Source organism: Xenopus laevis, chromosome 5L, assembly GCF_017654675.1.
Source record: "Xenopus laevis strain J_2021 chromosome 5L, Xenopus_laevis_v10.1, whole genome shotgun sequence".
NCBI classification, from domain to species: domain Eukaryota; kingdom Metazoa; phylum Chordata; class Amphibia; order Anura; family Pipidae; genus Xenopus; species Xenopus laevis.
In genome coordinates, this window is record NC_054379.1 from 95,996,966 (window position 1) to 96,064,643 (window position 67,678).

Here is a 67,678-nt window from a genome sequence, read left to right on the forward strand (position 1 = left end):
ACACTAAAGGGGTGGTGTACCTTTTAGAATGTCGAAATTGTGAAAAACAATATGTTGGCCGCACTACCCGTACTCTAAAAGAAAGGATACGGGAACATATACGAGCTATAGATAAACATGATGAGGTGTCCCCAATTGGCAAACATTTTGCCTTTTGTTCCAAAAAAGGATTGAGTGACCTGTCGGTCAAAATTATAGAACAAGTCAAGACACCCCTTAGGGGTGGGGACCTGATACGTTCTCTGGATCTAAGAGAGGCATTCTGGATCCTAAAATTGGAGACGAGAATACCCAAGGGTCTAAATACTTGACATGACATATCCTATTTATATTGACAGCTTAATACCTACCCCCTAGTTTTTGAATATATTTGAATAAGTGCTAATTTTTGTGTGGATATTGAGAATTCTGATGACAGATATTCCACAATCAATCAAAGCTAAAAAAAGATTTTTTAAGATAGACACTTACTATCTGGATACAGATCCATATTTATATAACTTACAAATGACCAGGATTAGGAGTTTACACACAGTGCGATATGGGTACAGGGATCTATTTTAACTACTAGTATGTTATTTTAAAAGTACTATTAAGGTTGTTACCTTTGGATGTTGGTTTTATTATCTAGATTAAAAATTAAAAATAAATTATTTTAACAGCAATACTATGTGTAACCAGCAGGGGTCACCATGCCCTTGGGTATATAACGTGTCTGTGGTGGTTGTGATATATGCCTATGATTAAGGGATTGTATCCCGAAACGCGTAGGGCCTTTGATCCCTGTTTTAGCTTGCAATAAAGACTTTTTCCCTCTTCAAGTGGAGTGCCGTCCATTCCTTTGGCACAATGCGCAGTCTTTTCTTACTGAAAAGGCCGTTATGTTTGCTCCAAAAGATTACGACACCTTCAAGCACTTCTTAAGAGTGCGCAATTACAATTCGCAATGCAATAACAGTTTAAGGAACACTATTACATTGCGAGATGTGGATTTTTATTCTTATTGGTGCGAATTGTTTTGCTCATTGCAACTTTAATAACATTCCCCTAAATATGTTTTATTGCCTATGCTTATATGCCTACCCATTATTATGCTGTCACCTATTGACATAAGCTATGCGACAGGCTCTATACTTCCTTGTTTGTAAAACCCTCCTATTAGTGATGTGCAGGCCGGGCTGACACCCGCGGGACGGGCCGACCTCGCACCCCTATTCGTGGGTGGCAGGCAAGTATGAGTTGAGCTCTTCTCCTGCTCTCCCCGTCAACCACCTTACGCTGCCAGACTCCATCTTCTTCTTTTGTAGATGCGCGCCTGCTTGCCCACTCCTTTTGTGACGTCATCAGCAGGGCGGCACGAGTCTATAAAAGGAAGCCGGTAGGCGAGTGCGGGTCTGGAAAAACCTGACCCGCACATCACTACCTCCTATTCCTTTTACTTGTGTGTGATGTCAGCTCCTCCCATCATCCTTTTTTGTTCCTGCCTTTGATGAGTTAAAAGCTACTCTGAGGTTAGGAAAATAAATATTTTTTACCTGCAGTACATCCACTCCTACATTTGATCATCCACCCAAATAAATGTGGATTCCAAGTGTCTGGTGAGTTCAGCCCTCAGTGGTTGTAACCAGCTCCAACAGGTCCAGTAGGGAGGTCTCACAGGGAAATCAGCCACAATCACAGCAATTGGAGTCAGAATAATGCCCATGGCACATACTGTATGTGTTTTATGTCAACATATGTACTGTAACTATCACCAGTTCAAGCAGAACTGGAAGAGGAAACTAGTGGTGTAATTACAGAGGTCACGTATGGCAAATCCAAACCCCAGTGGAGTGACTGAATTCCTGTCTAGGTTGGCTCTTCTGTTTGATATACCAAATTCCAATCAAAAGGTGATAAGGAAGACCATTAAAGTCCTATACACACTATGCCACTATATAGTGAATAAATTACCCCTTATTGTAAAATATAAGGATATTATAAGTTATCGAGGAGTTCCATGACCATATAAAAGCACAAGGTTGAAAACCGAGTGTTTTTATACAGGTCATGGAACTCCAATGTGACTTCTAATATCCTCATATTTTGCAACAGGGGGTACTTTATTTATTATAATACAGTGTCAGTGAGTCATGTGAAAAAAACAACATCACTACTCACCGTTTATAGGATATAATTTACAGTATATTCATGGCTTTTGTGTATAATATATATATATATATATATATATATATATATATATATATATATATATATATATATATATATATATATGTATATTGGCGATGATCTAGTATTTCGATTGATACATAGTGATGGTGGAGTTATCTATGAACAGTATTCTACCTGCTCCTTAATAGTTCTAAATCTTTATCAAAGACGTGGATTAAAGGCAAAACAAACCATGTCCCAGATACTAAATTACCAGTCAAATTTCAGTCTTTTAACTAGAAATGTGTCTTCACCCCAATTCAAGCACTGAAAAAGTAAAAGTGGGGCAGTATCGAGTCTACTCTTGTCTGCAGCAGGGCTATAAGCTCCTATGTTTTCACCTAGCATATAATTTATTTCTGCCTATCAAGATCTCAAGCTTTGTTGTTTACCCCTCTGAGGTTTCCCTGAGCAAAGCCATATAAATGCACTTCACACCCAATAGCTTGCAAGGTCAACCACACCCCTGCCTGTATAAGAGAAGCAGCATTCCAGAAGCAGGCAACAACTAAATGAACTATAACTTTTTTTTATGAGCCTTAAAACATTTTCTGGCATATAAGTATGTATCTAAACACCGCTGTACAGGTATGGGATCCATTATCCAGAAACCCGTTATCCCGAAAGCTCCGAATTACGGAAAGTAGGGATGCACCGAATCCAGGATTCGGTTCGGGATTCGGCCAGGATTCGGCCTTTTTCAGCAAGATTCGGATTCGGCCGAATCCTTCTGCCCAGCCGAACCGAATCCGAATCCTAATTTGCATATGCAAATTAGGGGCGGGGAGGGAAATTGCGTGACTTTTTGTCAGAAAACAAGGAAGTAAAAAATGTTTTCCCCTTCCCACCCCTAATTTGCATATGCAAATTAGGGTTCGGATTCGGTTCAGTATTCGACCGAATCCTTCGTGAAGGATTCGGGGGTTCGGTCGAATCCAAAAAAGTGGATTCGGTGCATCCCTAACGGAAAGGCCGTTTCCCATTTTATTAAAACATTACGGATTTCTAAAAATGATTTCCTTATTCTCTATAATAATAAAACAGTTCCTTGTACTTCAAACTAAGATATAATTAATCCTTATTGGACACAAAACCAACCTGTTGGGTTTATTTAATGTTTACATGATTTTCTAGTAGACTTAAGGTATGAAGATCCAAATTACAAAAATAATTGTTATATAGAAAACCCCAGGTCCCCAGCATTCTGGGCAGGTCCAGTACCTGTACTGTATTATCTTACATTGTACTGTAATAAATACAAGCATATCACTATTATTTTACAAAATACATTTTTTTTCTTCTTGTTAAAAAATTGATCCGGCAGCAAAATCAGGATTAGCTCATTTTTACCAATTCTGGTCTTACTGGTCTTACAATCTTTTATAATTATATTTGCACTTCAAATGCATAATGGATTTAAAAAAATATTTTCTGCTGTAAAAGACTGCAAATGCAGATCAAGCAAAACCAAAACAGGGTGAATGTTGGCAAAGTTGTACTGTTGCTCGGAGCCTTTGCAAATACATTGGACTGGCAGAGAGTACAATTCGATTCACAGAAATCACAAATGGAGATCTTTTTCATTGTGTCTGAATTGTAGGTTCTTGTAACAGAGTTTGCTGAAATAAAGAATATCAACAGATAAAACCAAAATATCGATAAATGTATTTGCTCTCTCTAACACATTTCCTCTCTCTGTAGTTATCTGCGTTATGATTCCATAGCTAATACGATGGTTGGGCCCCAGCTTTTCTGAGACATAGGGAAATTTGCAACACTCATATAGTGTATACAGTATTACAGCCTCATAATCCAAGACCAAACAAGTAGACCTAATAAACATGTTGCTTAAGCATAAGTGTTATGTTTTGTACAATTATCTGGCTGCAGGGTTTAGACTTTTAGTTCACCCCCATTGGAATATAGGTAATACATACCTCTAATAGCAACTGCTTAGCGTGCTTAGCTCGGAGTTGTCAGTGTTATTATTTTTAGCACCAATATTACCAAATGGATTACACTCTGATCTGGTTTATTCATGCAATAATATTATGTGCACTACTAAATGCTAAAACATGAAGACTTTTCAATCCTTGAATCCCATTGACATATTTCTACAGTAAAAAGCTTTTTTTTTTTCAAAAAGAAAGAGATAAAAGTTGAAGACTAACAATGGCTAGACTGTGTAGGGCATATGGATAAATCTGTGTAAAATAGATGTTTAGCATACACCAAAAATCACAAGTCTAACATTACAATATACAGCATGAAATCAAGTGTATTTATACAAATAAAACTGTGTGAAGAGTTTTGTATGTATGTGTAGCAAGTTCACAAATTGATGCAATTTTATATAAGTTTTACACCATCATTTCTAGGCAGAATCTTGTGTAAAATATTTGTGTTAACCTGGCTTAACTCTTTGTAACTGATTGATAAAATCATATTGTTTAATCACTCATAACAATAACAACAGCCCTTTATAAATACACCATTTATTCTAACCTATTTTTACATCATTTTTATGGCATAAAATATTTCACGCTGTTTAAATATGTCTCAGAGTATACTATCACACTTGGCATGGCCTCTGTAGTTTGACACCAAGGGTATGCCTCCACCCGATGCAAAATGCGGTATAAAGGTTAACCAAACATAACAGAAAATGGTTTCTTATACTGTATTCTATCAATAACTAAAATCATTTTCAAACTTTTCAAAAATATATTTAAATTGCCAATACTCACTTGGATTATAATAATCAGTGATCGTGACGACCGCATCTCGAGAACCAGCTACCGATGCATTTCGAACCAGTAGAACAGTTACACAAACTGGATCTTTAGTCATCTAAAATAATGTACACAATATTTCTATGAAGGTTTTCAGTCATTCAGGTCATAATATAGAGGCACATTTATCAAGGGTCGAATTTTGAATTCATGTGAGTTTTTTAAAATCCCATAAACTCCCATGAACTCAAAATTCGACCAATAATAAAAATCTAATTTTTTAAACTCGGGTGAATACAATCATTCCGAAAACTCAAATTGAATTTGATTCGAATTCACTTCGAATTTTAAAAACTTGAATGTCAGGAAGGCTGCAAACAACTCCAAATTGATCCCTGGACGTCTGTCATTGACTTAAACAGCTATTCGGCAAGTTTCAGGTGGCAAATAGTCAAATTCAAGTTCTTAAAGGGCCAGAGTATGAAAAATTTCGAAAACCAAATTAGATTTTTTTTAAAAAAACTCAAATCGAATTTGAATAACTCCCTATTCAAACTTGACAGTTTTGACCATAAAAAAAACTTGAAAATTCTAATTTTCAATTCGACCCTTGGTAAATCTGCCCCATCAAGTGTCTGGTAGTGCTGAAGTAACTAGACTTTCTGAGAAATCTTTAAAATATTTTACCACTCATTTATATTGTGAGTGATGGTATTGCTGAGATCACTCAGCATCTACAGTAGCTTAAGGGGCACATTTACTAAGGGTCGAATATCGAGGGTTGATAAACCCTCAAAGTAAAATCCTTCGAATTCGACTATTCTACCATTTGATAGTCGAAGTACTGTCTCTTTAAAAAAAACTTCGACCACCTACTTCGCCACCTAAAACCTACCGAGCATCAATGTTAGCCTATGGGAAAGGTCCCCATAGGCTTTCCTAGCTTTTTTTGATCGAAGGAAAATCGTTCGATTGATGGATTAAAATCCTTCAAATCTTTCGAAGGATTTTTAATCGTTCGATGGAAGGATTTTTCCTTCGATCGTACGAACGAAAGAAATGCGGTAAATCTATTGACTTCGATATTCGAGGTCGAAGGATTTTACTTCGACGGTTGAATATCGAGGGTTAATTAACCCTCGATATTTGACCCATAGTAAATGTTCCCCTATGTGTATGGGCTATAGTATGGAAGCTTTACATGACTAAGGTAGACTGGAGAAAGACAGAAAAGCGCTTCTGAAGCCAAGGCAAATAACATGGATCATTTGAAGGGTTCCTCCTGTCATATTCATAGTTTGGGCAAGTTAGGAAAACAGTGAAGCAATATCTGCCAGTACTGATGAATGATACAGGAATGTATCATTATGGGTTTATATAACAAAATGTGCAACATTTTATTCCGGGCAAGATCTGGTGGTGAATGTTTTTTGTAATGAGGCTAATGTTAATAAGCTGCCTGTTCAAGGGATACAGATGTTTGTTATAGGTGCATGTGGGGGGGGAGATTTGCATGCTAATCTACTATGTGCTGAAGTTTAATGGAGTTAAAAATTTGTGCATGGCAGCCTTTGGTTAATTTGAGTTGCCATGTGTAAAATGAATAAACTTGAGTCATTTTTAACGGATATTTTGTCACTGATAGTCACTGTTTAGTCAGCTTCAATTAAAAAATGTAATCATTTAAGCATTTATTAATTTAATTTAATGGTGCTTACAGCCATCAGTGTTTTTACTGGAGGGATTATTGCTATATTACACAAGAGCCATGAATATCCTGTAAATTATATCCTTATAAACAGTGCTTAGTGATGTCATTGGTTATAATCGGAGCTTAGTGATGTCATTTTTGTCACATGACTCACTGAAACTTGTGTATTATAATAAATAAAGTACTCCCTGTTGCAAAATATGAGGACATTAAAATTCACCTAGGAGTTCCATGACCGTCGGTAACTTATAATATCCTTATATTTTACAATAGGGGTACTTTATTCACTATATAATGAATGAATTGTAATCAGCGCTGGAGCCTTTGAGAGGGTTCTAGAACAATAAACATGATGGGCTTGGCTGCACTGTTTTAATGGGAGTTGAATAGGGATGTGCGAATTTGACCCATTTGTTTCACCAAAAATTCGCCACTGGTCAAATGTCGGCGACGCCCATTAAAGTCTATGGGCGTCATAAATATTTTGACGTGCAGGAAAAATTTTTTGATGCACGAAGGCATACAAGTCTATGGGCGTCATTTCCGCTGTGAAACAAGGCGAAAAATTCGCCCATCCCTAGAGTTGAATAAAGGATTTTACGGACCTCTTGTTTTTGTGGTGGATACAGTCATATAGCATAAATGCAGTGTTGTTTAACTCACCGATTCAAAGTAGAGATATACTTTGTCTTCCTTTCTTTCAACCATTTTAAGTAACCCACTTTCAGGAATTCCTTTTGGGTGTAATATGAATCCATTAAGAAAGCCGATGTCTAAAAGTACCATGCCAATCTCACTCTCTGTTCCTTGATAGCTTAAAAACAAGTCAGAATTTAACTAAACAAGTAAAACTCAAATTAAATACTTTAAAAATCATGCAAATCTCTATTTCATGACATACCAGTTTAACAACAGTTACCCGAGGGAAATAATCAACAGTGAAATTATAGGATATATATTTTATACCTTTTATTGTAAACATTATATAATACAATAACAGCAGCTAAGAAATCAGGATGTCCAGTTAAATTATAACATATAAATAATGATATAAGTAAAGTACATGTAAGGATGATAAATAAAATCTTGCACTGAATTTTAAAAATGTATTTATAAGTTGAGATTTTAGAGTATATTTGTTAAGTGCAATTGCGGGCAGCACAACTTTTGCCTCAGTTGCTGTGTGAATCTGCGCAATTCATTAAAGGCACTTGAGTCTATATCCATTTCATGAATTCACACATTTTGGCACAGAGCAGCTAATGCGCCCCTCCAGTCTGTTCAGTGTACCTGTTGATGCAGGCCGACCCTGTAACTATTGTTTCCACAAAGCTGGTAGTAACTTCAAGGTTTCCACAGCAGCATACATTTTGATGCCAAGTAAATCACTCCTGCTTCACAATCTAGGTGTGCAATGCTGCCTTAAAGGAAAACTATACCCCTCAAACACTGTAGGTCTCTATAAAAAGATATTGCATAAAACAGCTCATATGTAAAACCCTGCTTTATGTAAATAAACCATTTTCATAATAATATACTTTGCTAGTAGTATGTGGCATTGGGTAATCATAACTAGAAAATTGCCATTTTAATAAGGGCCGTCCCCTGGGGTCGTATGATTCACAGTGCACACAAACATACCAAACAAACCATACTTCTTAAGTCACATGAGCCAATTAACAGACAGAGTTCTGTCTTTTGCTTCAACACTTCTTCCTGTTACAGTTAGGGGCAAATTCATCAAGGGTTGAATATCGAGGGTTAATTAACCCTCGATATTCAACTGGGAATGAAAATCCTTCGACTTCGAATATCGAAGTCGAAGGATTTTGCGCAAATACTTCGATCGAACGATCGAAGGAATAATCGGTCGATCGAACGATGAAATCCTTCGAATCGAACGATTCGAAGGATTTTAATCCAACGATCGAAGGATTATCCTTCGACCAAAAAGGATAATCCTATGGGGACCTTCCCCATAGGCTAAGATTGAGCTCGGTAGCTTTTAGGTGGCGAACTAGGAGGTCGAAGTTTTTTCTTAAAGAGACAGTACTTCGACTATCGAATGGTCGAATAGTCGAACAATTTTTAGTTTGAATCCTTCGTTTCGAAGTCGAAGGTTGAAGTAGCCCATTCGATGGTCGAAGTAGCCAAAAAAACACTTCGAAATTTGAAGTTTTTTTTCTTCTATTCCTTCACTCGAACTTAATGAATGGGCCCCTTAGAGTATTTGTAGTATTTTTGTTCAGGTGATCTCTGAGGCAGCACACAGGCCATGACAAAATGGGGGTTCAGGGCAAGAGATGTAAAATGGCAATATTTACTTAAATATATATTCCAGTTTGGTAAGATGTTTTTAATATGCAACTTAATATGATATAAACTATCTGTTGCTTAAGCATTCATTATAGTTTTCCTTTAATTATATATTGCTATGTTCTTTCTTGCACAGCAATATCACAATTATTGCTGATATTTATTTTTTTATAAGTATATCATCAAATACATTTAGTATACATTATTGGGACCAACAGTAGTATCAGACACTGAGGCCTACGGAGGCCCTTTGGACAAGGACAGCATCAATTTGCAATGTAGTTTTAAAAACTACATGATTGATATCTGCCCAATTTTTTGGCCAGATACTCAGACAGGCCCGTCAATGGGCCCCATACAAGAGCCAATAAGATGCCGGCTTAGACTGAAGGAACAGAGTCAGCACCTTTTATCCTCCCATCTCATATATAATGACCAGGTTGAAGGTCAGTTGGGGTGAGATTTTCAGTAAATATGGATCATCCTAGATGCTGAACCTTTGAAACTATGACTGAATGACATTTTTCCTATACCTGTATTCATTTAACGAGCTTTAAGGGGCCCTGGCCAAAAGAATTAACCTTAAAAGGGGCCCTTGGTCATCTTTAAGTGAGGCTTAAATTAAAAAAAATACTAGCAAGTGAATACTTTGAAACTATTTGTCTGCATAACACTCCTATATAAGTTCTTTTGACCATGATAACAACTTTCTTATTTTATGAGTGATTTATAAAAACATTCTTTTAGTCTTGTTGACCATAAGTGCAATATGTTCAAACATAATAATTTTGTTTTTGTTTCTGACATATTCAGTGTTTGCAGCAATATTTTATCTATTCATGTAATTCCATGCCACAACGACTTTGTATAATTGAAGAACCAACGTAATAACGTCTTGTATGTTGTTTTGCATGCGGGCTGAACGTATTTTCCTTACAGTTGGCTACACAAATTCTGCATGAAAAGCATGGACAGGCTGATTTTCCAACGTAATTTGGTTAAATAGTATTGATTGCAAGTGAAATCTGGCAGAATATTCCCCAGGTCCAGCTAATTCATCTTATAAAAACTGTATTATTTATGAGCAAAAAAGTGTCATATTCAGTTGTTAGTGTCACAAGATATTAATTTGAGTATTAAGGATGTGACCACATTTGAATTCTTTAGACATTGCTTGCAATCATTCAAATCTCAAACCAAATGCTGGATTTGGTGCATCCCTAATATAATTTAACAATCTCAGATGCTATTTACTGCTGAAAACAATAGATAGGCAAGATCAGTATGGTTTTCCAGCTGAAGGCTTATGCTGAATTCACTAGATCTTTGTCCAACTGGGTCTCATTTATTGAGGGCCAAGGTTGATAAAGGCAATTAACAAACATCCAGAAAATCAGTTGCACAAAGCTCTGCACCACTTCTGAATAAGGTGGCCATAGACACACAGATCCGATCGTACGAATCGAGGATTCGTACGATTTTCGGATTGTGTGTGGCGTGTGCCGACATCTTTCGTCCGGCGGAGATCCGTCATTTGGTTGATCGGTCAGGTTTGATTTTGACCCGACCGATCCCGCCGGAGCTCATGGCACATCGTAATCTGATCGTTCGGCCGTACGGCCGAACAATCAGATTACCCCCGATATAGCCATGCCTGTTAATGGCATATCGGGGGAAAGATCCGCTCGTTTGGCAACATCGCCAAATGAGCGGATCTTTGCATCTATGGCCACCTTTAATTATGTTTATTTTCAGTTTACCTGTTGTCATTGTGATACATTGAATTCATATTTACCTTAGAAAAAAATTGTACATACCTTGAGCATACAGCTACATAAAGCAGCTCAGTGTTATTTGCCACATCTGTTGGTGTAACATCTAAAGTGAACGCCTCTTTACTGGGTGTGCTTCGCTTATGCCTGGGTAAAACCCTCTTGTTATAAATCACATTAAGCTGTAATGCAAGAAGGGTTTATGTAGTTATACATGCTTTACTATATGCTACATAGGGCAAAGACCAGAAACGCACCTGGAAAATAGCTATTCCTCTTCCAACTGCAGAAACATTCAATAACATGGGATCGGTTATATCAATCTAGGATTGAAAGAAAATGTATTAGGTCTAAATAATGCATCCAATAGATGTATAGAATAGTAACAATCAAGTCATTTAGAGGCACATTTATCAAGATCCAATTTCCAATTCATGTGAGTTTTTCGAAAAATCCCATGAACTTGAAATTCGACCATTTAAAATGTATTATAAAAATGTAATTTTTTAAACTTGGGTGAATAGGATCGATCGGAATTCTCCGCAAAAAACTTGAATGTCAGGAAAGTTGGAAACAACTCCAAATTGATCATTGGAAGTCTCCCATTGACTTAAACAGCAATTCGGCAGGTTTTAGGTGGCGAATAGCCAAATTTGAGTTCTCAAAAATCAAATTCAAATTTTTTGAAAAACTCAAATCTAATTTGAATAACTTCCTAGTCTAATTTGACATTAAAAAACTGGAAAATTAGAATTTTTAATTTTTACTTTGACCCTTGATAAATCTGCCCCTTAATGTAAAAGCATAGATAGCAAAATGCCATATAGCCATTGAGGCCTCAAACTTGCCAATCTGAACAGCTGGGAGATGTTGTACATCACTGGCTGTTTAGCACTGTGCTAGGTTTTTGTGCATTATTATTATTATTATTAACATGTATTTATATAGCGCCAACATATTGCGTAGCACTGTAAAGTAAATGTGATTATACAACTACATCACATGAATTACATACATAGAATATATGGAGTAACAAACATCACAATCAATACAGGTACAAAAAGGTGAGGAAGGCCCTATGCATAGGCATACAGTCTAAAGGGAAGGGAGTAATACGCAAGGTGTGGGAGTGGGCAAGATCGAATTGAGTGGGTGAGAAATGTGGTATTGCGTTTGGTAGTTAAGCAGAGTGAGGGTAGGCTTCTCGAAAGAAGTGCGTTTTCAGAGATTTCTTGAAAGTAGAAAGGTTGGGAGAAAGTCGGACAGACCGTGGGAGAGCGTTCCAGAGGAGGGGTGCAGCCCTTGCAAAGTCTTGAATGCGAGCATGTGAGGAGGTAATGAGAGAAGAGTTGAGTAGCAGGTCAGTAGAGGAGCGTAGTAAGCGAGTGGGTGAGTATATAGAGATGAGTTCAGAGATGTAGGGTGGGGCAGAGTTATGAAGTGCTTTGAAAGTCAGTGTCATTAATTTGAATTTGATTCTGAAAGGTAACGGAAGCCAGTGCAGGGATTGACAGAATGGCGAGGCAGAGGAGGAGCGGTTGCTGAGGTGTATGAGCCTCGCAGCAGTGTTCATTATGGACTGGAGAGGTGACAGTCTCTGGAGGGGGAGGCCAATTAAAAGAGAGTTACAGTAGTCTAGACGCGATATGATGAGAGAGTGAATAAGAATTTTGGCAGCGTCTTGGGTGATAAATGATCGTATTTTGGATATGTTCTTTAGGTGGAAGTGACAAGATTTAATAAGTGACTGGATATGAGGAGTGAATGACAGGGCAGAATCTAGGATAACCCCAAGGCACCGGGCCTGGGGAGAGGGGGTGATAGTGGAATTGTTAACTATGATGGATACTTCGGGGATGCTACTGGTGTTAGTTGGAGGAAAGAGAACCATTTCAGTTTTAGAGAGGTTTAATTTAAGGTAGCGTTGTGACATCCAGGTAGAGATAGCGGACAGGCAGGAGGAGACGCGAGTTAGGAGTTCTGGGTTGAGGTCAGGAGATGAGAGATAGATCTGAGTATCGTCAGCATAGAGGTGGTAGTGGAAACCATAAGAATTTATTAATTTGCCAAGGGAGGAAGTATAGAGGGAGAATAGTAATGGTCCCAGGACAGAGCCTTGGGGAACTCCAACAGAAAGAGGTAGGGGAGAAGATGCTACTCCATTGTAGGAGACACTGATGGAACGATTGGTGATGTAAGAAGAGAACCAGGACAGGGCTGTGTCACGAAGGCCAAGTGACTGGAGGGACTGGAGGAGGAGAGGGTGATCTACAGTGTCAAATGCGGCTGAGAGATCAAGCAGTATTAGTAGTGAGAAGTGATTGTTGGCTTTAGCGGTTAAAAGGTCATTAGTCAGTCGAGTCAGGGCAGTTTCCGTGGAGTGTTGTGGCTTAAAACCAGATTGTAGGGGGTCCAGCAGGTTATTGTCAGAGAGGAATGAGGTAAGTCGGTTGTAGACTAGGCGCTCAAGTAGTTTAGAGATGAAAGGTAGCAGAGAGATAGGTCGGAGGTTGTCAAGATTGGAGGGATCAAGAGAGGGTTTTTTCAGAATGGGGGTGACAAGAGCATGTTTTAGTTGAGAAGGAAATAGTCCAGTTGAGAGGGAAAGATTAAATAGGTGAGTTAGGGCTTTGATTAGACACGGATTGGTATTGCGGAGAAGTTTTGAGGGAATTGGATCAAGCGGGCAGGTGGTAAGGTGAGAAGAGGCCAGAAGCTTTGAGACTTCCTCATCAGTGACAGGGGTGAAGGAGCACAGGAGGGACTGGGGAGTGTGGAGGGAGGGTGGTGGAAGTCTAGGGGGGTTGAGTAGTGTAATGTCCCTTCTGATAGTGTCAATTTTGTTTTTGAAGTGCTCAGCAATATCTTGAGCAGAGACAGATGTGCATGGAGGGGGTGGAGAAGGGGAAAGGAGAGTGTTAAAGGTGGAGAAAAGTTGTGCTGGTTTTTTAGAAAGGGAGTTAATGAGTGAAGTAAAGTATGTTTGTTTGGCTTGGAAGAGGCTGGTGTTAAAGGAGCGCAGGGCAGATTTGTAGCTCCAAAAGTCTGATTCTGAACGGGATTTGCGCCAGCGACGCTCAAGTGCACGTGAGTGTCTTTGGAGCGCTTTTGTATGAGCAGTATGCCAAGGTTGAAGTGGCTTGGGTCGAGAACGTTTAGTTTTTATAGGAGCAAGCTCATTTAGGGCAGTGGTGAGAGTACTATAGTAGACAGAGGTAGCCACATTAGGACATGAGATGGCTGAGATATTAGAGTGAAGAGAGTCAAAGGAAGAAGAGAGATGTGACACGTCTATAGCTTGCAAGTCACGGTAAGTACGTGTTTGGGGAATAGCAGGGGGTGAGGAGGGAGTTAGTGAGAGTTGAAATGTGAGCATATTGTGATCAGAGAGGGGAAATGGGGAGTTAGTAAAATTGGTGGTTGAACAGAGTCTGGTAAATATGAGATCCAGAGCATTACCATTGGAGTGAGAGGGGGAGTCTGAGCACAAAGATAAGCCTAGGGAGGAGGTTAGTGAAAGAAGTTTAGAGACAGAAGAGTTGTTAATGTTGTTAACGGGTATATTAAAGTCACCTAATATGATGGATGGTATGTTAGATGAAAGAAAGTAAGGAAGCCAGGCAGCAAAGTTGTCCAGAAATTGTGCAGTTGGTCCTGGTGGTCGATATATAACAGCAATGCAGAGTGAAACCGGAGAAAAGAGCCTAATGCAGTGAGCCTCAAATGAGGAGAATGATAAAGAGGGAACAGGTGGAAGAACTTTAAAAGTACAGCGGGGAGAGAGAAGCAAACCCACCCCACCTCCAGGTCTGTTACCAGGTCTGGGAGTATGAGTAAGGTGTAGGCCCCCATAGGACAGGGCAGCAGGTGAGGCGGTGTCAGTAGGAGAAAGCCAGGTTTCAGTAAGTGCGAGTAGGTTAAAGGAATTTGCAATGAAATGGTCGTGTATAGCGGTGAGCTTGTTGCAGACAGATCTGGCGTTCCAGAGAGCACAGGAAAGATTAACTGGGTTTTTGGGTATAGGAGTAAGTGTTCTGTACTGTTGGAATTTGCTCCGGAGAGAAGGAGCTTGTGGTCGTGATATAACTGGGATGGGGTAAGGGCCAGGGTTTGGGGAAATGTCCCCAGCTGCCAGCAATAGAAAGGAAAGAAAGACTAAGTGTGAGTGGGATTTATAAGTCAACAATTGTTGCATCAGCACACTTGGCATACTTTCATTTTTTTCTATAGGAAAAAAAATTACCTGCTGAATTTGTACATCCAGAAGATTTTCATTAGTTATCTGAAATGATTTTGGTGCAAAAGAACCGGAACCAGTAACTGATACAGCGAGAGAAGTTTCTTTATTTAATGGAATGACTGCCATAAACTGGGCTAATGCCTGCAGAGCCATTATGGTATCCTGAAAATAAACAGACAAATACAATTGTTAGTAACGAATACCAAACATTAATTCCATCATAATATTAACTTCACCAGTTTTCTTTAGTTCATATGATTTTCAAAGGGAGCATACAATTTATTTGCAGTTTCATTAGTGAAAAAAAGAGTATATTGTCTTTTAGAGTCTATTCTGAGAATCTACATAAGGTATTAAGTGGTATGACTTGTTGCTGCCTCAATTCACCGTAGATTACACACATGGGGCCTCATTGATATAAAAGGGAAAGTGTTTCATTTTGCACACTGCACCTTCAAAATTAAATTAACTACAAATAGTTGTGTCTTTCTGTATATTCATTGCTGCCTGCATTTAGCAGTGCTGCATAAAAAAGGGGCAGAAGGTGGGTGCAAGGTGCTGTGGAGTCCTGTGGTAGAGTGTAAGTCCAGAGCACTTTTTTGCTTGTATATGTTGCACAGGGTGATTCTATACCCTGTGTCACACTGAGGCAGCTATAACAATGCTGCCCCTCACCCCACCATGCTTACCTTTCCAGCGCTGGAGAGCGTCCAGGGGAGGTTCTTATCTTGCCTCTTGCAGGAACACCCCTGGAGATGCCCACAGAACCTTATGCCAGATTTTTAATATGGTGCAAAGTATAACGTACAGTTTGTACATGTGAATGCTACAGGGGCCAGTGTAAGGGCCTTAACTGGTACTATTTTTACACTCCTAAGTACTCCAGCACCTGTGCCTACAGCTTTGGTAAATGATCCCTTATATGATGTCACCTGATAACTTTGTGTTTAACTGTGAAATGATCCTTGATAATAAGGATAAAGGTGAGTAAGAACTGAATTGTGGGGCATTTGTACAATTGATGTGCTCAAAAAAGAAATGTTATTTTGGGGTGTGCTGGTCCATATACCATCATTGTTGATGTATATAAATATATATATACTGTGCAAAAAATTACATTGCTGATTGCGCTTTTTTTTTGCACTTCGCATACTGTAAATGACCCCTTGAGTTAATGAGTTAATTCAGTCATAAATAACTTTTGTAAAATACATTACCTGAGTTGAAGAATAACCCCCGAGGTTATTTCTTTGTTGGACCAGCCAATTCATGATGGGAACGCCTTCAGCAATCCTGTTCTGTTGGCAGTGGGAGAGCAGTGCATAAGCCGCTGTCTCAATGTCTGCAGAGGGGGGCTGCCAGTAGTTTGATGCTCCAGTTGTGGTAGACCAGTACATCAGTCCACCTTGATAAATAGCACAGAACAGAGATATAAATTATGTCTAGTACAGGTATGGGACCTGTTATCCAGAATGCTCAGGACCTGGGGTTTTCCGGATAACGGATCTTTCCGTAATTTGGGTCTTCATGCCTTAAGTCTACTAGAAATTAATTTAAACATTAAATAAACCCAATAGGCTGGTTTTGCTTCCAACAAGGATTAATTATATCTTAGTTTGGATCAAGTACAAGCTACTGTTTTATTATTACAGAGAAAAAGGAAATCATTTTTAAAAATTTGGATTATTTGGATAAAATGGAGTCTATGGGAGACTCCGTAATTCGGAGCTTTCTGGATATCAGGTTTCCGGATAAGGGATCCTATACCTGTATAACAATTTACAATTGTCCTGTAATCTGCATTTTCTTATTAATTAGTGTTCAGCAAAAAAATGTGAACCTTTGCACTTTTATTCACCTGAAATCCTTTTGTATGGATCAACTATGTGGACCATACATGTTGCTGCTTGACCTTGTCATGTCTGCCTGCTGCCATAGGTCACTTAACACCTACAGATGCCTGTACTTGTTTCATGCAACATGATTGTAAGACAGATGGCAAAATCTTTGGAAGCAATGTAATTCTCCTACCGCACACCTGTAGTTCACCAATCCTGCAAGCTGATGGTGCATTCCTTCCATTGACCCGGCAGGGTCCCTTAGCAACCAATGTGTAAAAGAAACGGATCCGCACACACTCCGATTAATGCAGTCGGGGAATATCCCCTTTTATTCAGCCACCAAACATCAACGTTTCGGGGGGGAACACCCACGGGGGGGAACACCCACCCTTAATCAAAATCTTTGGAAGGACATGAAAAGGCAGACTGCACAAAAATGGTCATCTGTTCTGCACTTTTTAAGAAGCAAAGGAAGATCTCCACTAAAATGTAATTCTGTGTTCATCCCTTAATATTCCTATTAGTTAATTATAAAGGATGATTGGTACCTTAAACTTAACACCAAAGCAAGCAACCAAGTCTTAATCCAATGTTTATATTCTATTAAACTCTAATACAGAAAGACATTTGGGTTGTTTGGTCAGTGATTGGTTTAATTGATGCCTCTTACCATTGTTTCTTGTTCTTGAATTGAGCTGGGTGAGGGCTGCAGATGCTTTAGTGCTGTTGGCCACTGACAGTGCATAAGCCACAATTGACAAAGTATAGTTACTGGAAATTCCCCCTTCAAATTTTTTTTCAAGATATTGTACTGCTTTATCAACTCTGGATGCATAAAGATTCTAAAAAAGCAAAAATATGTAAATATGCATATATTTCATATACATTCATATATTGTATATATATTTTATATAATATCAGGACATTGTACAATCTAAATTGAAAACTAAGAGTATATACGATCCCACTTCTAGGGGGCAGATTTACATAGGGTCGAATATCAAGGGTTAATTAGTAGCGTAAACTTAAGAAGGGTTGTTATAAATGTGCAGGTTGCACTACATGTAGATACATGACATCTGGTAAATCAACTATACCACTATATATAAATATAACCCCTTCATCACAGTTCTTGATAGTATAAGAGTTTTGAGGAAATATATTACTTTGTATTTGATTTTTGTCAAACAGTGCATTAAGACCAATTTGGAAACAACTATGCAATCTACTGCTGTAACCATCATGCCTTACTCATGTATTTATTTTAAAGAAAGAAATACTTTTTATCCTAGCTACCATGCTTTCTCATGAAAGCTGCACCTTTGTACTTTATTCATTTATTTTAAAGAAATGACTTTATCATACAGTAGCTACCACAGTTTTTCACATCTTCAATACAGTGATGAAAATTGTAGATCCATGTAGATTTTGGGCTATTTACAATGTCTTAAAGCATCACTTGGAGGCCCATTTATTATAGGCTAAATTTTAGTGGTATTAGTGCTTTTTGAAACTACATTTAAATTAAATTTTTCTGCCATGAATGTTATAAAAAGACCTGAATATGGAAAAAGTGCTGTAAGATCTGAAAAAAATATGAATATCTCTAAAAACCTTCTAAAAATTTGAGTGACAGAAAATAAGTCAGAAAACCTCCAAAGGTCTGAATGTCTAAAAAAAGTGCATAGGACCAGTGCAGCGCCCATTGACTTCTATTGGACCTCAACTGCTTTTACTTGGAGAAGTTTTGTATTAGCGTTCTTTGTTTTAACACTAAGGGGCATATTTATCAAGGGTCGAAGTTCGAATTGGAAAAACCTTGAAATTCGAATTCAAAAAGACCAACTGAAATGAAGGGTTTGTTTTGGTCGAATAGGTCCATTATCGAATAGGTCGAATTCGAATTGTATGAATCGAAGGAATATCTCATGCGATCAAATTCAATTAAAAGTTTTTTCCCCAAAAAAATGTAGAATATTCAAAGTCCACCAATTGACTCCAAATAGGTTCTGGGAGGTCCCCCATATGCTAAAACAGCAATTCGGCAGGTTTTAGATGCGAATGGTCGAAGTTTCAATTTTTTTTCAAATTCGAATCGAATTTGGACTATTCCCTAGTCGACAATAGCTCGAAGTTGTAGCTCTGAGTTGTAGCATTTTAGAGAAAAAATATGATTTGTGGAAACAAAGAGAAAATCCAAATATTAGTAAATAGACCCCACTCCAGGGAAAAGTGCTGTGAAACTGTAAATATATATATAACCCATTTTTCTTTACTAAAAGGACATATATACTTAGTATTTTTATTTAAAACTTGTATTTAGATAAACAACTGGCTCTGGATATCCCTATGGCCCAATATTATGGGGAGTACTCCACAACCCAAAATATTACCTTCAATCAAAACAGCATAGATTGAGGGCCATTATTAGTGAGCACTCTGATTCTAATAACCACGACTATGTTCAGTGATATTTTACTTAGAAAGGAGTAAAATTAGTATTTTACTTATTAAGGGGTAAAATGTGTATTCTACTTATTAAGGAGTAAAATTTGTATTTATAATTATTTATAGGTATATAGGCGGAGATATTTCAAAAATTTATCTGCAAAGTAATGGTGCTGCCACTTATGGTTATTGTTATTAGAATGTCCACTAATGCCCCTTTAGATATAATTTTTTCATTTATGCTAAGTAAAAAAGCCTGCAAAAACATAAGGAAGAAATGAAAGGTATATATCACATTTTCTGCAGATGAGCTTAGTAAAATTATTTTTGCATTCTTCACTTACCCTGTACTGACTGTTTTCCAGCAGAGATGTTAGAATGTATGCTGTAAGAGTGATGGGTCCATTTAATCCACCCTGGAGTCTAGTATGAAAGACATGCCCTGGTTCTAGGAATTTACCAGTTTCTTGATCCTGCTGCTGAATCAGCCATTCAACAGTCTTATTCAAAAGTTCTGGACTGATGTTGATAAATGATCTGGCTTGAAGAAAACACCTAACTACAAATGATGACAACCTATAAGACAGAAACAAGTGATTGTGATGGTCTCTTAAACACACTTAGGAGCTGTTAACTAATTTTCACGATAAAGCTTTTATCCCCAAATCTCTCACTCGCTCTCTTTTTTATTTAACAGTTTCAAGAAATAGTTTTCAGAAATCATGGGGGTAAACGCAATACAAAAACTCACAACTGTGACAAAAATCGTGAACTCAAAAATTAATAAACCAGCTATTTATTGTCAGGTATTGCTGGCTTAATTTTTTTTTTTTTTTATAAAAACTTATTTTTAAAATGACAAATATACGATGGGTAATAATTTATCTCTCATCAAATTTTTATTGCGGCACATTTTCTTGCATTCCACACATACTGTAGTATACACACAATCTATGCAATCATGTATGTCTATGTAAAAAAACATATACATTAATATAAATTTTTGGAAGTGCAGATAGTGTTTCTGCACCTGTGCTATAAAACCCCACTTTGGTTTCACTGTTTTCTATTTCTTTATATCATGGGGAATTATCATGCCAATTTGTAGTATTGTGTTGTGTGGTCAATTACAACACAGCAGATCTATAGTAGTGATGGATCATCATGCCTCCCTTCTCCTTGGAGGTAATTCATTAATTTGCTCCAAATTCATGAAGAGTTTGGGAAAACATACTTAATAAATATATGGATTATAGGCTCACCAACTACTTCCAGAAGAATCGGTGTTACCAAATGCACTGAATGAATTATCGTCCCTCTTATAATTCAGTTCTCTTTGATAGCCTGCATTTAAACAGAGGTAAATCACTATTACAATTTTATTAAACATCTTAATTTTCTACTTTGACGTTTCACAATCTAATTGATGATATGAAAATTAATCCCTCACCCCAGGAAAAATAGGAAAAATATTTCCTACTGCCACTGCTAGAACACATTTTAATTAAATTACAGGTATAAGACCTGTTATCCAGAATGTATGGGACCTGGGGTTTTTTGGATAGAGGGTCTTTCCATGTTTTTCATCCCCATACTTTGTCTTCTAAAAATAATTTAAACATTAATTAAGCCCAATAGGATTGTTTTGAATTATATCATAGTTGGAATCAAGTTCAAGGGGATGTCATTTTTGACAGAGAAAAAGTTAATCTTTTATAAAAATGTGAGTAAAATTGAGTCTATGGGAGATGGCCTTCCCATAATTCATAACTTTCTGGGTAACTGATTTTGGGTAACAGATCCTATATCAGTATACTGATCTTTTTTATGCATGTGTACTATACAGCAGTGGTGTACCTGTAACCCCAAAACTAAAAAATAATGTAATTACTATTACATGCAAACACTTTTTAGTGCAACAGACTCTATTAAATTCTGTTCCCCGATTAATAGCTATTCCCTTTCTGTTCCAATCAATTTTCCCATATGTAACAGAATCCAGGGCTTTGATATATCAATTTTTAAAAACGTTCACTGGCCTTGTTCCATATAGCTAATAGCTCTTCTTCTAATGTCTTCTGTCAGCTGGGAAGTAGTTATTAAATACTGTAACACATATATATTTGGAGCAAAGTTAATCATGTTTTGTTCTCCACAACCGTACGGCATCCTGATCAGAGACTCAAGACCTTTAATTGATGGTCCAAGAAAGTCACCTGTTGAAATATTTAGAACAGAAATATATCTCATTTTACACAAACATGTAAAACATGAGATTATATGGTGATGTGGAAATAAAAAATTTTTCTTTGCAATTATTCAAATTTGTGATTTTATAAATCAGGACATAACTAACAATCATCTAACCCTCTGCAATTTGGACGTATTTGAAAATGGGTCTGGTTTCCCCCCTTGAATATCTTCTTTCTTCTTGAATTCATCTATATTCCCAGCATAGGAGCTACAAAGTGAGATGGCCCTGCTGGTAGGTGCTATGTCTGGGACTGGAGGGGATTCTCTGGGTGATAGTTTATTCTTTAGCTAGACAAATTGAGAAATACTTTTAACAGCAGTCTAGGAAAAAATACTGCAATGTAAAGCAACTATCTATTTATATAATGGTCACACAGGTCTGTACGTGCTGTCTGCTGTACTGCGTACTTTGGAGAGAACACAAAATGCAGAGATGACTAGAAAGGTAAAAAATAATTTTATAATTTGTTTCACTATACAGAGGAGTAGAATAGATCATTGCAGCACATTGTAATTATTAACCACAAAAATGATATACTAAATGTATGGCTAAAGTCATGGCCCTACACCCCATCAAAGCAAAAGAAACATTTTAAAACACAGACGGTGTACTTACCAACAACAGAAACAGAGGCTTGTTCACTGCCTGAAACCACATCAGTGGGGAAAGTGAATGATAACTGCTTCGATATAGATCCAGTTCCATTAACTTCTAAAATCAAATTCTGGGTATAAAAATTCTGCACCCCATCAGCCTTAAAGAATGGAATGTGTAATGATGAATACAGTATAATGACATTATGACAAAGCATGTATTATGAGTTTGTCATGATATTAACCATGTAGATAATTTTTACTTATTGTACCCAGAAAGGAAGCCATGTTTCACTTTCTGAATGGTGGCATCAAATTAATTGCAAATAGAATGCATCAAACCACACATATTTACATTTGACTATGACCTACCTTTACCCGTATTTTCTGAGTTGCAGAATCAGATGCTGTTCGAGACATTGCTCGGACTGTGATGGAAATCGCACCAAGTTTCATTGGGCTTATAGGAAAGAAAATGATTTCAGATTCCTTGCTTCGAACTGATACATTGCGTTGCCAAGGTATTCCACCATTGTCATTTTCTGGTATAATTATGGCAAAAGCATTATTAGTTTCCAGACTTACATTGACCTAGGAGAAAGTAATAAAAAAATCAATATACATATATATTTCTTAAAATCAATCAGATAACTGGAGAGACTATGCAAGCATGCATTCCATAGCTAATCTGAGGCTGCTACAAACAAATGACAGTACAGGTACTGTATGGAACCTGTTATCCAGAATGCTCGGGCCTGGGGATTTCCAGAAAAGGGATCTTTTCTTTCTCCATACCCATTGACCACCATTACTGTTTTATTATTACAGAGAAAAGGAAACTATTGCTAAAAAATGTTATTCTTTGTTTAAACCGTGTCTTTACATAATTCTGAGTTTTCTGGATAACGGTTTACAGATAGCAGATCCCATACCTGTAATCAGTATATGAGTGATATATGTTTCAGCCCAAAATTAATTAATTTAGAGGTATTAGTGGTTAAACATGTCAAAATTTATTTTTCTCCCTAGTACCCTACCACCATGTATTTTGTATGTAATCTGTAATTCAATGTATACAACCATTAATTGCGCTGTGACACTTTATAATTCTCTAGAATGTTGTATTTACCCATAAGGGGATTTCTGATTAGTACTTGTTACATTAATACCAGGAGATGTCTAACTTCAGAAACATTTTAAAAAGTTAAAGCCATGTCCATGTTTATGAATAATATTTCATCTGCACTGGCAATCATATATTTTGCTTAAATATGAGTTTTTATTCAAAACATTTGGTTGTTCAGATTCTCCAGTGAGAAATATAACATTTACTACAGTTGTTTACTATAATAGTAGACCTCAACTCTGACTCACTGTCGGACATTGTGTACTGTATTGATGACCAAGAAGTGCGATTATAACAGCTAATCATGTACCTGTAAGTTTTCTTCTAGGTAGTTGAAGAGCAAAACTCTCAGGATGAACTGTTCCCCTCTAGTAACAGCATAGGGTGCATTAAGGGTAATGAAGAAAGGCTGAAAAGCTTGAAGCTGCAAAAAAATAAAGATTTACTAGGACACAAATAATAAAACATATGAATCAATAATATGGGAAAAAATTTAACCTTACTGTACAATATAAGAATATAACAAGTCAGTGTGCTGATATTCAACCACTAAATGACACCAGGCTTATTTAAATTGCAAATACAAGCACAAAGCGCAAAATTGCATCCATTCAAATACGATTCACAATGAAATTGTGCCTATACATATTCTATTATTCCTGCACCATAAACCAAATTGCTGGGTGCATCATACTAAGGACAAGTATGGGACCTGTTATCCAGAATGCTTGGGACCTGGGATTTTCCAGATAACGGATCTTTCTGTAATTTGGGTCTTCATACCTTAATTAACACTTAATTAAATGTAATCTCTATTTGGAAGTGCTCTCTTTGTCTACTGTATCAGAAATGTTTGTGTTTAATATGTTTGTTTGATGTATACACCTGCAGAGCTCTGAGACATATGTCCACTTAAAGGAGTTAGTTGTAAGGTATAGTATGATTTCAGTGGCTAACAATTTGTAATTATTCTTTATACACAGGAGAGGGCCTGAAAAGAGAGATAATCAATAAAAAGTACCAATAGTATTTGATTTTAGCTGCCAAGATTAGTGGCCTTGATTTAAAAGCTACAAAGAGACAGAAGAGGAAGGCAAGAAATGCCATAAAAAATATGAAATAAAGTCTTTATAAATTGCTAAGAATAGGACATATACACATATATAACAGTTCAGAAAGTACCTGCACTCTTTCTCCATCGTCCATTTGTGGGTGTGTGGTCAATTAATTGTGTATATTACTTCAAGACGGACCAGCACTCCAAAATTTTGTATCACCAAATTTGGTGATACAAAATTTTGAAGTGCTGGTTCATCTTGAAGCAATATATATATATTGTAATGTAATATTTATTACAGCTGAACAAGATGGCGAGGTTACAACCCTAGGCTGATCATGAGGCAGAAAGAGAAAGCCCTTCATCATACCCAAAGTGATTTATTGAAAGCTCAACCTCAGAACACTCTTATAGTCCACCTTTCATTTTTACTAACACCTTTTCTACAGACAGTAAAGAAATCAGAACTGCTTTTAATAGATGGGACATTGTGAGATCAGACAACTCACTACCATTTACTGAGATTACTGTAGCCCATACAGCTACATCAGTGGGCCAGTAACCTAGGGGATCTGCTTACAGTAAAGGATCTCAAACTTGTAAAACCTCCCCCTACTTGGCAGGGTACCCGTGGGTACCTAACACGCTGCAGGATTGTTTGATTACTAATAAAGATTTATACAGCATAGTTAGGATCAAGTACATAAGGACAGATGTAAACACACTCAAACAGCAAAAACCACCAATCTCTATATAAATAAGACGGTCCATGTTGCACATATGGGTACAGTGGTTCTTAACAATGAAATGAATTCATGTGGATGAGTTTAAATGACAAGTTCAAGTTCACTAGGGGTTTCAATGTCCTGAATAGTGGCATGCACAAATGAGCAAAAATCCAAACTTCATTGCTAATGAGAACTGTCCAGGACAGCAAAGAAGATTAAAGGGGGCACAATGCTCAAGGGATAATACCCCAGTCCCGAGCTTTTTTTTAGCAAACAGATGCACCGACCTGGGATCTAAGGTAGATTATTTTATATTATATTTCCTGGGGATGCCTTACACATTTCCTTTAAGTTCACCAGTAGAAATATATCTGCTAGTGGCCTGGATCCCTTTCCAGCTAGGAGGACAACCTTCAGTCAATCAATCATTGTTGCCAAGTGTTGCTTTTGCTAAGCTGTCTTGACTGTCTCACACCCCTGATGTGTGCTATAACAGGAATGGTAACTGTCATTATCTAATAACATTCACAGGGTTGAAGCTTCTCGACATAACTAAGAGCTTGATTCCCTAATCACGTAAGTTGGTAGGAGGCAATTGCTGTGCGTTTCAACAATTAGGTTACTACAAAGTGAATGTAATAAAAAATAGTTGAAAAAATCATATATAAATCATAACAGTTTGTTAAGGTAAGCAGTATGCATAGATCCCAAAGATATATTGTGCTAACTACATTTGGTTATTATTTCATTCAGGCCTGATTTAATTACAGGTATTGGATCCTTTACCTGATATCCATAATGCTCCATAACTGCAATGTCTCAACAGCCTGCTAGTATCATTTTAAATGAAAGGAATGTTAGCACATTACCTCAACAGGTTCTTCGGTTACTCCAAGGCCATGTACATCAGAGATTACAAAAGCACTGGCCATCCAAGATGTAACTGCATCAGGGACGGTTACAGGAAGGCTGCTTCTGTTTCCTGAGCTGCAAGGGAATCATATCTTGCTTGACTAGTGGAGGGATCTTAATGTCATATGTATTCAAGTAAAACATAGAGCATATTCTCGATGGGACATTACAAGTGTTTTGTAAAAGAGAAAAATGAAACTCTTTTCTCCCGAAACTATGCCCTTTATAATACAACTCAAAACCTTGTTTGCACCTGCAGCTGCTGACTGGCATTGCTTGCTACAGCCAAGTTTATTTCAGATTAATTAAGGATTTACCTAATTTAGTTCCATTAAGGTTATAAGCGGTTTGCATATTTTTACATCACATATGCATAACCTTACAATATCAATATTAAAACTCATCTGCCACTTAGCCACCAAAATTGTCAGTTTGTCAAGATCCTGCTGCAAGGATGCCACATCCTGAATGGAATTAATTGGCCTGCATAGCTTTGTGTCATCTGCAAATAATAATGCATTACTAACTGCCAGATAGTCCTCAGTTTACTCCCATCATGCTCCGTCATACATGTAACGTAAAGAGTGGGAGATGGACAATGCAGCTTTAAAATCGCAAAGTGGAAAATATTCCAATACATTTTTCAGGCTTCACAAGTCCTTTATCAAGCCCGAAACATGTGGTGTAATGAATTGCACTTTGTAGTTTAAATCTGCATTATCATGACCACTCATTACTTTTTATCCATGCAGAACAGAGCACTGGTGTGGATGATAGACCTAGACACTCTTGAAATGTATAAGCCCATCAGCCTAGGCATCAACTAAGTAAGCTGCAGAATAATCCATTTTGTTTTTAGGTACAGATACTACATCTGCTATTCTGCGATCTTTAGTTTCTACTTTATAGAAAATAGGAAAAGGAATGATAATAACGTAACATTCGCTCAAATACCTGATGTTAGTTTCTAGCCAAATCCAGGTCTCTGGAAAGACAATTGGGACATTTGGAGGCGGCTCAACTTCGTCTTTAATAATGAGCAGTTCTGCAACAAATTCTAGAAAAAGGAAAATAAATTTGCAATAAGTTTATGATGCCGTACATGAAAGTATAAAATTGGCTGTTTTGTAGACCAGACAATGATGTAGCTGTGCGTCTGTTACCAGAGCACTTCACATGCCATATGATATTGGCATGCTTGTTATCGCAAAAGAAACCTAGTGGGGTCCTTTACAGACAAGCCGAAAGTGCAAAAGGGAAACTCCATATTTCTTTCCTGAGGTATAGATAATCATAAAAATCCAAAGATGGTGCACTCTGATCACTTTGGAGTTGCAGGCCTTTACATTGCATGACTTATCTAAAAGTCTAATGGCAGGGTACTCCTGTATCCTATTATAGTCCCCCATTTACTCTCTGCCATGAGCAGCCCCCTGCCATCCACCACACTGCCCTCACTGGCACAGACTCCGTTTTACCACCCTATCCTGCACTCTACATACTGTAACTATAATTAGGATGAAAGGGTTGTCACCTTTTCTGGAAAAAATATCCACACTCCCATATTTTTATCTTTCTTCCCTCTTAATAACATTGGCATCAAGCATCATTTTTACCAACCAGGCTGGTAAAATACTGGACAGGTGACACCCTACATGGTCACTATTCTACTAAACTGGGACCAAGGCTACCCTTACTCGCCAGTCTATCTATCTCTCACCAATGACATAAACTCCACTTCACTAACCTACCGGTAGCTAGTCTTACAGCCTATAGCACATTACACAGCCCATAAGGGGCATCTCACTCTGCATACTTTTATATAGGCCTTATATCAGCCTTTGGACCTCCCCTTTGTTAGAAATTTTCATGAGACTTAGCCAAGGCAAAATGTAAGGGTTGCAGCCACCTTCTGACCAAAAAGGATATTTACAAAATGCATTCTAATTCAGCAAATGGGTGACTGCAATCATTTACACTGGCATAAGTTTAGTATGTGTACAGCAGGGGTGTCCAAAATATAGCTTGAAATTTACCTTTAGATCTTAGCTGTACTAGGTAATTTTGGTTATTCGTGATTTTTTAAACAATAGCAAGAAATGGGTATTTTACTTTAAACTTCCTAATCTGAACTTGCCATGAAATGTTGAAGTATGTGCTGTAGATCATAGAATCTAGATTCTACTTTCTGGGTTCTTGCTTTCTCTATGGGAAAAAATGTGCTGTTAAGCAAATCTCCTAAGCCACAGGGTTAATTCAGCCCTCACTGAACGGGAGGTCTCATGAAACACATATGAAATTTCCCTTTGAATTAGGACACGTTTTAATTTAGTGTATTTATTATAACAATAAAATCTCACAAGCGTGCCATTAATGCTGAATTTCTCCATTTTTTTCAGGTTTTGAAATATTTTTTACTCTGATTTCAAAAGTATTCACATCTGCTTTACCAATTCATGCAAGAAATAAATATAGAAAGCTCACCCTCCGGGAGAATTCCGTTATAATGAATGCTGCCATCACTCAAGCTGTTCATAAATCCCTAATGGGGAAAAGTAATCAATGTTTATTAAGTTTTGTAACAACACCAATGGAGACCTGTATAGACCAGTTGGAAGCATAAAGCATCTACAGCCAATACAGTGTTTGCCCAATATTGTTTTCCAGCCATCCTGACTAATATTTAGCTGTGCTCCAAACAAATATTAGTGGAATACATCATAATGTTGGCCACATAGATTGTCAATTAAGCTGCCAACTTGGTGAGTAATGGCAGGCAATGCCAGAATCTGTGCCATGATGAACTATAGACTTCATAATTTTAAACAAAATCCCAGGAGTGCGCTACCATCTCCATTTTTATATACATGATCCCAGGAGCAGCACCCTAGTAATGCTGTATTCATTTTCAGTTACTTTAAAAAAAAAAAAAAAACTGCTAGTCAGATAAATGGGATCTAGTGCAGTAAGTTAAGTACCATAATAATAGAGGAGATAGTTTCACCTGTTAATAATAGTTTGGTTATATTTTTTTTTGGTTATTTATAAAACAAAAGAGACACATTTTTATCAGTTTTACCTTTGAGTATGATTTAATTTCTGTCTCCACCTGAAAAAAATGTAATATATATTAAACACAATAACCTGAACACCTGCAAGCACACTTAGATTTGCATAATTTAAAATCTTTTTGATGTTTCTCACAAATATAAAATCTCATGTGCATACGGTGCATTGGTAAGCAATGATGGCTATAAATATAACAAGTTGACTTATATCCTGAAGATTAAAGCAAGCTTTGTGTGCTTGGCTGGAGGATTGAGTCGCTGTGGATGCCTGACCCATCTGAGTCTTCGGTAAGCTGTGCCTGAGGAAGGGTAGTCAAAGGATTCAGCATGTCCCCTGTTTGAGAAACATGCTTTTTTGTATGTCTACTACATGGGAGCAAATACCTTTGTCCATCTAGAGAGGTATTAGGGCAGGTAGCGCTACCTGGGTAAAGTTTAAGAGCTCTTTGTGGAAAAGGGACAGAGACTCTCTTTGTCTACCAGGAGTGGAGTGTGGGACTTTGCCTAGTAAGGAGGTGCCAGGATTGGACTGCAAAGGGTTCCCCAGGGTAGTGGGTCAGTAATATGTTACTTGCATATTCACTTTGCTATTTTACTATTACATAATGTTTATTTGTTTTACTGCAAAGTGTGATTTTTGTTTCCTAGTGGGGCCACCCGTTGGTGTATCCCCGGATCCCACTAGGTGGAGGCACTAAAAGGATAGAAATTCTCAGTACTCTTTCATTTAGCAAAGGGAATTCAGGACCTGTTGATGTTAAGAAATTAAGGGTATATATCATATGCCACAGGGGGTGGTCAAGATGGGGTTACATAAGTAAACTAGGCCTACTCTACTTAGGAACAAGTACAATTTCTCTCAGATAGATTTATGGTTAATGACTGTGAAAACATTTGTTAAATGTGAAATCATTCAAAACAAAATTCCAGCAAAAACAAATACTTACTTTTTCTTTTAAATTATTGCCATTGGATAGGAGCTTGTCACTAATATCAACAACTCGCAGTGCCACCAAAGATCTTGCCTCTGTAACGTTGACACTCAAAATCACATTTTCTGATGGTGCTGTTTTGGTTATACTCCATGACAAAGAAACCTGGTTAAAGTGTAAAACAAATAATTAGAGCAGGTATATTAGGCTATAACAAACTAAATATTAAAATACTAAAATATAATTAAAAATAAAACAACAAAAAATAAATATGTTTTTAAGACCAGCACATTTGGCTGAAAATGTTTACATTAGCAAATTAAGCCTAATAGCTTGTTTAATTGATTGCATTATTTTGATCAACTACTGTCCTTGTATCCCCTGTATATGACAAATAATTAAAATCATTAAATAATAATATGCAGTCTGATACTTATCACCTGCCCTATGGTAGGTAGAAATGACAGGCTGCCTTATGCCCGTTGGTACTTTGTGCAAGATATTTTATCCAGCTTCGCAGCCACATTTCAGGTGCAAGTGAACTAGGGGCATGCATTTCCCTTTTGCACTTTCGGCGTGTCTATAAAGGACCCTACTAGGTTTCTAATGCAATTATTATTGATAACAAGCATGCCAATATCATATGGCATATTAAGTGCTTATATAGGAGATTTATATCCCAGAGTATTTACCTTATTTTCAAACATGCCTTTAATATCAATCGTACGAGAAGCTTGTATGATGTCAAGGGACATATTATTAAAATTAAAGAAGTAAACCATGAGAACAGCAGCTGGAGCCCATGAATATTCTGGAGTGAGGGTAAATGTGGCACTATTTGTCTTTTCAGTAGATACTATAATTCCCCCGGCCATTATCTGCAAAATAAGACAAGCAATATGTCATATAGAAGACAGATCAGAAGTTTTGATAATGATTTATTCAGATAATGTTATCATCAGAAATCCTTCTGCACTTCAATTATTGAGGCTTTAAAGAGAAGAGAGAATACACATCTCACATTCAGACACTGAACAATACAATTCCCTACGTAGTGTGCAAAGTGAAAAAGGTGCATTTGGAACTTTTCACATTGTTTGGGGCACAGGCTTATGCTCTCTAAGTGAAGAGACCTGCAACATGCCCTTTGAATTGAGTGTTGTCTGCATTAGTGGCACTAGTGCTTCTTTTGTGAGCACTATGGGGAGCCCAGTTCATTCATTGTACCCAGGGACAGGGTGCAGGTGCAAATTACTTGTTCCCCCTAGCAGATGCACCTATGTGTACAGTAAATGACGTGTGTGCCCCTTAGTGCTCACTTAAGAAGCACTTGTGCTTTTATGGCATATTTCAGACTAGTATCATCATTCATGCTGCTGCAATTTGAAAATAACTCACGGTTAAAGTTATGGACACCAAAGGATAGTATAAGAGATATACCTGTGCTGCTTGCTCAGATCATAATCCATAGTTCCATGATGCAATCAGCCTTCTGGACCAAGTGAAATCTGTCAGTATGTTGTCAGTAGTTATATATAATGACGACAGAGTTCATTTACCAAAAGAGTGCAAAGAAATCAGTGCAATTATTTACCCTTCATGTAACACTCCTTCCAAGAATTCTAGAGCAAAAGCACAACAACAAGTAAAACTTGCAGTGGCTAGTGTGTGGAAGGGTTGGCATACAGGTCGGTATGCCCATATATGCCCTTCAATAGTGTGTGTTTCCAGTTCCCATAGGTCCAGCATAAAAAAAGTATCCCTGGATTGACTGCCTGGTTAATGCAGATGTTAGATACAGGACTTTCCTGTGTAGAAGAGTGCTGTGCCTTGCACCTTGTACACCAAAGTAGACAAACCAGCTCAGACAGTTAGCATAGATGTGTGTAAGCAGGTACAGTCATGTTGTGTATGTCATTTTCATGGGCACACTTCTGCACCCAGAATAACTCAGAATTGGTATTTGAGATAATAAATGTACATACCACATAATGAATGTGTTGAACTTCTGGTTTGGTTTTAACTTTTACATCAAAAGGTTTCCCAACCTGAAAGGTAGAGGTAATATTGTAAATAATAACATGTTCATTAATTTGTGATATGAAATAATAGTTATGTTATATTTTAAGCATTACCTGTGCCGGAGAGTCTGGCAATTGTATCTGTGCATAAGAACTGAAATCAAGCTCTCTTTGCATCCGCCACTTCTGAGTAATGTTTTGATATACAGCCTAGGGGAAAAAAATGTTACTTCCCTCTCTATTGAGTTATAAACAATTAGAAAAACAATTAATTACACCTTTATTGCCATCTTTAAACCTTTATCACCCAATTTGATTTAATTTCACTTAAATTCGTCTCTAATGCTTCCGTTTACCAACATTCCCAGTATAACTGGAAATGCCTCAAGCAGCATATTGTCTAAAATAAGCTTACTTTACATAAGGATTTGTTTTCTACCTTAAGTTGCTGAAAAACCTTAATGTACTGTATACTGTAATTGTTAAAGATGATAGCTGTCACTATGTGACATACAGCTATCATACAGCTATCAATGATAGCACATAAGCTATTTTTACCCACCTCTATAATTATGAGCTGAATTGATTCTTGCAGTGGAAGTACAATGTTGATAATACCCGATTCTGGAATGGTGTACTGACGTGCATCTATGTAGCTAAGATTGGTGGCTGCAGTGGAGATATTCATATCTGTGTTTTCAACAAGCTGAGGCATAACTGATTGAGTTACTTTAACTGAAATGTTGTTTTCTCTTTCTTCTTTTGTTAAATATAAAAGATCTTTTCTCTGGAGCTGAATCTGTAATGGAAGAAAAGCAAGACTAATAATTACATTCCCCAAATTTTTGCACAAACGTCCACAGGAGGATTAATGAGGGTCCAAGGTGATTTGTAGCAATTAGAAAATCTTTATGGGCTATGGGCTTAAACAAGGATTTGTCCACTGAGGTCTGTCTGTGACTGCTCCATGTGAGACAGACAGGATTTTTCATTAATTAACATTACATAGGCCTTGGATTCAGTGTTTTATTCACTTGTTCAGATATACTTATCACTGAACATATATTGACTTACCTTAGTTGTGAAGTTAATGCCAGGGTTCAAAACTGGTGGCTGACTAACTATGATTAGTTCATACTCAGAATCAACTTTTTTGACATATGTAGACTTACTCATTTCAATACCTACAAAGAGATAAAACCAAATATTTTAACATTTAGGCTACAGTCAGTCCTGCACTGTTTCTCTGTCTTTGGATAAACAGTCAGTCCTGCACAGTCTGTGGATAAACGCAGGCCAAGAAAGAGCATGACCCCTCTCTGCATTCTCTAGTATTTCCAAATCAAAATCTGCCCTTGTGTCTGCACCCAGGCAGACATCATGGAGCGAAGGTGAGCAGTCAAGCTGTATCTTGGCCTGCATTTATCTGCAGGTTGAGAAACAGCCATAGCTTTATACTCTATACATAGATAGCCTTTTTTGAGGTTGTAAATCCAATCCATAAACTTTAGTTTTTGCTCAGATATATTTGATGTTACCTGTAAATTTGTAAGAAAATGAACCTTCTGCGCTTTATTAACAGAAGCAATAGGTGAAAGAAATTTGCGCAAATGTTATGATGATGAATGGGCAATATTGGGCTAATCCAATCGTGGGCCCTAGGGCCTAACAATGGGATCACAACGAGGATAATACTGGCGGTCAAATTGAGGACCGCATCAACAAACCAATGTGGTCCTCAATCCGACGGGATTTTTAAACCTGTCCGATAGGCATCTGGCCAACGTTCAGTGAAATATGGATCAGGGATGCCCGTTGGAGGGACTCATACACTGCCCAATAAACTGCCGACATAATCTGTATTATATCTTAATCTTATATCTGCCCATGTATGGGGACCTCAAGGGGAGGTCTATGGTCTGTCCTCAACTTAAAAAGAATAGGTACTGCTTTGTTTAGATAGCAATATCTCCTGTCTGTCTAAATTGGGCACTGCCAGAACAAAACCAAAACATTCTGGAAAATGCAATCTTTCTCTAATGGAAATACAAGATGAATTCACAATATTAATACATCAATATTTCTGCTGTAGTGCTATTTGTGATAATACAAAATCTTTTACTTCTGCGATTGTGTAGTTATCATATTAAATAGTTCACTTATTACATACCTGTCAGTTCTTCTGTCACCACGGCCGTTATATTTAAAGTAAGCCCACTGAGCAAACTTGAAAGTTCAGCATATGTAAAAGTAAAGTCTGCAGCTCCAGACATCTAAATTACAAAATAGACTACATTGTCACAGTTAAACAAATACAGTGTGTTTATTTGCAATGTGGCAATTTCTTCCTAATAGTAGAGTGTGCTAAATGAAAAAAACTTAAAATGATATTTAAACTCTTCTTTCCAGTTAAATACCCTCTAGTGTTGCACTCAATGCAGAGCTATGCAGCTGCAGACCAGAGTGCAGTAAAGTTGCATTCCTGGGTGAAAGTAGCAGCATGCACCTTCTTATTTTAGACTGATTGGCCGCACATCACCTTCATCATCAGAGAGAACAGTGGCCCTTGGATCATCATGACATTTCCAGGCATAGAGAATGGGGGAATATGTTTAATATGTAATAGGTACTGTGGCACAAATGGTGCTGTACATGCATGGGCTGAGGGGTATACAGATGAGGTCTCAAATTCAACCTGTGTGAATCCCTTTAAATACATTTTACAAAAATGGAGGTGTTAGTCCCACATATGTAAGCTCATGTGTCTCGCTAAGGCCCCTAATTTAATGTGAGTCCTACACTGCCTACTGTGTACTAGATATTAAAGGGGAACTATTGCGAAAATTAACGTTTAATACAAGCTTCCTCATACTGGAGTAAGAAACTTTCTAAATACAATGAATTAAATATTCAGCATAATTTCTGAAATAATTATGTTTATCTTCACTATCCCTCTCTCAGCATCAGTTTCTCCTCATTCATGCAGCAGTTGGGTGTCAGATGAATGATCTAATATATCTTATAGGGGGCTCCATTTCCTAGCAGATGTATTAGAGCTCACTCAAATAACTGATTCCAGTACAAACAAAATCTAACAAAATAACAGCATTTTGCACAAATCCTGCATGTAGAGAGACATGATGTCTGGTGATTTTAATAGAGTGAGCTCTAATACATATTCTAGGCAAAAGGAGCCCCCTATAAGATATATTGGATCTTCTTGGCAATGGTTATCTGACCCAACTGCTCTATGAAGAGAGAATGAAGAGAAACAGATGCAGAGAGAGGAATAGTGAAGATAAACTTGATTATTTCAGAAATAGTACAGACTATTTAATTCATTGTATTAAAGTGCATTTGAAAGTAGTTAAAATCATTAGATTCCCTAGCAACAATGTGCAGTTTGGGGGAGAGGCTTATTATTTTTCTGCATGTATGTAGGTGTCATTGTGTATGTTAGTCTGTTGTTGCTGCTACACCAGGGGTGTCCAAACTACGGCCCGCGGGCCAAATGCGGCCCGCGATCCAATTTTAATTGGCCCGCAGCAAAAAGCAGAAGAGGAGCCGAAGTCACAGCAGCACGTCGCAGTGATTTTTTAAACATTCTGTCACTCCCCCTCCCTCCCAGAAACCAGGCATGAAAAAAAGCTACACTGCTAAAAAAAAACCCGTTCTATCCTCTGGCTCAACTCCCCCTTCAATAGTTTTACAACTACGGTCTCCGTTACATACCAGCTGCCAGCTCCCCCCTCCCTGCCAGAAACTAAAGGTGGACTCCGACTGTGACTTACATTTCCTGCTGCCGCACATTCATTTCTATGGGATCACTGAGAGACGCGAGTGTTGAATGTGCTGCAGCTTGATCCTGCTTATCAGCGATCACATGTGGCAGGAGGGAAGTAAGTTACAGTTGGAGTCCACCTTTAGTTTCTGGCAGGGAGGGGGAGCTCCAGAGGGAGTGCTTGTGTGCAAAGGAGGAGACAGAGTTTTAAGCTTTTTTTTCATGCCTGTTTCTGAGAGGGAGGGGGAGTTACAGGTGAGTGTCTAACTGAGAAAGAATAAACAATTGAAATAAAAGTTATTATAGACTACAGAGGCTGGATGTGGGGGTGGGTAAGGGCTGTCTATGGGGACAGAAGAAGATCAGTGCAGTAGGGCACTAACATACCATAATGGCTTCACATTTAATTTTGCCTGGATCCAGCAGCTTCATGAATATATACTTAATGGTTCGAATCAAACAATGTCAGGCTGATTGGTCGGCCCCCACACATTTTCATCTCACCAAATCTGGCCCCCGTTGTAAAAAGTTTGGACACCCCTGTGCTACACCAAGGAGACCCATCAAATCCCAATCTGAGAATGACGTTGGCTTACATATATACTGTATGTATATATATATTTATATATATATATACACACACATACACACACAGAAATAGGAAAGTTTATTACTCAATGTTTGGTCTCACACAGACACAACCTTCATCTGGATTGAAAAACTGACAAACACACCCTCCCCCCACATATACTTAACCCTCTAGAGGAGTTTTGGTGCTAAAACATGTTGCTAGGCAACCAGAGACTCACTCCCACATATAAACAATACCTGTGTACAAGTAAAGTGAATAAGTCAGGACCGGAAACAAGCATCTACATTTGACATAGTCAGACCAGCGATAGCAACCTAATTTTATATGTGTGGTGAGCCAATTCTGGGCTTTCTTATTTAATGTTAACAAAAAAGTCCCTCTTGTTCTTACCATACCAATAGTCTATCATGGGTTTGGGACCCTTATGAAGAAATAAAGTCTCATCCATATTGATCATAGCATAGTTCTTTGCAACACACTTAGTTAAGCACCATCCATTATGTAGTAGAAAATTAATTTGAGGTTTGCAGCCCCACTTGCAGCAAATCATCTTGTAAAAATTGTGTTGCACATTGTAATTGTTTTTAAGTGCTCCTTTATTGTAATCTATATCCAGAAACCTCTGGAATGTATCCTCCAGTTCAAAGAACTGGGCCATGATCAATAAAGACGAGACTTTATTTTTACATCAGGTTCCCAAATGGCCCTTGCATTTCAAGCAGTGTGGATTGATCATGTTATGTTAATCTATTTTACTACAGATTTCCCTTGCTTCCCAGTAATATACACAATCCCTAAGGGTCAAAAGTACTGTATATATCTGCCCCTCCCAGATGACAAATTATCTCTGCTGTTGGTTGAGCATGCTATTCAGTTCCCTTAAGGGTAGGACTCCACAAGCGATTTTGTCGCGATCCGATGCCCTGCGTCAAAATGCATGTGACTTGTCGCATGTGAAAAAAATAAGGTAGGAGATACAATTGTTGCATGGTGTCGCAGCGTTGATCTGACGTGACATCGCTCGTGGAGTCCTACCCTTAATGGCTGACCTCAATTCCACTGTGATAAATAAATAAATGTATGACCTAATTTTAGTGGGGCTCCGCTTGGGATTTGGAGGGTTCCCTTGGTGTAGCACTCACAGGATCTACTGTATGCTCCCTACCTTAGTCCACACACATGCAAGCAGACTCAGGAGTATATTTATCAAAGAGTAAAGTTATACAGAAGATCACCACAGTCTGCTAGAGTGAAATATCGCCTCTCTCCATTCATTTCTATTGGATTTTTAAAGGCATATTTATCAAAGGGTGAATGTGAAAGTTCACCCTTTGATAAATATGCCTTTCAAAATCCCATAGAAATAAATGGAGAGTGGCGGAATTTCACTCTAGCGGACTGTGGCCATCTCTAACTTCACTCTTTGATAAATATACCCCTCCAGGCCCGGATTTGTGGAGAGGCCACCAAGGCCGGGCCTAGGGCGGCAGGATTTTAGGGGGCGGCATGTTGCCCAACCACACCCACATTGGTTCAGAAACACATGGGAGGCGCAGGAGGTATGATAGTTTTTAAAATTTCCTGTATGCCAATCCCCATTGCTCTGGTCCTGATGATAAAAATTTGATTGACTAAAAGGAAGAGGACGGGGCGACCAATGACAGCGGGCCTCGGGGCACCTGCTATGTAAATCCGGCTCTGTACCCCTCTGTCTCTCTCACATACACACACACATACATATAGATACAATTGCACACACAAAATGTTCTTCTCCCCAAAATTGAAGCAGCAATTTTCTAACATCATCTGACTTTCAGACGCACACACACAGACATTATCATGTGACCAGGCTGAGGCTCAAAAAAAAAAATACAATGCAAGTTGTATGAGACAGTAACTGGTAGAGATTAGGAGAGATGCACGAAATCAGCAGTTACTGAGATCTTAAAGTATGGGGACCTGGGGCACCTGTTTTTGCCCTATATGAGGGGAAAACTCAAGGGAAAGCAAGTGCTCCCTGTGGACACCAAAGCCTCTGTCAGTGAATCTCTGTGGTCTGTATCAGCTCCAGTGTATGTAACATTTTGGGGCAATAGGTGCTCCTTAAATTTGTTAATACAGTAGTTGCATCCCTTTTGTTAATAAGTTCTAGTTGGGGTTCTATCAGGAGATACAGAGGAAACTGCAGTAGGGTCAAAATAAGATTATATGTAGCTCTATAGCTAGTGCATTGATAGTCAGTGGTCAGATAGTCAGTTATCTGTTTATCTGACAAGTCATGGTGCTACCATTCTAGTCTGACTAAAACTTCAGTTAGTCAATGTAAAGTAAAATGAACTGATCTTCTACCATATCTGCAGTTTGAAAACAAATGATAGAAGAGAAAACTATAAATGTTAACAGGCTGTTACTTTGCAAAACAATGTATGAGTAGCAGTACAGGTATCTGATCTGTTATTCGGAAACCCATTATCCAGAAAGCTCTGAATTATGGAAAGGCCATCTCCTATATGACTCCATTTTATCTAAATAATTCAAATATCTGAAAATGATTTCCTTTTTCTCTGTAATAATAATAATAGCAGCTTGTACTTGATCCAACCTAAGATATTAATCCGTATTGGAAGCAAAATCAGCCTATTTGATTTATTTAATGTTTACTTGATTTTCTAGTAGACTTGAGGTATGAAGATCCTAATTATGGAAAGATCTATTATCTGGAAAACCCAGGTCCCACGCATTCCGGATATCAGGTCCCATACTTGTATTACATGTATTGAAATACTAGCCATCCAATAAACAATACAAATGCACCAAATCCAGGATTCAGTTCAGTATTTGGCCAGGATTCGGTGCATCCCTAATAAACAGATTATCAATGCAAAATAACTGTAAATAATTTTTAACAAATTCTTAGATAACTGAGTGTGTGTGTGTGTGTGTGTGTGTGTGTGTGCGTGCGTGCGTGCGTGCGTGCGTGCGTGCGTGCGTGTGTGATAAGATAAGGAACAAAAATAGTTACTGCATAAGTTTTCTTGATTCCATTCATTGAGTGAGTGTCATACAGTGCGGTAATAAGAACTGTTGCATTTCCCTTTACAGGTCTTCCATAGGTGTAGCTGGAATAAAATGAAGGTACCCATGTTTAGCATTAAATAGAAAACATCCTGGATTACAGTAAGGTGATCAGATTTTCAAAGTGAAATCCAGGGGCATGGGGCAATAAGGAAGCACAGTGTAGGCTCCAGGGTTAGAGAGAGTGTACTGGTCCTGTCATTCCAGTGTCCATGTAAACTAGTACTATTCAGAAAACCAAAATGGTAAAACATATTCTATTCAGAGGCCAGAAAGCAAGTTTTACCCATTATGATTTATGCATACAGTGAGTTATGGTATCCCCCATACCTCACTAGGTAAAACACAGGATTCTAAATTTAATCCATACACAGTAAATAAAGTATATTTTTTAGAACGGAGAAGAAACATGGTTCCAGCATGAATAGACCAGGAGAAATTTAAATGAAATGTATTAGAGATTTTCATTGTTTATGTTTCTTTGGTCTACCAACAGGTAATACTGTTTTCAAACAACTTCATGGGTTGTGGCAATACTGTAATAAAACAAACGGAGCGCTACCTAGTTGTTTTCTTACCAGGTGTTTGTTTAAACACTGCAGCTAAATATGTAATATTGTAAATTTACTGAATAATTGATTTGAGTTTGTAATTATAAATCACAGTACTCTTTTGTCTTTATTGGTATATAGGTGCTATACACTATTGTTGACCATTATCATTATCAAGCACTCATGCAGCCCTGAAAATATATTTTAAAGATTTTAAAAGCTTTGATGGCTATTCATAAGAATCAGCGTGAAATTAATATATTTTAGTAGAAATATATATATTAGGAATCTTTTTTGCTGGAATTCCATTTTACAGAAGAAAGCACATGAAATAATGACTCGAGCTGATAAGATTTATATAAGACACGCACTAGCACTAACACATCATAGTCTATGACTTACACCACATACATATCACAGTCAGGCCAGCACCTTTTTTTTGTGGCACATGTGTTGCCACAAATATTACCACTTTAGGAATAATTGTCAGCCACCTTTGGCATACAAATAAGGTTTACTTGTACATTATCATGTATAATATAGAGCAGTGATTCCCAACCAGTGGCTCATGAGCAACATGTTGCTAACCAAGCTCTCTGATGTTGCTCCCAGTGGCTTCAAAGCAGGTGCTCATTTTTGAATTTCTGACTTGGAGACAAGTTTTGAAGGCATAAACAGGACTGCCATCAGAAATCACAGGGCCCCATACCACAAAATTTCCTGGGCCCCCTGGGCTGCGCCCACCGCAAGCCCCACCTACAGGTCCACCCTCCCCACCACACAGGTCCACCCCCCACCACCACAGTAAAAAAAAAAAAAAAAATATTGGTGGCTAGGGTTCCCACATGTTAATAAAAAATAAAAAGATATTAGTGGTCAGGGCCCCCCCATAAAAAAACATTTGTGGCCAGGCCCCCCCATTAAAAAATATTGGTGGCTAGGACCCCACATGATCCAGGGCCCCTTAAACGTCCATGCCTTCCCAAAGTCAGCAGCTCTCAGAAAGATGGGGGCCCGGCTAATCAAGTAAGTGTGGCGTGGCAGGGCCCCCCTTACCCTCGGGCCCCCTACAACTCTCCCCCCCGATGGCTGCCCTGGGCATAAAGTCCATGTGTACTGCCAACCAGAGCTTCCTGTAGTCTGCAAGTCCACAAAGGGACTACCAAATACCCAATTAAAACCTTAATTTGGGTCTTATGGGTGAAAAATAGCCCCTTATATAGAGTCTTGATGGATTACTGCATTTTAGGTGTGAAACAGGTACATCCTTATATGACTTACTTTGCTATGACTGTGCCAATGAGATTTTGCTGCTTTGAATCAACATAGAAAGAGGGTGTCTTAATTGTAACATCAAATTTTGGCTGATCTGAAAATAGATACATTAAATTCTGTATTAATCAATAGATGAAATTCAAGCAAGATTATAGGGCAAATTACATCAGGCTTTGCATAGTTCATCCTAGAAATATTTCACATGTGTTACACTACCACAAAATTACAGGAACACCGACTGCACCTTGTGGTAAAGTCTCTTTCCTGTTTTTGCCCTGTTTTGGAAGTGAAGTGAGCAATAACTTGAAATGCAGAACAACAATGATGAAACTCAAGGAGGTGATTCAATTCTTTATGAAACCACAAAGCCTGCTCACAGTTTCAGCAACAGAGGATGGCAAACTGCCATGACATGAAGTTGCCAGACCAGCCTCTCAGACACATACATTCCTTGCAAGCATGTGGATGTGCAGAATATATTGATATTACAGAATATGTGTAAGGATCCTACAATTGTCTTTGTTTTTCTGGGGTGATATTTAATTTAAAGGGACGGTCAATAAACCACTCCATCTAACAATGTAGATCGAGTAAGCAAAACTTTGCTAGCACTCTTACGCTTAGGTTAATTTGAATAGGGTGGGTACCTAAAAGTCATATGGACGTCTTTATTAGTTATGGTGCAAATGCTTAAAGTGGCCACTTTTTCAGACACATGTCCAATGAGCCATAATAAAGACAGAGGAGAACTTCTAATGCCCTAGACATGAGCCCACCCTTAAACAAATGTGGCATGCCTCTCAAATTAGTTTTGAAAAATTCCTCACACATCAATGTTTATTATTTTGGACTTTTAAAGGCAATCCCGCTTTAAAAAAAGTCTCCAGGGTTTTTTTTACATCTTTAATGAATTTCCGGCATACAGCATATGATGTCACTGGCATAAGATTGAGGAAAATGTAGCTTTGTTTTATCAGTTCGCCTGGTTTGAGGTGGTGGAATAAACTTTGGTGAAAGTTCAGTAAAATTTGCATCTTAGTGAATTTGCAGAGTAACGAGAGGACAATTCGTTAGGGAACGAGACCGTCACTGGCATTTGTTTGCACCCTATCGCCAGAGCGAAAAGTCGCCTTTAAGCACTGGCGATAGGATGCAAAGCGTTCACTAGCAAATTGTCCTCTACGTCTGTTAGTGAATTGGCGATGTCCCTGTGGATGAGATTTCTAGTGAATTTTTGCTAGTGAAGGCCACTTAGTCCTTTAGTGAATTTGCCCCAATGTCTATATAATGTGATAAAAAAGGCTGTTGCCAAAATTACTTAGAGTAATGTAGGCTAAGCCAAGCTAGTTAAAGGCATCTTCACAAGAGCTAGGAAGAATAAAGCAAATCTGGCATGAAGCTCTAATCAGGCACATTCAATGGTATTCTGTTGAACCAAGTACTTTATATGGCAGATCGCCTAGAGAAAACCTACAATGTATTAATTAGCAGAGGTGTCAGATAGAAATTAAAACAGTATAAACATATATTAAAAACTGAACTGATTGAATTGGGCATTTTCATGCTGAGGTTTTTAGTACTGGATCAATTCTGAAAGTCCAGTAGAATAGAAGTGATTAAAGAATTTCACTCTGGACTCCACTAGTCAAACCATAATGAAAGAAAGGATTACTTACCAAAATGAATGACAGAGATCTCTCCCATGTTTGTAGTCATCTAATATGATTTAAAAAATGAAAAACATAAAACAAACACGTTAAAATAAACAAGTTAATATGCAAACCTATTCTAAGACAAATTCCAATAGGTCTTTGTTTCTTTTCAGTTTGGAATTTAAATAGTTATACTAGACTGAAAGATAAATAGGAGAATGATGGAATGAAAAGCTAATTTATAAAAAGTAAGCAAATATTAAGAATGGAGCCTCAATATGCATCTACATTCTGGATGGCAAGTGCTGCTCAACCACAGACCATGGTAGTTTTTTTTAATATTAACAGTAACATTTGCAATAAAAGGTTGCTTTATCATAATACAACCAAGCTTCCCATTGTGTGTGGGATTGTGTAAGCACTTGAACATATCTCAAACAAGAGTCATAATGTGGTAGTAAGTATTTTTACAAGAGATCTACTTACATCTGTTTCTGCTTGAATTCGCCACGTACCAGCCATGGCATTGGACGACAGCAAGAATTCTGCTGAGATAACTCCGAGGTCAGGTTTATGTTGCAGCCATTGCTTTATAATATTCGATTGAGGGTCCTATCATTTAAATAATTAGTATCAGGTATAATATTCAAACAAAAAAATATGGCAAAGCATTTTCACCAGGCATCACTAAATTTGTTTCAGTTTTTTAAATAAGTAATATCTACTGTTCACAAATGTAGAAAAGAGAATGCATTTATAAGATTTAAGGGGCCACAAAAGATCAACAGTCTGAAATACCGAAAGCTAAATGCAGTATATTAGTGGTAGCTGGCAAGACAAAGTGAAGAAAGTTTTTCAACTGCATCAGGCTCCAACATAAGATAAAATATAAAGCTCTGCATGGCTGGGAATCTGTATGTGGGGGATTATGTATTGCTTCAGACTGTGTTTTTTGTGAAATGTTCTTAGCCAATGTGCCAAATTGCAATATTTTCATGCTGTGCACAATATCTGTTGAGCAATGGTTTGAATGAATAAAATATTGTTAAACATGCAGGTGATTAACCAATTTCTTTTCACTTTTAGACATTATACTTAAAGAAGGCTTTTTTTAAAAGTTAAAGCAATTGTTCAGAGTAAAGATAAAACTGGGTAAATAGTGCAAAATAAAAAATGTTTCTAATATAGTTAGTTAGCCAAAAATGTAATGTATAAAGGCTGGAGTGACTGGATGTGTAACATAAAAGAACAGAACACTACTTGCTGCTTTGCAGCTCTCTTGCTTTCCACTGAACAGTTTTGTCCCATGTGGCTCCCCTTCAAGTCGCCGACTAACTCAGAGTTAGAGAGCAGAAAAGCAGGAAGTTGTGTTCTGTTAAACATCCAGTCACCCCAGCCTTTATACATTACATTTTTGGCTAACTATTTGCCTATCTATCTATTTGCCCAGTTTTTATTTTTACACTGAACTGTTCGTTTAAGTACAAAGAGCACAGTAATACATACCCGTATGACAATGTTAACAAGTCCTTTATATGGCCTCAGGTCACGGAAGATAGAGATGATTCTGATTTTGACAGCTTGTCCCGGCTGATATGCACTTTTGTCTGTTTCAATAATTAAAGATACATTCTTTGTGTCCAGTTCCACTGTGTAATTGTTTGAGAATAGCAGTTCATTCCCAGCAGTTCCATAGACCCGTATTAAATAAGAAGTAGAAGAAGAATTCACTGAAAGCTGAAATAAGAGAGAGTCATTCTAAATAGTAAAGGAAAAGCAAGGAATTGGTGTGTCGCCGTGGGCAACAGTTAAATGAGTGGGGATAGCAGCCTTTAGGTAAGGCAAAGTAATAAACTTGTTTTCTGTTCTATTCTGAAAATCCAGAAACACTAAGCATTTAAAAAATGAACAGACTATTTCCTCAGACACTGACTATTCTTTCAGTGACACTAAAATGGAAGCTATCTTAAACTAAAATCCTGCACTAGCCCATGGCTGGATGAGGATGGTTTTTCCACTGGCAGAGAAACACTAGGCATTAGCCTTATAAGGAATGTACAGGTATGGAACTTTTAATCTAGAATGCTCAGGACAGGGGGTTTTCTGGATAATGGGTTTTTCTGTAACAAATAGGATTGTTTTGCCTCAGACAAAGAAAGTCATTAAAATGCAATATACAGTAGGTATGGGATATGTTATCTCGGGACCTGGGGTTTTCCAGATAACGAGTCTTTCCGTAATTTAGATCTTCACACCTTAACTCTACTAGAAAATCATGTAAACATTAAATAAACCCAATAGGCTGGTTTTCCTTCCAATACGGATTAATTATATATTAGTCTGGATCAAGTACACGGTACTGTTTTATTATTACAGAGAAAAATAAAATAATTTTAAAACATTTGGATTATCGTATTATAATAGAGTCTATGGGAGACAGCCTTTCCGTAATTCGGAGTATTCTGGATAACATTTTTCCATATAATGGATCCCATACCTGTAGTATATTTGAGATATGTCAGATTTTTGGCAAGTAAGAACAGAGAGCCTTATACTTACTGGGGGTATGGAGATTAATCCAAGAAAATCTGTAACAAAAAATATAATGAAATATGACACATGCATTCCTCCTTACTAGTACTAAAATAGACAAGTGCATAATAGCATACTCTATATCAAAGTGATGTTGTCACATACCCAAACTAGCACTCAAGAGAAAATATACAGTCTGAACCAGTTGGTGACTGAGGTTCCAGGGTTATTATAGTTGTAGGCTGGCCAAGTTTAGGTCAGTACATCCCAAATCATACTGGCAGGCATAGTGATACCTGATTAAATTGACCCCACTTGTGTGCTTGTGCAACTGCGATAGGGAAATTCTCTAAAGAGCATTGCGCAATATAATAATATGCAGTATAGGACCAAATTTAGTTCTAACAAGTTCACAAGTAACAAATTCCCAGGTTCAATTGCAAATTTTCAAGTGACTTTTCACAAGATAAATAACGAGATAAACCTATAAACTGGGTCTGTCCCATAATGTCTAAATAAGTATATTTCAAGCACATAGACGCTTTCTCATGACAAGCATGATATTGGGGTATATTTACTCACCCTTCTGGAAGACTTTGCTGTTATTTGCCAAAGACATGCCATTATCCCAAATTTCAGCAGTGACACTAATTTCAGAATGGTTTTGGCCAAACCAATGAACAGCAAGGGTTGTACTGACTCCAGGAATGACAAAAGTTGGAGCTGAAATCATGTATGATGGACTAAAAAAAAAATTCACACGTTACTACATTAGATATAAAGATTGAAAGCTGATGTCAGTGTAGCCAAATAATTCTTGTTTCCCTATGCTTTGTGTTCTGCCCCATGAAGTGACAGCGCTCATAAATCCAAACCCAGAAGTCAGACGCAACACGGGGTGTAGAACTGTCCTGGCTGTTCCCTTCCTTGCTAATAATCATAATTTCATTGGATGAAAAAAAAACTCATCAGTGGTTTGCATATATGGTACATTTAACATTATCCTGTAATTCCAGTCTATGATTTGGAGATTCAGGGTAAATAGTGCAGGACTGTGTATTAATGGGCTAAACTGCTTCATCAGTACTATTGCATGAACTTTGGTTCAATGGAAATAAATGGCAGCAAACTATGCAATAAACTGGATGATTTAACATGATCCAATAGACGTTCATTTATGTCACATGTTGCAACTTCTGATGTCAGGGAGTTGCCATAGAGATGTTGCTAATACATCTCTATCTGGAATCTCTGACAATGTTACAATATCACAGTTGCTCCTGCCTTTTCTTAAAACTGCTGATATTTAAAGCCTCGATAATTAAACATATTACCAACAGGACTAGCTAGTACAATGCCAAATAGCAAGAAACTGAGGTCCCAGGAAGAGGCATAATATTAATTCTTGTTCTTTAACACTGTGCAAAGGATCTTAGGCAGTTAAGAGCAATGACACTATTTGTACCCCTAGTTTTATCATGGCTACAAAATGCCAGAAAATACCTTTCCACAACAATACTGGGAATTGTCTCTGCCAAAATACTTGAATCATGTAATCACTCAAAAATGCCTTTGTAGCATAGATTTAAAGACAAGCGTCAATCTCCTAGTCTGCCAGTAAGTAGCTTTGGTGGAGACAATTTTCTTCTACTTCAACATAGATCCCACGCATAGACTGCCCATGTTTCCTGGTTTTCTAAGGGTAGAACTATTTGGGCGACTTCGGTGTGTCTCCAGGGGATCCGACACGCTGCGCCACAACGCAGGCATCAAATTGGATGCGACCAAAATGAGGAAAGCAATAACAATGGCGGATGTTGTTGCAGCGTTCATCCGACACGACTGTTGGATGCGGATGCAGCATGAACGCTGCGAGAACATCCAATATTTGTATTTCTTGCCTTATTTTTTGTCGCATCCGATTTGACGCCTGCGTTTTGGCGCAGAGCGTCGGATCCCCTGGAAACGCACCAAAGTCACCCATATACAGTCACCCTTGGTGTACAGGTTTATAGGTACACAAATTAATCAAACTCCTAGTTTTTATTACTAATACTTCTATTCAGGCTCTCTTCTTTTCATATTCAAGTCTCTTATTGGAACCAATGAATGGTTGCTAGGGTAATTTGGACCCTAGCAAACAGGTTGCTAAAATCGCAAACTGGAGAGCTGCTGAATAAAAAGCTAAATAACTAAAATGAAATTCAGTTGCAAATTGTTTCAGAATATTACTCTCTATATCATACTCACAGTTAGTTTAAAGTTGAACAGCCCCTTTAATAATTTATATAAAAACTTTACATGCTAATGATTCCTAAAGATAGCAACTATCATTTTAAGCAATTTTCCAATACTCATTAAAAATGTTCCATTGTTTTAAATGTATTGCAAATGTAACTGCAACAGTTTTGCCTGTCCCTTTCTGCACTTTTGGTTCTTACTCTTGAAACAAGGTAGCAGAGGCCAATTGCCTTCTAACCAAGACTCTGTTTCACCAATTGCCTGCATCCTTCTTCACAGGCCTGTTAATCAGCTGTGCTACTACACTGTTTTAACAGTCAGAACCAACAGTGGAGTGAGCAGCAAACACTTCAATAAATGGCAATTAATAATTCAATTACAAATAGCTGTAATTTGGAATAAATACATTTTTGACTTTTACTTAGGGTTATACCTTATACCTGATTACATATTAATGTATGTAATTAATATTTAGGGAAAGGTCTACCTCTCCCATAGACAGATAATATAAGCAATAAAAAACACATATTATTTAAAATGTAAAAAGTTTTGTTATTTTATGTATTATTAAATTCAAAACATTATATTGCTGGAGAAAAGTGTTTACAGTACAAGCAAAATCAAACTCTGACAATGATCCTAAAATGGAAGAAATTACAGATTTCTGCTTGTTGTTTGGTTTAAAGCATTCAAAACCATTTGGACAAACAACCAATTTCAGTTAAATACAAAGATTATTATAGCAATACTGACATCTTTCTATTTCCAAATGTAAACATGACTTACCGAGCATCAGAACAGTGCAAGATAAAAAGAAAACAAACAACGCCTTTCACAAGTGGAGGCCACAACGTGGGCATTGTGCCTTCCTCTGAAATGACACAGGTCTGTATATCTTGACACTGTATAACTGCTAGACGTTTGGATACAACTACCTGGGACTCAGGAGCTTTATAAACTTGAAAGGATGAGCAAGCTTGCTCTAGGAGTCTGCAGAACACACCCTGTTAAGCAAACTTTTGGGAAATCAGTTGTATGAGCTAGCCACTATTGCACAAGCCCTTCCTGCATCATATTGCACTTTTACTGCTTCCTACATTCTAAATTATAACTAAATGAAAAGGATGTCACTGTCATCATTCTACCCCAGTCAGGCTGGAGTGCCACTTAAACCCCTGCCAGTTGCTATATTACCATGAAAAAAAGGTTTTAAAGAATTAGAGTGCTGTCATGCCAGATAGTTTAGATACTTGGGAAGAATGGGCATTCCAGTGAGTCTAAAATCCTACCATAACCCCCTGTTTGTTTAATAAGGAATTTGCAACCCAAATAGCTGCCCTAAGGCAGGTTCCCTGCTAATTACCCCTAGTTCCAACCCACACTTTAGGTTTAACAAATTCATAGTATGATCCTGCACCATGGAAAATAAAGCAGAAAGAAGCACAAAACAACAGTCTGAATACAAAATATCTTAGAACATGATTGCATGCATGCTTAAAAAAGTTCATCTATGCCAGTGATGCCCAACTTGGGCCTGAGACCCGCCCCTTGTGTACCCCCACATTAAAGTCTGCCTGCTGTGCCTGCTTAGTTTGTGTAATCTCACTACAGAGATTAACTGGCCCCTGCATTGTTTACACCTCAGATTATAAAATTCAGACTATAAAATCCTGCATTGTTCACACCTGTGATCCCCCTGCATTGTTCACAGCTATGACACCTCTATTGTTCACACCCCTAAAACCCTGTACTGTTCATACCACAGACCCAGACTGCAAATGCCCACATTGTTCACAACTCATACAAACTGCTGAAGGGGCACCAGTATTGTGTCACATGTAGCACAGTAAAAACTGTTCATCTTAGTCCTATGGTAATAATAGTTTTCTCTGTCTCCTGATGTATTCTGCCTTCCCTATGCTCCCTGTATGTGCCATACTCTGTATTCCCTATGCTCCCTGTATGTGCCATACTCTGCCTGCCCTATGCTCCCTGTATGTGCCATACTCTGTCTTCCCTATGCTCCCTGTGTGTGCCATACTCTGCCTGCCCTATGCTCCCTGTATGTGCCATACTCTGTCTTCCCTATGCTCCCTGTATGTGCCATACTCTGCCTGCCCTTTGCTCCCTGTATGTGCCATACTCTGTCTTCCCTATGCTCCCTGTATGTGCCATACTCTGCCTGCCCTATGCTCCCTGTATGTGCCATACTCTGTCTTCCCTATGCTCCCTGTGTGTGCCATACTCTGCCTGCCCTAAGCTCCCTGTGTGTGCCATACTCTGCCTGCCCTATGCTCCCCCTGTGTGTGCCATACTCTGCCTGCCCTATGCTCCCCCTGTGTGTGCCCTACGCTACCTGTGGGACGTGAGCCTGGTTTGTTCTGGGGGTCTGTTAGCTTTTAGAAATGTTGTTAGGGGCCCCTAAGGTGTTTAATCTAAAAAATTCCAGCCCCTCGATACCACAGAAGTTGGACAGTACTGATCTATGCTATAATACAAGAAAGCTGATTCATGCAAACAACCCAAACCAGCTCATCACTAATTGCAGAAACATTGAGTAGGACAAAAGCTTTGGCTGCATTGGAACCTCCTTTCATATAGATAAATAAGTATAATATATAGTATAAGTATTTTTCAATATATTTATTTACTGAGAGACTGCCATGCAGTAAAAAGGAGTTTGTTCGTTATATGTTTCAATGTTGAACAAAGTGTGTAGCCGCCTGTCCCAAGTAAATGCAATGCTTAAGCTATCCAGACAGTTTATAACACACACTTGTTCAAAATATGCTTAGCATTCGAGGGGTTAAGGATTCTAGCTGTGGGCCTCTGTGATGAATACATCCATGTCTGTGCCAAGTCCATAGAACCCAAATTAAATGGATAATGCTACTCTAACCTACGGTCAACACAGCCCCAATAATGTGGCTTGCATGTCTTATTGTACCACCACACTACACAATACCTACATTAAGGTAAATAATATAGTTTATAATGTTAGTCCAAAATGTCCACTGTTCCAAAGTTAATTATGTAGCCCACTTTACCCATAACTCACCGTTTATAACTGATGACATCAGTACTCACCGTTTATAAGGATATAATTTACAAGATATTCATGGCTTTTGTGTATTATATACTGTTATTAGCCAAATGGGTGCTAATGTTTTATAGGAATATAATTATAGGAGTATTGGCCCAAATTGTGTTCTTTAATTATGCTAAATGTAAATAAAACAGTGAAAGGAAACTGATTGGATTACTAGACTGTGTGGAAGATTAACTGCTCCTTCAACAGGGCTTTGCCGCGTACCTCCCCACTGCAACCATGCTCCACGCTGTTTATTGAAGATCCCATAATTTGATTACAAAGCAATACAGAAATGTATATGCCTTGCTTTGAAATTAAATGCCTTGCTTTGAAATCAGCAGATTGGAGGGGATAGTGAATGTATGCCCAAAACAACTCTGATTCCTTACACCAGGTCAAGTTATGGGATCAAACATTTTTGCAATTAACAATCGTGTAATCGTGTAATCAAAGTAAACACATTAGTGGAAGAGTGATTAATGAAGATATGTGGCAATCAGGGTTGATAATTATACAAATATCTAGGACCGGGCAATAGTTTGTTCATTGTTCATTACAGTATGGTCTGTGTCATAATGGAGCCTCATGGCATTGTGCTTAGGAGTGTCATGTGAGTTTCCTGTTTCAAAATTGCCAAAAAGTAACTGAATTATGTGCTCAACAAGCAATTGTGCTATATGATTCATATTTTGAAACACACAGCAAGATTGTTGTTTAACTCTATTTGCAGTGTAGTGAACAAATGGGGCAGTTAGTACTAGATTTACACATTACAAATACCAATTTACAAGATGCCTTTTGATGGTGCTGTGGCAGTCAAATAATACAGAGGCAAAATCATTTGTTCACATCTATTTGTTCAACTGGAAGAGTCATAATGAAAGAGAACATAGGAGGGGTTATTGTATAAAATATGCTAAATAGTGGCCCTTACTGTTCATTCTCAAAGCAGGGGTTTATTAAAAATCCACAAGGGCATAGAGCAGCCGTAAGGACAAGGATCTATAGTGCATTGTACCCGCCACAAGGGATGAGTTAAATATTTTGCTGAGTTTCACTGCTAAAAAAAAGTCAAGTGCTTTGACCAATGTCGCTTGAAAAAACCCCATTGACTTCAATGCGTTTGGTGTGTTTTTTGCTGTTTCAGAAATTTTTGTGAGATACAGGTCAGATTCACTCACCACTGTATCTTCCTAACTTGTGCACCTACATGTCTCTGCCTCTTCTTTATGAATACAGAACTGCTTTACATAAACACAATATATTCTTGGACAAAAAAAAACGAAGCTCAGAGACCTGCAGCCATTCAGCAGCGTGCAAAAAAAGGCACAAAACATAGTGGTTTGAGGCCATATTAAGTACTTTGCACCATGCCCTACACTTGGTAAATGTGCTCTAGAAACTGGTGAGACATCTAGCATTTTAGTATAGGTATGGGACCTGTTATACAAAATACTCAGGACCTAGGATTTTCTGGATAACGGATATTTCAGTAATGGTTCTTCATGCCTTAAGTCTACTAAATAATAATGTAAACATTAAATAAACCCAATAGGCTGGTTTTGCCTCCAATAAGGATTAATCATATCTTAGTTTGGATCAAATAAAGATACTGTTTTATTATTATTACAGATTAAAAGGAAATTATTAATTTGGATAAAATGTAGTCTATTGGATACGGCCTTTCCAAAAATCTGAGCTTTCTCGATAATGGGTTTCCAGATAATAGATCCCATACCTGTACAACCAAATCAGGTTTGGCAAATCACACAAATGCCAAACCAGAATTAGTAAATTATAGAAATATAGTTAAACTGAACATGGAGCATGCCTTGATGGTTCTCTGGAGAGGCAAATTTTGAACATTTACTTTGCCGCTACTCAAAACCTGCTGCCCTAGGCCTGGGCCTTTGTGGCCTTGCTACTAATTCGGGCCTGTTCCTCCTGTGAGAATAACTGAAGATCCAAGCGCAGAGAATTATATCACACCCCCACCTAATTCTAGAAAGACTATGGGGTAAATGCAGCGATGATGGTTGTGGGATAACCTCATACTCTTTGTAGTCTGGTTTACATACAGTAGTAACATAGTAGGTTAGGTTGAAAAAATACACACTTCCATCAAATTCAACCTTAAGTCTATATATAACCTGCCTAACTGCTAGTTCATCCATAGGAGGGGGGAAAAACCCTGTTTGAAGCCTCTCCAATTTGTCTTTAGAGGGAGAAAAAAATCCTTCCTGACTTCAAGATGGTGAATTGAACTAGTCCCTGGATCAACTTGTACTATGAGCTATCTTCCATAACCCTGTATTCCCTCACTTGCTAAAAAGCCACCCAAACCTTTCTTAAAGCTATCTAATGTATCAGCCAGTACAGCTGAGAGAGAGAATTGCGCAACTTCACTGAGAAAAACTCCTTCCAAATATTTATCCGGAACCTCCTTTCTTCTAATCAGAATGGGTGCCCTCTTGTCAGCTGGAAGGACTCACTGGTAAATAAAGCATTAGAGAGGTTATTGTACGATCCCCTTATATATCTATACATAGGTTTAGCCAATTTCCCCAGGGCCCAACCCTGAACATAGGAAGGGACAAGTCTATTGAGGTTTTGCTACCTTCACCTACGCTTGCCCAGTTTGCAGGCAATCTTTATATAATAATTTGCCATTCTCAAATCTGAGAGTTTTCTTTTCATTATCTACTTTAGGGCTTGCTGAATTATTTTTATGGGAACGATAAAGGTTATGTTTTTATCACCCATTGATCCCTCAACTAAAAGCCAGAGATTCAATTTAGGTAATGCTGAACTAGAGCATTGCTTATTTTCACTTCAGCTTATGGTGTGAATTTTTTCAATCAAAACCCAGCCATTATTGTGCCTGAACACTGTACATGACAATAACCTTCCCACTAACCAAAAGGCCATATATTTCACTCCATACAGATTTATCATCTGTTCTTGTGAAACAGATCTTTAGAAGCAAGTACGGTAAATTACACATTCAAATGAACCTGACTGGCATGAATTGACTGCACCTCACACTGCTCCCCTCTATTTTGTGCTTCTTAGATCGCCAATTGTCTTTTGACATTAGATGCAATTAGTCATATAGAAAGCAGTTCTCAAACCAAGTTTAAGAAAACCTAAGCCTTCTTTTTTTCCTACTGATATTTACTAGGCCTCCAGCAGGGAAGCAATCGATATTATAACTGCCCATCAGCATGCCAATGACTATTAACCCAGGATTCCCTGTACGAAATGAGAGGAATATGGCCCAGCACTAAAATTCTTCTATTTTCTCAGGCGTTATCAGATTTTGGGCTCTGTCCCCAGGTCTCCTGTCACTTTTAAGCATACGCCCAATTTCTGACGATTTGTGATGAAAATCTGATGTGTGCATGCTCAGAATATTACAGTGACGTCATCGGCATCGGGAGGGAATCACTGGCTTCATAAAAGCTCTGTGCACGTGCATGACATCACTTCCGCCTACGTCACTTCCAGCTATGGAAGAATTTCACTGGCGTACGCCGCGAATCCCCCTAGAGACAAGGATTAAACGTTGACAGCTCTGCTATATTATTTGGAGAGTTACTTAACATGGCTTCTTTCCTCTCCCAATTACTTACTGCTATAAATCTGTACACTAATGGAACAGTCTCTTTCCAGATATTGTTGCACAAGCTGTTTCAGTGTCAATTATGTCTTTGAGCAATAACCAGGTATTTTTTATACCTTATTTTTATTACAGAGAACAGTAGAGCTATAGGTTAATTAGTAAAGGGTTACAGAATAATTAATGATGGGTGAATTTGTTCTGTTTTGCTTTGCCAAAAATTCACAAAATGGTGAGAATTTACATAATGCATTAATGTTAATCTGCATTTTCCACAGTTTTTTTTTCTACCATACATGATGAAAAAAAATTCACCCATCCCTAGTTATAATTCCACTAGAATTAGGTCAATGTGTTGATACTAATACTGATTTTTTTTCAATTCACCAGTTGTGTTCATGGTTTCCTTTAATTTTTTATTTAACGTTTTACCAGTATTATATTCTCATTATAATTTCTCCTATACATGCATTCAGTGGAAATTGCAGTGCCCTTCCTTTAGTCAATGGACATATAATGCTTAAATTGTATAAAATTAAATGGATAGGATAGAGAGAAAAGAAGAAGAAAGGGGGAGAAAGAAGGTTGAAAAGGGGGGGGTTAGGTAGGGGGAGGGTGGCTCTCACTGTACAATTTATTCTTGCATAGCCATCAACATATTTTGTGCATATTGTTTCCACCCGTTAAGGTTAATTCTCTAGTTTAATAGGATCACTTCTGAGTCAGTCATTTTAGTGTTTCTTTCTTAATTAGGTCAAGTGTTCTTGGGTTTCACTCCAGAGTGTCCAAGGGTACCAAATTGCTTTGTATTTATCTGTTTTGTGGTGTAGCATCACAGTGAGCTTTTCCATCGAGGATATCCACCAGAAGTTCCTTTTTACCTCTTAAGATGTAGGGATACCCTCTTTTCATGTATGGGCTATAGAGCAACTTGTGGCTATACATATTTGTGAGCAGAGCTGTAATTTATTTTTGGTTAGACGATCTGGTTTAAAGGTGAGTAGAGCTAGCCATGGGTCAGGCTGGATATCTTTTTTCTTTTTCAATAGAGTGCTCTGAAGTGCGAATGTTTCCTTCCACATTTTCAGTTCATCCATTACTTCCATGCATTGTCTGAAGCAGTTGGGGTCAGAGCAGTAGATTCTGTTTTACTGTAGTCAATTACCAGTCCTATAGTAGCTTGTAGGCATTCTCCTATATTGATAGATGCCTTTCTGATGTGGTCAAGTGTGAATTGCCATTGTTCTACTTCTTGTGTAGCTTTCAGTCTCTGTTCCCAATGCTCCATATAATGCTCCAGAACTTTGTGAGATCTTAGTTTGGAGTATATTAAGGAAATGTGTCCCCTATTATAAGGGTGAGAACAGAGATGTTCAAATAATGTATTTTGTTTAGGGGTCTTCCACTGTCATTTTTGAATAAAATGTTTGATTTGCAGATACCTGTGGTTTTCTCTGCAAGGGATGGTGTATTTGCTTCTCAGATCATCCCAGGTTAATATTTCACCAAGAGGAGGTAAACTGCCAGTGTCCAGAAAGTTGTTATCTAGCCACCATTTAAATAATCGTGTGTCCTGGCCTGGGGAAAAGTCTGAGTTGTAAAATATTGGTGTTCAAGGGGAAGGGTTAGAGCTGATCCACTCCTTAAATTTGGCTCTCACTCTATTGCAAAGCTTCATGGTCAGTTGGGTTAGTAAGTATAGATGAGGGTCTGGATTTCTGTGTGGTCAACAGGAGAGTTCTGGGGGGTAGCCGTGTCAGCAACTGAGCTTATAGGGAGATCCATCTAACAACAGAGGACAGTTGTGTTCATTTTTAATTATGAAAAGACTGTCCTAGCTTGGAATGATTGTAATTTCCCTTATAGTATGCTAGCACCTCGGTTCTGTACCGATATGGAAATGGTTACCGTGTAAGATTTCCCAACCAGGTCCATCTAGTATTTGTCAGTGAATGCCATTATACCATTAAACATTAAAACATTTTTGGGACTATTTAACATACTTTTTAAAAAGTGGAGTGAAGCTTTGTGATGTTGCCCAGAGCAACCAATCAACTATTAGAATTCAACAATCAGAAAACAAAAGCAAAGGTCTGATTGGTTTCTATGAACAACATCACCAGTAATGTTTCATTCCACTTTTTACATAGCATGATTAATAACCCCCTTTGCGTTACATTGTCTCCTGAATTTTTGGACCTTACAGACTCTGACGATGATAATTATAACCTGTGGAAGAAATTTTCAGATTTACATTCAGAGCATTCAGAGAATATCCAAAGTACTTCTTTCATTGTCACTTTTAGAAAAGGGACTAGAAATTGTTAATTGCTTCATAAAGCCAAAGAAACACTTTCTTCTCTCAAACTGTTTTTTCTGTTCTACTGTTTATTTTTTATCATTTGACCCTTCATTTACAGCAGAGAAAAAGATCTTTTGTGAGTTTTGATGGTACCTGTATGTAAATGACTGTAAACATTTTCTGTGCCATCTTATGTTATTATTCCTTCAGCAACATGTCTGATATTATAGATGCACGTGTACATGGTGCTTGAATGTATTTTCTTTTGGGTTTTGTGGGAATAAAAGAATGTTGATACCTCCCTATGGAGGAATTTTTATTGGTGCAGAAAAAAATGTACCTGTTGTACACATTTACAAATTTACTAGTTGTACACAGTATTTTACACTGATTACTCAGGCACTGTGTTTCCCTGCCCCACACAGCTTGAAATGTGGATTTAGTGCCAGGGGCACAGGTTTGAGCAAGTCCCCAAGCAGCTGACAAAGGACTAGCACTAAGTTTACACTAATACTAACTATTTACAAAATACATATTTTCCAGCCTACAGTACCTAATTGTACTGTATGACCACTATCAGTGCTGTCCAACTGGCAGCACCCTTGTGTGGCCCTCCATTGATGTCTGACTGCTTTGTTCTCACCTCAGATTGCAGGAGAAGCACTGGCATTGTGTCGCTGTAAGAAGTACAGTATGTACTGTTATGGCCCTGATAGGTTTCCCTGTCTCCTATTCAGCTGACTGTGCCTGCTACTGTGCCTATGTGTGCTATACTCTGTCTGCCCTACTCTACCTATGTGTGCAATACTCTCCCTGTTCTACTTTACCTGTGTGTGCCCTACTCTGCCTATGTGTGCTATACTCTGCCTGTTCTACTTTACCTGTGTGTGCCCTACTCTGCTTATGTGTGCCATACTCTGCCTCTCCTACTCTACCTGTGTGTAGCATACTCTACCTGTCCTACTCTTCCTGTGTGTGGCATACTCTGCCTGATCTACTCTACCTGTGTGTGGCTTACTCTGACTATGTGTGCCCTACTTTGCCTGTGTGTGTGCCTGTTCTACTTCACCTGTGTGACATACTCTACCTGTGCTACTCTGCCCGTGTGTGGCATACTCTGCCAGTTCTACTCTACCTGTTTGTGGCATACTCTGCCTGTTCTACTCTCTGTCAGTGGCATAATCTGCCTATGTGTGCCCTACTTTGCCTGTGTGTGCCATACTCTACCTGTGCTACTCTGCCTGTTATACTCTACCTGTGTGTGCCATACTCTACCTGTGCTACTCTGCCTGTGTGTGGCATACTCTATCTGTTGTACTCTACCTGTGTGTGGCATACTTTGCCTGTGTGTGCCATACTCTGCCTGTTCTGTACTAACTGTGTGTGCCATAATCTGCTTGCCCTACTTTATCTGTGTGCCATACTCTGCCTGCTCTACTTTACCCATTTGTGGGATACTCTGCCTGTTCTGCTCTGCCTGGGTGTGCCATACTCTGCCTGTTCTGCTTTACCTCTGTATGCCATACTCTGCCTGATCTGTCGGTGGGAGGTGAACCTGGTGGGGGTTTGTTAGCATTTGGAAATACTTGTTAGGGGGTGCCCAAGGTGTTTAAATATTTGCTGGGGTATGGAGTATGTCTTAATATAACAATTTTTTTTACATATGAGTGATGAGTGAAATCTCCGCATTAAGCACCAAACATCAGTTTTTTTGGTGTGCTACCACCATGTCAGTATGGTCCTAACATTTTCTGTTACCATGGGTGTGGTTTTTTTTTTAAAAAGGGGAGTGGTCAACACTGGCTTCCATGATCGGCCCTCCACACAGTCAGAAAAATTACGTCCCTCTCTACCGCAGAGGTTGGATGGCACTGACCACTATGAAAGACTGTGAATGTTACCCCAGCCTTATTATACAGTACATTAATATGAAATACCACTGTATGAATAAATACTGGGGGAAGTCCAAAATTAAAGTCTCAAAATCATAGCCAGTGGCTACTGATTCTGTCACTAAAACCAGTTTATTGAAGCAGTAAACCATCTTGGGCAGTACTAATTTAACCACCACAGGCTAATCTGAATCATACCTGTATCTAACACATGCGTGATATTAGTGGTGGACAAAGTTGGGCACAATCGAAGTTATGATATGCTGGCAGCTGACCCACCACCTTCTTAGCATCCTATTTATTCCCAACATTCTCATGGGTTATTGACCCAAATGCATGTGCAAGGAATTCTGTCGTATTTTTATTATATATTATATAAATAAATCAAGTATATTAAATATAATCAAATATAATGATCAAATAATCAATGTTGGGTTTATATATTCTCATATATTCTTGCTTGTCTCCCCATATCTGTGCAGTGGGCAGTTTTTTGAGATATGGGGGTTATTTATTTATCAAAGATTGAATGTTTTTTTTTTTAACTCAGGTGAGATTTTTATTTGGTACAAGCAATTACACACACAGGTATAACAAACCTTACATTAGCATACATAATTGACAGGTTATAAGAAGTAACCGTGATAAGGCAACTTCAGAAAAACAAGTTATCCATGTCTCAGAACATCCTGTAAACATGTCAGTTTATACATTCTCCAGTATCCACAGCTGCCATACTTTCAAATACTGATCAGAGGTATTGTTACGCTTAGCAATTAATTGTTCTACATTACACATGTTTTGGACCGATTTTTCCCAGTCAGCATAGAGAGGGGGAAGTGGAGATTTCCATACCTGGGCAATGAGTCTGCGTGCTTGAAATAGAATTTTATGAAGTATTTTTTTTGCTGGGCGAGTCAACTGAGTAGGTGGGTCCATACCTAAGATATACCACTTGGGGTCAAGCGGGATCTCAAAACCCAGGATGGTGGTAATACGTTTTTGTATCCCAACCCAGTACTCCTGTAAAATAGGGCATGACCAGAACGTGTGCAGTAAGGTTCCCTCCTCAGCATTACACCTAATACAAATATCCGGAATATCAGGGTTGACCTTGTGCAGCCGAGATCGTGTATAGTATGCTCTGTGTATCAAGTACAGTTGTAAAATTCTATACTTATATATGGGAGAAATAGATAGAGGGGTTAACAACACCTGGGCCCACTGATCATCAGTAATATAGTCAATGGAGTGCTCCCAGCGCGCCCTTGCCTTGATAGGGATTCTCCGCAATACCAAATTTTGTAATTCTTTGTAAAAGTGGGTGATGGAGTGACGGGAATTTTCTGAGATCAATTGTTCCATTATGGAGGAGGTACCAAATTGTAGATGTTTAGATTTAGTCAGTCTATAAAGCGCAGCTCTTACTTTGTGGTATACTAGCCATTGAGATTTGGGCAATGAGTAGGTTTGTCGTAACTCATTAAAGGGGACCATGCCATTGTCGGTCCAAACCTGGCCTACACACCATATCCCTGCCTGGATCCATTCCTTTGGCTTGGAGAGTTTGTCTAGGGGGGCCAGTTTACTGTTATACCATAAGGGGGTTTGCAGTTCTAGTACTGCAGGATGGGCCAGTTGGAGAGACCGTTGCAGACAGAGTTTCTGGGATTCCACCAGGAAGCAGTCGCTCGTCAACTGTTTAGTCTTATAAAGGTTCAGGGCCAGAATGGCATAGAAAGGAGGGAGATCAGACTTTAATAAACACTGCCATAGCTGAAACAAGGCGTCTTCCGGCTGAGCACCTTTCAGAGTGCGGATTTGTGCGAGTTGGGCCGCCAAGTAGTACAGATACATGTCAGGGAGGGCCATGCCCCCATCAGTTTTAGGTCTCTGCTGCGTTTTGATAGCTAGTCTACATCTGTTGTTTCCCCAGATAAATTGCCGAAAGAGAGTCTCTAAGTGGGCAAAAAAGGGGGTTTGGATCTTAATAGGCGCATGCCACAGTACATAAAGAAGCTTTGGGGCGATCACCATCTTTATAAGTTGGATTCGCCCGGTTGGACCCAAAGGGAGAAGTTCCCATGCCTGAAATTTAGTTTGAACCCAGTAGAGTAAAGGTGCGACATTAAGAGCATAATAAGAAGATACAGGGGTAGCAACCTGAATGCCCAAGTACGTAAATTTATCAACCAAATGTAGTTTTGCACAATCCGGGTTCAGGGGACCAATTATGGGATCTATTGGAAAAAGTGTGGATTTGGAGGGGTTAATTTTAAGGCCCGAAATACGTCCAAAGGCTGCGGTTAATGTCAGAAGTTCTGTCAGTGAAGCGTGTGTGTCCCCTAAATACACTAAAGTGTCGTCAGCATACATTTGCACTTTTTCCTCTCTGTTTGCCAGGCGTAGGCCAGTAATGCGTGGATTTTGTTTAATTGCTAAAGCCAAGGGCTCGATGGCCATGGCAAACAATAAGGGAGACAGAGGGCACCCCTGGCGTGTACCCCTAGCTAAGGTAAATTTCTCAGTTTGTGAAGCATTGAGTTTTAGGGATGCCACCGGGGTCTTATAGAGAAGTTGAACTAGGGAAGTGAAATGAGGGCCAACCCCAAATGCTTTAAGGACACGCCATAGGTACGCCCATTCCACTGTATCAAAAGCTTTAGCTATATCTAAAGCAGCCACAGCTCTTTGCCCCTTATTACAGTGGTCCACAGACAAATTAAGCATCAGCCTTCTAATATTGTGCGCGGTGGTTTTGTGAGGGATAAAGCCGGTTTGAAAAGATTGAATGTTTACTTATTAATGAAAAAATTCAGTCAGGGGAAAAACTTGAATACTCAAATTGATTGAGTTATCTGTGAAAAAAAAGCCTTGAATACTTCAAAATGATCAAGTTTTTGAGCAAAAAACACCAAAATAAACCAGAAATCATGAAGGCAAAAACATCTTCAAATGGTTCAAGGGACATCTGCCAGTGACTTCGACATGACCTCGACAGGTTTTATCTGGAGTATTTTCGGAATCAAGCTTTTTGCTGCTTCGGGGCATAATAAATCTTGAAAAATTCTAGTTTTTTATCCAGAAAAATGTAATTTACCTGAAACGACCCTCCTTCTACAACACAGTAGTTCTGTACCAGTGTCCTGTTCTATATTCTTTGTCATTTGAATATAAACACTTCTATGGCTTAAATCTAAAACCCTGACATCTACAACTTTTACCAACTGAAAATGCTGTCAGCTAAGCCTGATGTTTTATTAGTATTCTTGTATTTTGTTGCTTATACTTGTATTCAGGCCCTGAGCTATAACTTTATAAGAATCCTAACAACCAAAAAACTTGTATAATTCCAAGCCTAAGAGCTGCACAACAAAATATGTAAAAACATTGACATTTTGAGATTTTATTAATATGTATTACTATTATTATTCTTTATATATATTATGCAGACATGTTCAAATCAATTCCTGCCGCAGTGGAGATTATAGCTGCACTGACACAACACATGCACTACAGTAAAGTTTATCATTTTTATCATAACCTGCCTGTACTGTATGTTATTCGAGTACTGGAGGAAACCATAGTACCATAGTGTTATATCTATAACCTGCTAAAAGGTGAACTTCCACCTAACTGTGCATCACAGTCCATAACCTGCCAAGGAATTCCTCTATGACTTATACAATCCTTATATTTTACAATAGGATGTACATTATTTACTATACAAGAACCATGAAAATGTAAAATATATTATTTAAAGATACCTTGCATAATTTTAAACATTTAAGTAGCTATATTTATGTGTACTGCGCCTCCCCTTTGCCTCTTGCGGCACTACAACTCCCAGAAAGAAGTGAATTGCAGACAGAAGCAGGTGAAACATCTGCAACCACTTAACCACAAATCAGAATTAAGACATTTTATTGTATTCAGCCCAGCTGCAACCAACAGCCCACCCAATTGTGCCTTAAAAAAAGTAATGATAATAAAATAATAATAAATAATTATAAATACATACATATAAATATCTTTAGCAGAGGTTGCTTTTTAAAATACACTTAAAATGGGTATGTAAATACACTTAAAAGGGGGGTAAATTCCTATCATTTAAAATTTCAGCAGATGATATATTTTTATTTTAAAACATTAAACCAGAAGTAAACAGTCAATTATGTGGCTATCCAAGCTGCAACCAATCTAAAGTCTAAAAGGCCCTAGCTAGTATCAGCTGCTGAGAAGTTCATGCTCATGTGTTAGTGATGATGTCATCAGAATGGCTGATTGGAGTGCAAGTACACAGAATACATCCTCCATTTCCCCAGTTGCATATAATAGTACCTGGCGTACCTCAGGAGACATCAAATATTTGAGCGGTGCCTGCATTTACACATGCACACTGTTTCAGAAGCTGTACCATGCCAGGTCATTAAATTCCTTGGGGCCACACAATGTGCCTGTCACAAAATGCTTTGGTGCCATACACTGTGCTCAGGGCCATCATCAGGGGGTACAGGGAGCACTATTGTAGGGGGGCCCGGATGTGCTGCACTTTTCGAAATAACCAGGCCCCCCTTGAGTGCGCCAAAGCCGTGCCACATTTGCCGTAGTCCCCAAAAGCTGAAATCCCAAAGAGCCGAAGTTGAAGTCCTGAAGCCGAGAAAAGACCCGAAATCACGAAAAGAGCCAACATTGAAGCCCTGAAAAGACCCAAAGTCACAAAAGAAGCTGAACTTGAAGTCCCAAAGCTGCAAAAACACCCAAAGTCACAAAAGGAGCCAAACTTGAAGTCCTGAAGCCACGATTTCAGTTCTACTGAACACCATTGTGTGTGTGTTTTTTTATTAAACCCCTGACCACCAATGTATTATTTTAATGGGGGGCCCTGCCATCAATGTTTTTTTAAAAAAACTTTAATGGGGGCCCCTGGCTCCAATGTTTTTTTTTTTACTTATAGGGGGGCCTTGGTCACCAATTTTTTTTAACTTGTAGGGGGCCCTGATCACCAATTTAAAAACAAAAAAAAATGTTGTTGTACGGGCACCCGTGATTTCTAATGGTGGCCCTGACTGTGCTTGCTTGTCATGAAAGGCATTTGGCCCACAACTAGTCTGGGCAATTATGGAATGTATGGATAGTTTGTTTTGAGTTTTAATATATAAATGAATGTCCCCGATGCAGGCCAACTGCCTTTGCTAATAAATGTTTAAATTGAGAGTCTTATTCAGATAGTTTAGAAGCGGGTCTGACAAACAGGAACAGAATTGCCTATTAACAGGGAGACCAGAACATAGTCAGCTTTATGGAATGTCATATACAAAGAATAATACATGTACCTACTTATTCCTGGGATTTGGTTGTTTCTCTTCTTGCATCAGCCATAAAGCCCTACCATCTTACTCCACACACGCAACAGACTCACATTCAGTCTCATAACAGATACAGACTTGTCTCTCTCCCAAACTGAAGCATCCATTTCCTAACACACACACAGAGCATCTTGTGGACAGGCTGAGGCTCAGAAAAGATACAATGTAAGATGTTTGAGGCAGGAGCAGGGCAGGGAGACTTGCAGTGTTATCAGGAGAGAGGCGGAGAATCAGCACTAGCTGGGATCTTGAACACAATTATGGGGACCTGGGGCACTTGTTGTTGCCCTGTTTGAAAGCAAAACTCCAGGGGGGCACCCTTGTGGACCCCTATGTTAGTGAAGTCATCCGCTACAATATGTGATTAGTGTCATATGATTATTGAAATGTATGTATCATGTACTTACTGTAAGATTAATAGAAGTCACCTTGGATTGTATACCCTGTGGCCAAGTATCTGTGTATGGTCAGTTAAAGCCCTAAGTGATTTCAAAAAGTACATTATTTGCTATAAATTGCTACAATATGTGATTAGTGTCATATGATTATTGAAATGTATGTATCATGTACTTACTGTAAGATTAATAGAAGTCACCTTGGATTGTATACCCTGTGGCCAAGTATCTGTGTATGGTCAGTTAAAGCCCTAAGTGATTTCAAAAAGTACATTATTTGCTATAAATTGACTTCCTGTAATTAGTAATATATAAACAGCTATTACTAAAGAAGGAGCCATCTGTTTAAGGTACCATTGCTCCTTTTATTTGTCTTCATTAGCCATGTGCTGGGTCTTCTGGATGATTTATTTGCAGAGGGAGGTGGCACACACCAGGTATACCACTGGGGCAAGCTATGGGTACAGAGAACATTATTTTGAGGCTGAAAAAAATAAAGAGGAAACCTTAGGGTGTAAAGCCCCAAAGCGACTGGCTGGCCTCAAAGTTCTTCCTCCAGCCTATCCAATCCCCTAAAAGCAAGGTGTATAAAACAGCTTGAGCAGTGGCTTCTGCAGTGCGAGGCTGACGTGGGAGTGGAGAAGCAGGGAGGGAGGGAGGGGGAAACTTTTAACCCTGTGACTCCAGCTGTGAAGAAGAGTCAGCTACTCTAACATTGGCACTGGGAGCCTCTCTTTCCAGCATGTAAGTTCCACAAAAATTTTTTTTTAAATATTCTATGGGTCCCCTGACCACCATTGTTATAGTAGAAACTTCTATGGGGGGCCCTTGTGCAAATCGTTTTTTAATGTATAGGGGGGCCCTGACCACTAATGATTTTTTTAAACTTGTAGGGGGCCCTGACCACCAATTTTTTTAAAAAAAATTTAAGGGGGGCCCTGGCACCAATGTTTTTTTTTTTTAACTTATAGGAGGGGCCCTGACTAGTCACCACCAATGATTTCTTTTAACTTGTAGGGGGGCCCTGACCACCAATGTTTTTTTAAAACTTTTATGTGGGACCCTGGCCGCCAATTTTTTTTTGTGAGTGAGGGGGGTTACTGTTTTTAGCACTGGTGTTTGTGTGGATGTTTTACTGTGGAGTGGGCGGGGCCAGGGGCCCCAGAAAATTTTCGGGGCCCCGTGATTTCTGATGGCGGCCCTGGTGACAGGAGAGTGTCTTGTTCAAGGAATGTTTCAGATTCAGATAAGAAAATAATAGAGCATGTATTCCAAATCAGAGAAACAGGAAGTAATCACGCAGATATATGGGGGAACACCAAAATGTAAGTTTACAAGAAAGAAAAGTGCAAGGGGACTAAAAAGGTATAACATGATATAATAATATAATATAAAGTTGGTTTTGGTTTCTCTTTATGTGTACCTTGTTTGGGTAAATCTGACATATCCATTTAGTTTTCATATGGTAAAGACTATAAAAATTCAACTGGAACTGGTAATATACTCAATCTTTAGGGGTATTCTCCCCTCTGTACAATGCAAATATGACCAAAGTAAACAATTTAGATTGTTTTCGTTGTCAACACTTTATTGCAGTGGATATACACTACAAATGTAGTAATGCTTATCAAAAATTTTCAAAAATCAAGAAAGAAATGTTAGGAGCACCAAAATATATATAAGAAAGAAAAGTACAAGGGGATCCAAAAAGTTATAGAAAGGAAAATGGATTGGGTTTAAGAGAGAATAAATGAGAAACACTGGTAAAAAAAAAATACATTTATAGACAAGCTGCAGCTGCTAAAATAAGCATTTTCAGTCTGGGATTCTTATATATTGCAACATGGGCTACATTACACACACATAATATATATATATATATATATATATATATATATATATATATATATATATATACTATATGTATATATATATATATATATATATATATATAACTACTACAAGTAGGTCCGCACTCTCAGGACTTATAAAAATCATAATATTTATTATAAATGACTAACGTGAGTGCGGACCTCAATTATTATCTTATTATCATGGATAATTTATTGGCACTGCACCCAGGCAAATTTAAGTAACTTTATCGAGAGTGCTGGAAACCCTTGGACTTATATATACTGTATATATATATATATATATATATATATATATATATATATATATATAGATATATATATATATATAGAGATATATAGATATATATAGATATATAGATATATATAGATATATAGATATATATAGATATATATAGATATATAGATATATATACATAAAGTCCTGTAGGGCCGCACACCAAAACTGTTTTGCCTCGTTAATTTAGTGAAAAATTGTTCAAGTGTATTAAAATTGGCCAACGTGACGTTTTGGCCCCTTTTAGAAAAGCTGTATCAACACACACTCCAGTTAAATTGTTTCAATATTTATTCAGCATACATGATCAAATTGTGCACCATGTATGCTGAATAAATATTGAAATAATTTAACTGGAGTGTGTGTTGATACAGCTTTCCTCAGTGGCGGAACTACCGGGGGAGCAGGGGGTGCGAGCGGGCCAGGGCTGCGCATCCTGCGCCAGGGCCCGCCCCCCTCTAGTTACGTTTCTGGCTTTCCTCTACAATTCAACCTTAACACAGCACCCGGAAGTAGAGATTCCTTGTACAGCGTGTGCGGACAAAGATCGCATTATATATATATATATATAAAAGATTGTATGCATTTATTTTAAATTGTGAAAGCTCTGAGAATTTGAATGATGCCACAAGATCACAAGATGCAGTAATTGTGCTGCTATGGAAGTTATTCATAAAGCATTATATATAAAAAAAAAAAAACTATTTGCCTCAGAGTTAAAAATGTTTTGCTTTAACACAGGATTTCCACAGATACATTATTTTCAGTAAACATTGAAAATATGAATAAATGAAATCCACCATCTAGTGGTGAAATATGTTATTGTATTAGGTCCTGTATCTTGAGTTCATTAAATAATAACGTTTGTTCAATTTTCTCATGCATTAAAGAGTTATAATATTTTAACTGCTCAAAGGCAGGTATAAAGTACTATTTGCCCTAGAGTTCACTGCTCCGTGGGACAAATTTACAAGTGACAGATGTACAGAAGTATTGATATTAGCTAATACAATAACCAGATCCAAGCACGTTATGTCCTATTCAAGTGTGTCATTTGTGCATATTTCTGCAGCTAGTGTTGTGACTGATAATAGCAAATGAGTAAAGGAGGCCCAGTGACTTGATAGGATCATGTTTGGGATGTTGTTTAAAAATGTCTCTTTTCCTGAACAAGTCTCTGAACAATGTTCCCATTTTATTC

At 38.1% G+C, this 67,678-nt stretch overlaps 1 protein-coding gene across 2 annotated transcripts; it reads right to left on the reverse strand.

Moving 5' to 3' along the window:
* Positions 1 to 3,483: 3,483 nt before the first annotated feature.
* LOC108704164 (CD109 antigen) lies at positions 3,484 to 48,619 on the reverse strand. 2 transcript variants are annotated; one of them, XM_018240579.2, is made up of 33 exons: positions 48,448 to 48,619; positions 46,003 to 46,163; positions 45,448 to 45,476; positions 44,395 to 44,625; positions 43,375 to 43,500; positions 42,913 to 42,952; positions 41,243 to 41,330; positions 39,358 to 39,454; positions 34,133 to 34,235; positions 33,037 to 33,146; positions 32,525 to 32,761; positions 32,077 to 32,172; positions 31,927 to 31,989; positions 30,634 to 30,819; positions 29,957 to 30,106; positions 29,021 to 29,050; positions 28,426 to 28,483; positions 26,896 to 26,998; positions 25,899 to 26,016; positions 23,555 to 23,668; positions 22,491 to 22,709; positions 22,141 to 22,279; positions 21,311 to 21,487; positions 20,534 to 20,615; positions 19,616 to 19,847; positions 17,494 to 17,665; positions 16,200 to 16,387; positions 14,986 to 15,144; positions 11,000 to 11,065; positions 10,788 to 10,924; positions 7,318 to 7,468; positions 4,959 to 5,061; positions 3,484 to 3,830 (listed from the first exon to the last, which is right to left on the reverse strand). In XM_018240579.2, exons 1-33 carry the CDS (start codon positions 48,519 to 48,521, stop codon positions 3,628 to 3,630), a joined length of 4,242 nt encoding a protein of 1,413 aa, XP_018096068.1. In that variant the 5' UTR covers positions 48,522 to 48,619; the 3' UTR covers positions 3,484 to 3,627. The 2 variants fall into 2 exon arrangements, with proteins under 2 accessions (XP_018096068.1, XP_041419054.1); XM_041563120.1 differs by lacking the exons at positions 39,358 to 39,454; positions 41,243 to 41,330; positions 42,913 to 42,952; ... (3 more) ...; positions 46,003 to 46,163; positions 48,448 to 48,619 and adding an exon at positions 35,754 to 36,285.
* Positions 48,620 to 67,678: the final 19,059 nt, after the last annotated feature.

What these genes read in the sequence shown, in the direction of transcription:
- LOC108704164 (XM_018240579.2), bottom strand. Translation starts at nt 48,521, where the DNA reads ATGCCCACGTTGTGGCCTCCACTTGTGAAAGGCGTTGTTTGTTTTCTT. An exon ending in GGTGACAGAAGAACTGACAG is followed by an intron (nt 33,147 to 34,132) that starts GTATGTAATAAG and finishes ATCTCTTTGTAG; the next exon opens with GTATTGAAATGAGTAAGTCT. An exon ending in GGGGTTATTCTTCAACTCAG is followed by an intron (nt 15,145 to 16,199) that starts GTAATGTATTTT and finishes GTTTATTTTCAG; the next exon opens with GATACCATAATGGCTCTGCA.